General features: G+C 32.4%; 5 protein-coding genes across 5 annotated transcripts; 3 read left to right on the top strand and 2 right to left on the bottom strand.

Annotated features, from left to right (window-relative positions):
* Positions 1–5,332: 5,332 nt before the first annotated feature.
* On the top strand, positions 5,333–8,991 carry LOC114750092 (probable 3-hydroxyisobutyryl-CoA hydrolase 2). Its single transcript, XM_028938634.1, has 9 exons — positions 5,333–5,422; positions 5,971–6,055; positions 6,992–7,077; positions 7,221–7,342; positions 7,923–7,983; positions 8,101–8,202; positions 8,273–8,374; positions 8,543–8,584; positions 8,693–8,991. Exons 1-9 carry the CDS (start codon positions 5,333–5,335, stop codon positions 8,816–8,818), a joined length of 816 nt encoding a protein of 271 aa, XP_028794467.1. The 3' UTR covers positions 8,819–8,991.
* A 3,543-nt stretch (positions 8,992–12,534) lies between these two features.
* On the top strand, positions 12,535–21,121 carry LOC114750096 (probable 3-hydroxyisobutyryl-CoA hydrolase 2). Its single transcript, XM_028938638.1, has 10 exons — positions 12,535–12,606; positions 17,702–17,770; positions 18,005–18,068; positions 18,373–18,452; positions 18,540–18,629; positions 18,985–19,069; positions 19,511–19,596; positions 20,155–20,256; positions 20,849–20,890; positions 20,996–21,121. The coding sequence occupies exons 1-10, from the start codon at positions 12,535–12,537 to the stop codon at positions 21,119–21,121; spliced, it is 816 nt and encodes a 271-aa protein (XP_028794471.1).
* Positions 21,122–39,257: 18,136 nt separating this feature from the next.
* Positions 39,258–42,374, top strand: LOC114750095 (uncharacterized). Its single transcript, XM_028938637.1, has one exon. The coding sequence runs from the start codon at positions 39,258–39,260 to the stop codon at positions 42,372–42,374; it is 3,117 nt and encodes a 1,038-aa protein (XP_028794470.1).
* Positions 42,375–46,544: 4,170 nt separating this feature from the next.
* LOC114750093 (kunitz-type serine protease inhibitor DrTI-like) lies at positions 46,545–47,245 on the bottom strand. Its single transcript, XM_028938635.1, has one exon. The coding sequence runs from the start codon at positions 47,241–47,243 to the stop codon at positions 46,548–46,550; it is 696 nt and encodes a 231-aa protein (XP_028794468.1). The 5' UTR covers positions 47,244–47,245; the 3' UTR covers positions 46,545–46,547.
* Positions 47,246–54,275: 7,030 nt separating this feature from the next.
* LOC114750094 (Bowman-Birk type proteinase inhibitor-like) lies at positions 54,276–54,623 on the bottom strand. The gene has a single exon (XM_028938636.1). The coding sequence runs from the start codon at positions 54,621–54,623 to the stop codon at positions 54,276–54,278; it is 348 nt and encodes a 115-aa protein (XP_028794469.1).
* Positions 54,624–65,035: the final 10,412 nt, after the last annotated feature.

The following is a 65,035-nucleotide window of genomic DNA, read 5'->3' as shown; positions in this document are numbered from 1 at the left end:
CATATAGAGCTTATATATAAATATATATATCATAAAATAGTTTTATATATTAGAATAATTTGATAAGAAGAATAATAATTATACGACACAAAGAAGATTGATATTTTATATTTAATATTAAAATAAACTCTCTAATTAGCTGTTATATTTAGAATATATGAATATTCCCTCCTATCCTATTGATAAGATCCTAAGATTTGAATTAATTTGATCCTTTTTGTAGATCCTACTAAGGATTATTTAAATATTAAAGGTATTTTTACCAAATTTTGCCCCTCAATTAATATTCTAAGTATCCGATTTTCCCTTATCTCATTATTGTTATTTCTCTCTTTCTTTCTTTCTCAAGACATACTTAAAAAAAAAAGAGGTTTAATTTTTATATATTATTACTTTAACTAATTTTAACTATTTTCTTAAACCACATAATTTAATTAATGAGATGTTATAAATAGGACCAGTAGAGCATCGCTTTGCTTAAGATTTTACAGGTGATAGAAATTGAAATACTTTATGACAGATTAAGGGCTTGTTATTAAGTGGTTATAAATTGAGATAAAACGTGACTTGGCAATAACTGAGACTTTTGAACGCCTTTTCATTTCTTGGTTACGAGAAATAAATGGACAGTGCACCGAGTTAAAGACGGCTGAAGGGACAAAAATAAATGGGATGTGAACGGATGATACGGTCGGTGGCATTTAATTAGAGCCGTCGAAACGCCTTTAACCCTTTTTTAAGTAAAAAACCGGGCTTGTATTTTAGGATATCGAAAAAATTGGGTTTAAAAGAGTTAATCTTTCAGGATTCAGAAATAAAAAGATCAGTCTTTTTAAACCCATTCTATTTTTTAATTATCAGAATATTTATATAATTGTTGATTAGTTTAAGTCTGAATTAGAAAATCATTTAGAAGAACCAATACTTAATTCATATAATTAAAATCAATTAGACATCTTGAATCGTTGGAGAGACAATTAAAATCTACTTTCAATTCTCTCAAGAACTGTAAATTGATATTCTTTGCATTCCAATTATTATAACAGCTAACGAATCTTCTTTTATCATCGATTCACATGTTTGAACAAAATATAGAAATTTTCTTATTCTAACAAATGTTTAGGCTTTTATTTGTACTTGTAACTACTACGGGCTTGTTTGGATTGACTTATAAGTAGCTTTTCAAACGTGATTTACGGAATACGAGATAAGTATGTGAGGAGAGTTTTGTCTCGGCTTACGTGAATTTGCTTAAAAGCCCATTTAAACGGAGCTCCAAAGCCTGCAAGGGTCGGGTCCGACTGGTTGGAAAAGGGGAAGGCAAGCGCCATGTACCCGCCAGGTCTTGGGCTCGATTCCTCGTAGTGGCACCCACGAGATTAGTCTGGCCTTGTGTTGGGTGTGTTGGGATACTCGGAGTTAGCGATAACATCCTACTCAAAAAAAAAACGGAGCTCCAAACAAGCCATACATAGTTTTACTTTAATAAAAGTGATGAAAATAAAAACCTTGATATTTTTATCACTGAAGAAGAGCTCATCTCTAGTAAAGAATATCAAATATTGTTGACCTTGATGCTTGTGATAAATATGAAGATAATAATATGTTGATGTTGTTAATCTTTAGTTGTATAGTTTTTATCTTTTGCTTTCCTTGTTTTATTTTTTTTTAAGTTTAAATAATAATTCATTAGTGTTTGATGTTTTCTCTATATATCATTAGTTTATTTTATTAATTATAACTTGAATAAAAAATTTTAAATGTTTCATTGTTTTTTTTTTTATTTCAAAATAATTGAAAAGAATTTAAATTTTAAAAAAATTACATAAAAAAGCTAGTTTTTTAGGTTTTTAACTCATTTAATAATATGATAATTTTAAAATATATGGGTTTTTAAATGGCCAGCCTTTTTAGATCTGACTCTTTAAGGTTAATCTTTAGGACCTGATCGGTTTTTTTTTTACAGCTCTACATTTAATTGGGGTCATAAAGGGGCCTCAACGAATTAAATGCTTTGTAAACAAACATTTGTGACCGCGTTCTTGCCTCCTTCCAGTCCCTACCGACAGGCAACTTGCCTCTTCAACCGCTTTACTCTTTTTTTTTTAAGCCGAACCTCTTTGCCCTTAGTTTTGATCTGTTTATATTAAATGTTTACGTAAATTATTTTTCTTCTCATTTTTTCCTTTTATTTTGTAAATCAGGCTTCTGCACCATTCAGACCCATTTATGTCTCATATCCTTCTTTCTCTTCCTAAATAATTTATGTCTCATACTTCTTGTTATGATATATTCTTTTGGCCCTATTATAAAAGTAATTTTAGCATGTTTGATATAAATTAGAAAAAAAAGTTAACTGCATTTTCTTCATTAAAATATAACGTTTTCTAATTTTAACCCTTTTTAGCATATACACTTTTAAAAAAGTAACCATCTAACTATAATAAATAAACACTAAAAATTGAATGAATTGTCTTTAAATAAGATCAAGATAAACTTCTTTCTATCTTATACTATCTCTGGTCCTAATAAGACTCAATTGATTATTTTGAGAAAATTAAGAAAAAAATCACTTAATTATAGATATGTTACATGATCCCTTTAAAATTCTTATATGTATCATTAGATTATATTATAGTTTTATAATCCAAACATATTAGTTTTAAAAAAAATGATACATATTATATTTTTAAAATAACTTATTTAATTTTTTTAAAATAATAATAATCTTTTAATATTTTAATAAAAAACATATTTTAATTGTTACGCCTCCGTTGCTTTTTTTTTTTTGGTTCCTGTGGCGTAGGTACTTTTCGCGGGAAATTCTTGTGTGAAGGGAGGTGATACTAAACAGGCCTCACAAGTGAATATTCTCAATCACGAAATGGTTAATTGGTCCACAGCTTTTCTTCTGTTACATTTATATATAGGGAAATTACACTCAGGTCCCACAGAGTACAATTAATATCAAAAGGTCCCTGAAATCGCGAAATGATTCTGAAGTCCCCAGGGACCTGTGTGTAATTAATTCTAATTGTGAAATTACTACTTACTTACCCTTGTTAATTTTATTGCAACAATTCGTTCACAATCTCAACAGTGCTGTTAACAACCCGAGAAGACGTGATTGACAACCTCGGCAGTGCTCATGACAACTCACTCTGTGGAATGCCAGGGGCGTTGTTGAGGTTGTTAACCACCTCTTCTCGAGTTGTTAACAGCCACTGTTGATGTTGTAAATAGGTTCTAATTTTATTTACAATCTTAACAGTGCTGTTAACAACCCGAGAAGACGTGATTGACAACCTCGGCAGTGCTCATGACAACTCACTCTGTGGAATACCAGGGGCGTTGTTGAGGTTGTTAACCACCTCTTCTTGGTTGTTAACAGCCACTGTTGAGGTTGTAAATAGGTTCAAATTAACAAGGGTAACTACGTAATTTCACAATTAGAATTAATTACACACAGGTCCCTGGGGACTTTAGAATCATTTCGCGATTTCGAGGGACCTTTTTGATATTAATTGTGTTATGTGGACCTGAGTGTAATTTTCCCTTATATATATAAATATATATATATTTATCATCTATTTTCTCCCAACACATTATTTTGATATTTTCTATTTTTGATTTTTTCAGATAAGTCAGATGAAGGAGAGATTGGCGTTGTATGAGAACGACCCATCAGTAAAATTGATCATCTTAAGGTAAATAATTAAGCAGTGGAAGATTTCTTGACCGTTATCTTTCATTATTTAAATTATAAATAAACTTCGGATGCTGGCGTAATAGAAGCGTTAAGAATGCATTCAAAACAGAAAAAAAGAAGTGTAAGAAAAATATAACTCCATAACATATATAGACATTTCTTAATTAAATTATACTCCTTCCTGTCTTATTTATAAGTTTAAAGTTTGAGAAAGGATATGATTTACTTTATAAGTTTCAATTTGAATTTATCTTAACACTTAATGCAAATTGGCTTTAATTATTTATTTATCATAGCCCCTCTTATTATAGTTTTTTGTATTTTTTTGTCTTTTTTTATTTATTATAAGGGTATATTTGAAATAAAAATATACTTCTAATCTATTTATTACTGTTAACTAATTATCTACATTTATAAATTAATTATTTAAAATTTTGATATCGTACTGATGTCTTGCACGCGCATTTCTATTTTACTTCGATACAGGCTAATGGAAAAGCTTATTGTGCTGGCGGTGACGTGATATCGGCGGTCACTTCTTCAATTGCAGGTCGGCGAGATGTTTAGTTTCAATAAAAGATAAAAAAAAAACCATATTTTTATAATTTATATTAAATGTTAAACAAGATAGAACCGGATTTTTATTTATATAATAACGTGGAAATACATGGTTCAATAAAATTTTATAGCAACAAAAAAATTATATATTGATCATATTGTTGTAAAAATATTATACATTTTCCTTTATCAATCATCATACCTTTGTTGAACAACTTGGTAGTTGAAAAGAGAAAACTTAAATGTGTTCTCGTTTTAGATTAGACACTCTCATATATTTTATGAAGTGTGAAAAATTAATAAGTTCATATCTTATGAATACTTGATGTTATCATATATATATTGATATATTAATTTATTTAAATAACAAGCAATCAGAAATAGCAGCGTTGATTTATTGATGGTATTTAATGGAAGAACAGATTGAAGAGTTTGACATTTTAAAAAGCACTTAAAAAAGTGTTTTTGTGCAAATTGAGATAAAATGCATCTTAAATATTATAAAATTACTTTCAAAAAACTAATCCAACACCACAAAATAATTATGGGAACTCAAATTACTTGGTAAAGAGAGAATTAATTAAAAGAGCATTTTATCAGTATGTTACTCGTGTTATCAACCTGATTTTGGACGTTTTAAATATTTATTTTCCCTGAGGTTGTGAACTAAAATATGTTATGCTTATTTTTCATTTTGCTTTAAATATTTTGATAATTTAATATTTCGATTTTTAATGTTAGGCTCCTTCAATTTCTTTAATATTATATTATTAATATATTTTATGGAAAATAAATTTGGTGTGTATATATACATTGCCTGTCCGTGTGTGATTAATCTTCAAATTAAAGTTCAAAGATGTTCATGTTCAACATAATGGTGTGATTGGAAATAGGACACTGGACTTACCCAGCAAGCTTTTACAAGAAACAACTTACATTAGATCATTTGATAGCAACCTACAAAAAGCCAGTGGTGAGCTTGCTAGTCTCCCCTCAGATTATATATTTTCATTTTTAATTTCTAATCGTATAGTAAAAGAGACATTTATTGGTTCAATTAATAATATGAAGGTGTCTCTCATTAATGGAGTGGTTATGGGAGGAGGCGCCGGTCTATCCATGAACACAAATTTTAGAGTTGTCACTGAAAGAACTGTATGCTTCATCTTTTTTCTTCTCTCTTACATGCTCTCTTTGATTTTATTTATGGGACATGTTTTAGAAGCACGTAATTGTCTTAAATATTAGAAAGAATTTCACAGAAAGAAGTTTAAAATTATTAAATTCTAAATAAATAATTCCTATAAAAATATGTTATTATTTTTTTACAGTATTTAATGAGTTATTTTTTAAAATGAAAATATTTAATGATTGTAAGGGAGACGTATAAAGGATAAATGATTCAATTTTAAGAAAATTTTAGTACTTAAGTTAACTTACATTAATTAGTGAATGAGTCAAGAATGACTCAGTATGCATTATAAGAACAAAAGGAGAAACTAATTTCAACTTTTCAACAAAATTCAGCTGTACTATTCATGAGGATCAAAAAGTTGTATTATTCATAATTTCTTTTAAGCAGTACACAAATTCCATTGGCTATCATACAAATTATTAATAATTAATAAATAGTAACTAGTTAGTAATATTGAGTCTCGTATTGAATCATTACACTAATCTTATATCGTTTATTTAATTAATAGGTGTTTGCTATGCCAGAAGCATCAATAGGACTCTCCCCAGATGTGGGTGCTTCATATTTTCTCTCCAGGCTTCCTGGCCATTTTGGTAATATTCTAATTTAGGGATAATTAATCTGAAAATCCCTGTAGTTTTAACTAATTTTTAATTAAATAGTTATAGTTTTTTAATGAGAAAATTGGAGACAAGGATCCAAAGAAGATGATATATATATATATATTAAAGAGTATCCTAAAAGTTATAATTATTTAGGAGAGCAAATACTAAAATATAAACTTAAAAAAATACTAAGTTGCTCCTAAAACAGGATGAAGAAGGCGCATCAATTCAAGGTATGGAAAATTTCAATGAAAAGTTTTAGATGATACTCTTTGTTCTACGTTTTAATTTGTTCATAAAGGGTAGCGGATTTAGCAGATCCAGATATAAAAAATAGCTATGATCCACCCTAAATTCACGAGAATAATGGAAGATGAAGCTTATCAGGCAAGTTCTTTTTTTTTTAACTATTACAGGATGACAGAGTAGATGCTCTGAGACCAACATAGTAAAATGAAATGTGAAGGCTCGCTGATTGTAAAATTTTCTAAAAACAGAACGTAAGTTCAATTAATGTATAATTATTTAGTCAAATTAATTAATTATATTAATTATTTTTATAATTAAATAATTATTAATTAAAATTTATTATTTTTATTTTATATTTCACTATTATCATTTAACTAATTTTAATTTAGATTAAATCAAATTAAGAAAATATAGGGACCCGATTAAAAATTCAGTAAAATTATAAGGATATGATAAAAAGAAAAAAAAACTGTAAAGACCAAATTAAAAACAAATGAAAGTATAATAATCTAATTTGAAAATTGGCAAAACCATGAGAACTTGCAGATTGATTATCCCTCTAATCTAATACATTATTATCGACATTTACTCTTTACAATTCCAAGTAGAAAAATATCTTGATAACAAGCAACTATACTTATCCCGATTCTCCAATTTGCATCACATCATATATAGGGGAGTACCTAGGATTAACAGGAAGGCGTTTGAATGGAGCAGAAATGTTTAAATGTGGCTTAGCGACTCATTTTGTCCCCTCCAAGGTGTGTGTATATATCTGTTTATAACGTTGTATCATCATCCACCTCTCATAGATTTTCTCTTCCACAACTTGAAATTATAACAGTGTGACATTATGCATTATAAATAGTAAAATTCACATCGCCCTCTTTCTCCTACGCAACAGAAGCTAAATTTGCTGGAAAAAGCCCTATACTCCGTGACAACTTCAGATAGTTCAACAATTACGGCATTAATTGATAAATTTACTGAAATAGTTTATCTTAAGGAAGGCAGCCCCTTGAAGAGGTAATTTTATGGTTATTCTGTTTCTTAATGTACACGCCCTTTTCTCGTAGCTTAAGCCTGAGACATAACAATAGATGATACTCTTTCGGTCTTTAATATAAGACCCGTTTAACTAATTTGATTATATTAAGGAATTTAGGTAAGTTAGTTAATTACAAGAACAGTGACACATTTTTCCTAAAACACCATAATCATTTTTCTTAATAACCCCTCTCCCTCTTCTACTTGATTATGGCTGAGGGAGTATCCATATAGATAATTTAGAGAAAATTAATAAATATGAGAAATGGGTCTTATATTTGGGACCAAAACCAACTCAAAAATTAGATTCTATATTAAGAACCGGAGGAGTATTATATATGTGCGTGTGTGCGTGCGTGTGTATTTTTCTCATTTGTTTGATTTTCTTCCTTTGGTTTGTGTATATATATTTCAAATGCTTAGGATCATTGTTAATGAAATCAACCATATGGCTGTACAGAACCATTATAAAAAGTCGCAAAAAAAAGAGAGGGAATATTGTATATAGTCATTCCCTTGCCAAACAATATTTCATCAGTTCTTGTTAGTTTACTAACAGACTGGACACAATCAACAAATGCTTCTCAAAAGGAACTGTTGAGGAAATTGTTCTATCATTGGTACGCATAGTTGAATTTGATGTTCATTTTTCATTCTCAGAAAAAAAAAATTAAAATCAGGATTTCTCGTCAGACAAGAATTAATATCTTATTTGAATAATGACATAATTTTCGCAGGAAAAGGAAATAGAAGTGAATGGAACAGAAAAGTGGATTGCAGATGCATTAAATTACATGCGTGGATCCTGTCCTACAAGCCTCAAGATATGGCTTAGATCAGTGAGTATATTAACTAAGATGTATATATCATTGGAAATTACATTCAAAACTTACAAATTAATGTGATTAGGTGAGAGAAGGCAGAGTACAAAGCATTGAACAATGCCTTAATCGGGACTACAACATTAGCTGCCATTCCCTACGAAGAACTGTCAGCAATGATTTCTACGAGGTCAGAACTATTTGACAAAAAATGCCATTAACGTGGTGTAGTTTTAACTGTTGAACTGTCCTCTTCACTGCTCATAATTGAAAGCATCAATCTATCATAATTATATTCTATTGTGGCAAGCTTCATTTAATTTGAACAGACCTTTACAAAGCTCGTATTGTCTTGCAGGGTTCAAGAGCAAAGCTGTTTGATAAGGACAACAAGGCTATGGTAAGACAGAGAGAAAGATATAGGCTTCAGTTTTCAATATTTGATTCTGCTTATAATATTGCATGACAATGTTGGTTGCTTTTATTTGTGTTTTGGTGTTTTGATTAGTGGGATCCTCCAAAGTTGGAGCTGGTTAGTGAAGAAATGGTAGATCGGTACTTCAGGGAGGTTGAGGATGAGAATTGGGAGCGTCTGCACCTTCCTCGTAGGTCAAACTTACCCTGCAAGCTGTAGACTGAAGCCATGTGGAATAGTTATGGCATGGAAATGGAGAGGCCTTTTATACGGAAAAGGACCTATATGTAATATTTGGGAATTAAATGATCAATGTCTTGCGTGTTTTGTTTATTATTTTAGTCTTGTTTTGGTTTATAATGTTGCAAAATATAGCATGGACTTCTTAATTATTATTGGACATGGAGTCGCAAGCTCAGATGAAATTTCTATAATTTTTTAAGGGTGAAACTGTTAAAGCCTTTATGCCGAGTCTGAGCAAGCAAGCCCACTATTCCTTATTTTCTTAAAAAATAATTAATTCAAGTCATTTTGTGTGCTTATCACAACAAAAAGAAAAAAGAAAAAAGATGCTTTCTTTAATTCAGTTCGTGTGTGACTATATACACCTTGTTGCCTCCAAAGCGAGCTGTGGTATGTGGAAGACTCGCCATATCTGCAAGAAATCACAGACGCAGTATTGATTGCTTCAAAGTGACTCTGAAAATATTAAAAGACGAAAATATATATATATATATATGAAAACCTCCCTGACTTTAATAGGTATATACACATAACCGGGTATTCTTACGAAGCCACTGCAAACAGTAACCCCAAAAAAAAAAACCAAAATACTGTAGGGTGGGAGTTATTTACCAAAATACTACATATAAAATTGTTCTTAAGATGAAATTTGACATTATCTTCGAGGAATCTTAAAACATTTTGTTTATTTATTTGAAAATCTTCATAGTTTAATTTATCTCAGTTTCAAATCCATTAGCTTAGCCTCTCTTTTTTTCACTCTTAAACTTTCTTCCATTAAAATTTAAAAGGGAGAATTACAATTAGGTACAAGAAAAGAATTTAATTACTTTAGAATCCATTAACAAGTGAAAAGTAAATAATAACAAGTTTTAAACTAGAAAATAATAACAGATTCAGGCTCATTAGAACTTTGTAGTAATTAAATTTCTGTCTTAAGACCTCTTCGTAATTCTCCCAGTTTAAAACAGTTAATTCAAAATTGAACACCGTTAAAATTTAGGTTAAAGGGCGGATGGATTCTGAATCATCTTTTCTTACGCAGCTCCTTCCGGTAACTCCCAAGCTTTCTCTCTTCTTTCCCACCATTATGCATCCCATATTATGTTCTCTTTTTTCTTTTTTCAGTTATTAATTATATTTCTTACTCTTCTTTAAGGACATATTTCGAAAAATAATATTTAATTTTTACATATTTATTATTACTGGAATCCCTGTACCCATCGTGAGGGAGGAGCCATGGGCCTGATGCAAGCGTTCTTGAAAGTAATGTCATCAAACAGGTCTGACTTTTATGCTCTGCTTGGATGGATGGGAAGAAAAGTTGAGAGGAAAAAAAAAAATGAGAGGAGAGAAAATAGAGAAAAGGAAAAACTGGAGGGAAGTTGTGATCATCCCTCTTGTTTGGATGGATGAGAGAAAATAAAAAGGAAAGAAAATTAGCATATATCTAAATGATTAAAATGTCTTTATCAAAATATATCATATTTACAATTAAATTAAATTAAATATTAGAATAGGAAAATTATACTACCATTAGCATCATCAAGTAATTTAAAATCAAGTTATTTGGTTTGTATATATTTTCAGATTATTATATTTTAAAACCAAATTATTTAATAAAAATATTGTTTTAAGATAAAAAAAAGTGAATAACTTTTTAAACATAATAAAAAAATAAATATGGAGAGAAAAAGAGAAGAGGGGCAGTCATGGAAGTCTTGTTTTCCTTCCTAAATCTCTCTATATATGGAGAGAAAATAAGGTATGAAGCCCACTTTATTTTCTCCTCTACTTTTCCTTCCTCCTACATTTTCTCTTCTATCCAAATAAGAGAAAGCTTGTTTCTCCTCATATTTTCCTCTTTAGTTTTTTCTCCTCTCTAATTTTCTCTAAGTCCAAACAAGGGGTTAATGCCAAGTTTTCCGAAAGAAATGTACGAGGCAAGGGCTTTGAAATAAAATTGGCAAGGGATCATCCTCTTTTAACTGACGCGTGGGCTTCGATTCCTGTTTAGATAGAGAAAAAGTTAAATTTTCCGGCCAACTATCTCACCTTGCCTACAATTAGCAGATGCGGATAAGTTTGGACCGTTAATTTATCTGAAAGATGATTTGTTTAGCCAAAAGCGGGTAAGATGAGTTCAGTTCCCAAAAAAAGAAAAAAGGTCAATAAGAGGTCAGTAAAAGAGACGTAAAGTAGATCCTTGAAGGTGACGTGACTACACAAATGGTTTACAAGCAAGCATTTATGATCTGGTGCTGGGGAGATAAGCCAACAGCGTGTTTATTATTTTAAATATGGTTTTTATTTAAAATAATTGATATATATGCACTTTATTATTATTTTTTTCCCTCTCTCGTTTTTCTTAAAAGTGACGCCAAACCGGTCCGGTTTTGAATGCCAAATTTTTTTTTCAAAAAAAGAGGTTGTGAAGCATCTAGAAGGCTAGGACTTTGAGATAAAGTAATTAAAAGGACAATTAAAGGTTGGCTTAAAAAAGGACCGCTAAAGAGGCGTTTGCGAAGAAAAAGACAAAAGTAGGACCCATAGGTAATGGGACCATACTCAAATTCACTTTAACTAATTTATTAAAAATTAAATGATAATTAAACATTAACTACTCTTTAAATGATTTATATTTTAGACCAAATCATCATTTTTTTTTATTGTAAATAGAAATGAGTACATGTGATTTTTAAGTAACAGACTTTAAATTTGTCTTTAAAGACCCATTTTGTAATATCCAATATAAAGCTATGCCATACTTAAACATACAAGTAGCACATGCGTGTGTTTACTAAGGTACATAAAAGAAGAATCTTAACTTTTGTTTTAGTTCGCTAAATAACCATGATATATAAAAAGAGATACCATACCCAAGCACATATCATGGTTATAAAAAATATCATACTTACTACTTCACCTTAACCATGTTAGAAAAAAAAAAAGCTTAACCCCTAACATGGTTATTTAAATCCCCAACATACCTGGTTAACATAGACATGATATAAAATAAATCACAAGAAAGGCATAACTAAATGACCTACTTATTCAGATGCAATTGCCGCAATGTTCAGTTGTGGGTCTAAGGCCCCTAAAGCAATCAATAAAAATATCCATAGCTAAAGAAGCAAAACACTCTAGTAGTAATAACAAGTCTAAAATAAGCCAATAACAGTTTAAAGAACATCATGGCTCCTAGGTGGCAATTAAACGTAAACCAAACATAAATTTTAGAATCGAAGCGCAGTCACTAGTGTAAGTGACCTCACGCTTACAGTGCCTTCCCCGCTGCATCTCCCCTGCTGCTCTCACCTGAAATTGGTGAAGTAACGGAATGAGACCACTGTCTCAGTAACATAAATTCTACCCACCTTACCTACCAGTACCCTTACGAGGTGCCAAGTAGGACTAACAGTTCAAAATCAATAGTTACCAATAGCATACGAATAGCACGCAGACAGACATATCATTCAAGATCACATTAGGTCATAATATTCAAACTAAATAAAATGCAGCATAGTTGTCACATTATCACAATACATTAAATTTCCAGTTCCACCTTATAACCTCCTTATAACTGCCGACTGAACCCATGGGCTAATTGCTACCCACGTCATAACTGACTCTCACAAGCTTCCCACAAGTGTGATGCGGACCGGCCAAAGTCGACAGAGCACACAAGGGCCATGGGTTCCTCCAGAAAGGGTTACTACCCTGGGATACCTCTGGAGTGTCGCAAGCCCAGGGTTACTGCCCTGGTAATATGGGCCAGCCATAGAGCGCCATATGGCGGCCTACCACGTGGTCACAATATCATATGCTTCTGCACAATCTCCTCCCCAGAATATTATCCAATCACAATTCATAGTAATTTATCATATTCACATCCATAGCTATTCAATTTATATATGACATTCTCAACTATAACACACAAGACGATATTTCACAATTTCATGCTCATTCAGTATGGTTTGCCACAGCACCATATAAGTTTCCACAACCAACACAGATAACTAAAAATAATAATTAATAAATAATAAATGATAAATAGTAAATAAATAATTCTAAGTTGGACCACTCACTATGGCAAACATGGTCCTCTCATCCACCTCCTAAAGTTCCAACAAGAATTTCCTCTTCAACAAAATAAAGTCCCACAAGGCTAATTTAAAATCTATAAAAGGTTGCCATAATTCCTAATAAATCTTTTCGTAAAACGATAATCAAATCATCCTCATAAATTTTCATGCTTTGAAAGGAACTCGTAGGAGTCACCAGTAAGTAAGATGAATAGAATTCACGTTACCTGTTATCCTTTAGCTACAAGGATTCAAATAGCAATTTTCCAACAATCAATGTTCTCCGTAAGAGGCTACAAAAATCACATGTATAATATTAACATACAGTTTTGAACTATTAAAACCTAATTTCTTTAAAACTATCCTAAAGCCTTAGTATTACCCCATGGAAACGTACAGCTTCTTCTAGATTCATATTCCATTATAATTTATTTAGCTCACTATGATAACTAATTATATGAAAGTCTTGCGGTCTTCTTAGAATTTCTTAAGCCTTCAGATTCTAAATTAAACCAGTCTCATATTGTGTAGGTACCTATAACTATGGGTTGAAGAAAGAAATTATCCAAGACCAAAGAAAATGCTGAAGACTAAAATAACAGAGTTCACTCAAACTTTGACAACATATCTAGACATTATTACTTTTAATTCAAGTATATCACCATCAAAAATTTATTTAATTTGTTTATTCAAGTGCATCCTATTCCTCCGTACCTACCAATTCGTGCGTGTGTGTGTACGTGTGGCATGTGTGTGTGTGACCACTCCCCTCTACCTACTAATATATGTATCTATATGTGACCATGTGCGTGAGATGCTTCTGACATGAGGAAGGATGATTAGACACAAAAAAAGAAAGAGAGACGTGAGGGAAAGACAATGGGAGAGAGGAAATCAATAAAAGAGAATAAGAGAAGGAGCAAGTTCACACCTGCGTGAGATCTCCCAAAAGCCGTCCAGAGCTTGTGGCAACGTGAATGTATTTAGAAGAAGTAAGAAAAGAGAAGGGTTTTTGGGAGTATGGCGGCTGATAAGGATATTAGATGGGAGTAGGAGTAGGTTTTAGGTTTCTAAAATATATCCCTAAAACTTATAAAATTCAAATTAATTTTTTTTAATATAATCTTATATTTCTATATCTCATCTGATCTTGCTTACTATTCTTATTATTATCAAAATCCTATCAGATATGGTAATTTAAAATTTAAACCATTCTTTCCTAAATATAATATTTTTAAATATTTTATCCTCCTTTTATTTATCTTTAAATATTTATACATAGCTCTCTTTAATTATTTCAGATTCTTATTTTCTATTTAATCTTTACATCTAAATATATTGTTTCCCTTCTCTTTTATTTTATAAAAATTTTTTATATATATAACACTACCCGTACTAAGTCCCCAAACAAATAAAAAAAACATAAATTAAAAAAAGGAAAAATCCCAGAAAAAGCCCTTGGAATATACCAAATCCCAGATTGGGCCCTTAAATTTCGAAAATGACAGAATGGGTCATTGACCCAATCTGTCATTTGTGAAATTCAGGCGAATTGACATTTTTACCCCTGAGCAAAAGTGAGTAGTTATTCTCTAAACAAATCTAGGTAACGCTTATACTGTTCTAGTGATTACAAGATTCATTGTAGTTAATAATAAGGTACCTGACAGTAATAAGATACCTGACTATGAAAAAATGAGTAGTTATTCGTTACACAAATCTAGGTAATGCTTACATTGTTCTAGTGATTACAACATTAGTTGTAGTTAATAACAAGACACTTGACTATGAAAAAGTGAATAGTTATTCGTTATACGAATCTAGGTAACACCTAAACTCTTATAGTGATTCCTTGAATCATTGTAGTGAATGAATAAATGAGGGCAAAAATGTCAATTCGCCTGAATTTCACAAATGACAGATTGGGTCAATGACCCATTCTGTCATTTTTGAAATTTAAGGACCCAATCTGGCATTTCCCATATTCCAAGGACCTTTTTTGGGATTTTCCCTTAAAAAAATGGGATGTTACACATTTCAAATAACAATATTTTAATAGGTTTTAATAATATTGGACTTACAAATAATAATAGTTTTTTGTAAGAATTCTTTACTTAGAATTTTGTATTTTCCAACTTCTTGTTTTTAGTGATAATTATAATAAAGTCTTAATGAAGGAAAATAACTACCAAAAAATCCCAATAACAAGTTAGAAGTTGTTATTTTCTACTCTAGAATTTATTATTAAAGACTACTTAAGTTATTATTTAAATTTTCTAGTAATTATGTTTTTTCTTTAGGATTTGATTGTAATTCTCCCTTGTTTTTATGAGATTCTTCCTTATTTCTATGAATTTATCTTAGATGTGGTGACATTTTGAATGGCTAAATTTAATTTCGAACTCCGTCAAAATCAGCGCCATCAAACTTCTATATCCTTAATTATTGGCTTGACTAAATAATACTCCCTCCGTTTCTTATTATGAGAGACAAATAACCGAAATACATTGATAAAAAAAACAGTTAAAATTGGTTAAGAACAATTAATGTGTAAAAAGTATACTTTTTTTCTAAAAATATCCTCATTAATAAGGAGAGAGAGCATGAGAGAGAACAATTAAATTATTAAAAGAAAGAGAAGTGGGAGGGAGAGAGAGTGTGAGTTGGAGATAATAAATATGGGTAAAATAGAAAATCAACACAAAAAAGTAGAGACAACTTTTAAGTGTCTCTTATATATAAGAACATGCCATAAACATCAAATGTCTCTTATAATAAGGAACGGAGGGAGTATAACTTTTATAACTAATGCCAATAAGCAATAATGAAAAGTTAAGTTTAACAATTATGTTCTGGTAAAAATAATAATTGGAGCCAATGAGGCACCCTTCACTATTTAACTTCAAGCAGAGTCACATGCTAATTTTTTGTGAACGCGTGGTCACATTCCCTCCACAAGTTAAGAACCGATATTCCTAAACATTATATTACACACACACACACGAGATCCCTATAACCGTATGCATTATTACTTGTTATGGTAGAGTTCTTCACTTTCTCGTTCAGTCTTAGCTGAGAATTTGTGAGTCATTTTCAGAAATATGGCTTTGACGGTAAGCCTTGTGAGAGAAGCAGACCAGGTATCACTTTCTTGCTCTTTGATTGAAAATAAACAATGTAATTAGCTTTTATATTAAGAATAGCATGAAGTATCTCTTTGTTAGTTTAGGATTCAAGGTCCAAAAAATCTCTTCGTTTAGGATTTTACACTTGATGATAGAAATTGCAATACTTTATGGGAGAGGGAGGGAGGTGGGAGAAGACAGATTAAGGCATTGCTTGGCTTACTTAGATGTTTATAAGTACGTTTCATGTAATTTGAAACAAAACTCTATTCATATAATTACACTATATTTCATTATTTGAAAAGCTACTTACAAACCATTCCAAACAAGTCCTTAATTAGAAATGAGCTGCATATACCTATACTTTTATATTTTCAATTCCTTCATTATTTTTTATATGAAGAGAGTTTATAGAAGGGAGAACAATCTCGTGAAGGAAATGTGCTCGGCAATAATTGGGGCTTTTGAATGCCTTTTCATTTTTCGTTACGAGAAATAAATTCGATATTACTTAGAAAAATTGTATGTAGGTATTGAGCAAGAGACATTTTCATATTCCTTTTTTGAAAAAAAAATATTTTTCTGTTATATTTTTAATAAAACATCTTTCAATTTTTACTCCTCCATTGCCTTTTTATTTTTTGTGGTGTAGGTACTTTTCGTGGGAAATTCTTGTGTGAAGGAAGTGATACTAAACAGGCCTCACAAGCTGAATACTCTCAATCACGAAATGGTTAATTGGTCGAGCTTCTCTACTGTTAAATATATGAGTAAAATACATTGACTACCCCTCTATTTTACTTAAATTACAGAAACCTCTTTTTTATTTTGAAAATATATATAAACTTCTTTTCAAATTAAAATGTATGTTACACAAACCTCCCTTATATTTTTAAAATTCAATTTCCATCCATCCAACCGTTAGTTGACTGTTAAGTTTGACTTGTAAATTTTTATTTTGACCAAAATATCCCTATTTAACATAAATGTTGTTTAAACATGTATATCTTTAAAAAAAAATAATTTTTGATACAACAAAAAATAATTATAATGCATGTATTTTCAAAATTTTTAATATGTTATAAAAATTTTAATTTCAATTATATTGTAGAATTATATAATTTTAGTTCCTTATGAAATATTGAAAATTAAGATTTTTTTTAAATGGCCAGAAAATATTTTGAATGCTTATTTTCTCATCACATAATATAAATTATGCCAGTTTGAAAACTTATAGAAATCATTTAAATTTATGTTTGCATTAACTAGATTACTTAATTTTTGGCCTAATACAATAAAAACATTAAACAAGCAACAATTTTCAAAAATAAAATAAATAAAATTAAGGTAAAAGAGAAAATCTTAAATTTTTTGATATAGTTTTAACCAAGATTTTGGGATTTAGTATTATGAAGGGTAATTTAGCAAATAGAAAGTATTTCAATATAAATTTGAATTTAAAAAACATCTTTTTGAAATATTCTTAACAGAGTTAACAGTTTGGATTTAAGTGTATGTTTTCAAAATAGAGGGGAGATCTGTGTAATTAAGACAAAATGCAAGGGAGTTATAGTATTTTACTCTAAATATATATAGCATCTGTCTTCTCCCAACACATTATTTTGATATTTTCTACTTTATTTTTGCAGGTAAGTCAGATGAAGGGGAGATTGACGCTGCATGAGAACGACCCATCAGTAAACCTTATAATTTTAAAGGTAAATAACTGAGCAGTTGAAGATTTCTTAACCGTTATCTTTCATTATTTAAATTTTATAAATAAACTTCGTATACTGGTGTAACAGAAGCTTTAAGAAAAATATAACTCCATGACACATATATAGAATTTTCTTAATTAAATTATATTTAAAATTTTGATATTGTACTGATGTCTCCTGTATTAAAAGCTGTATTAATTATACAGAGAGCATTTCTATTTTATTTTGATACAGGCTAATGGAAAAGGATTTTGTGCTGGTGGTGATGTGATATCGGTAGTCGCTTCTTCAATTGCTGGTAGGTAAAATGGTTAATTTCAATTAAATATAAAAAATAACCATATTTTTATACATTTAGATTAATATTTTAATCAAAACAGGATATATATATATATATATAACTGGATTTTTAATTAGTATAATAGCGTGGAAAATAAATGATTCAATAAAAGATTATATATTGGTCATATTATTGTAAATAGATTTTAGGGAAAATAAATTTGGTGTGTATATATGCATTTCGTGTCCGTACTGTGTGTGATTAATCTTCATTCGAAGTTCAAAGATGTTCATGTTTAACATAATGGCGTGATTTGAAATAGGACACTGGACTTATTCTGCAATCTTTTACAAGAAACTACTTACATTAGATCATTTCATAGCAACCTACAAAAAACCAGTGGTGAGCTTGCTAGTCTTTCCAGATTATATATTTTCATTTTTAATTTATAATCATATAAAAGAAACATTTAATGATTTAATTAATAACATGAAGGTGTCTCTCGTTAATGGAGTGGTCATGGGAGGAGGAGCTGGTCTATCCATGAACACAAACTTTAGAGTTGTCACTGAGAGAACTGTATGTTTCTTTTTTTTCCCTCTCTTTTACATTCGCTTTGATCTCATATATTCAATATGTAGGGAAAAAAGTTATGAGATCTGCATTGTTTAGATATGGTTTTAATAGATTTAAAATTTTTAATTGATTTTTAAATAAAAATAGACTTTTTTTGAAAAAATTGACAATTAACAAATTATCTTTATTTTAAATTTTGTATGCACTAAAATAATTCTTTTAAAAAAGTATAAAAAAAAAGCGGACGGTCCAAATTTTGGTGCATATTATTATCATACTTGATGAGCACTAAAACCACTTCCATTTATATCGGGTCATTAGACTAATCTTGTTTCATTTTTGTGTAATTAATAAATAGGTGTTTGCAATGCGGGAAGCATCTATAGGACTTTTTCCTGATGTGGGTGCTTCATACTTTCTCTCAAGGCTTCCCGGTTATTTTGGTAATATTCTAATCTATGAGTACATCATCAACATAAAATTTTGACAATTTCTATATATACAGTAAAATGTTGTAATAAGAACTATATAAGCAAATACACATACGTGATAATTTTTGTCATTCTTACATGTTCTTGACCTCATCAATTAATTATTCATGCACAATTTATAATATCGAGTTTAAATGACATTTTCCTCTCTTTTTATACCACACTATTCGGGACTCGGTCAATTGCTGTTCTTCTTTCTCTTAGATCTTTTGCGTTCATGGCCCTAATAACTATTACTTTCTTAAAAAAATTCATGTTAGGAAACAAATATGAATAAAAAAATTTAATTAGATTGCTTTAACGGTCCAATTTGACTTCAAAAACACTGCAATTTATTGCATTTGTGATACTTATTTTGATTCTCCAGCTTATCTCATATGTGTGCATATATAGGGGAGTATCTAGGATTAACAGGAAGACGTTTGAATGGAGCAGAAATGGTTAAATGTGGCCTTGCTACTCATTTCGTCCCTTCCAAGGTAATTAATATATAACATTATTGTGCTCCTCCTCCTCTCCTGAATATTCTCTTCTAATCCTCAAGTTGAACCTATAATAATGTGACATTATGTGTTTACTAGTAAAATTCACGTCACTTTCCTCTGTGCAACAGAAACTAAAGTTGCAGGTAATTGATAAGTTTTCTGAAATAGCTCATATTGAGGAAGACAGCCCTTTGAAGAGGTAATTTTGTGGTTTTTTTTGTTTTGTTTCATATAGCTAGTCAGATCCCTTGCCAAACAATCCTTCAATAATTCTTGTTAATTTACTATCCAATGTGCCTGGTACATGTACTTAAATCTTTTCCCAGTATTTCGTCAGATACGGTGATTACAGCCAAATTCTTTTGACAAATTAAACAGACTGGACACAATCAACAGATGCTTCTCAAAAGGAACCGTGGAGGAATTGTTCTATCCTTGGTACGTACAGTTGAATTTAATGTTCATTTTTCATTCTTAGAAAAAAAAGATTGAAATCAGGATTTTCCAAACAAAAATTAGTACCTTATTTGAATAATGTCATAATTTTGGTAGGAAAAGGAAATAAAAGTTGACCGAGCAGCAAAGTGGATCGAAGATGCATTAAATTACATGCGCGGATCTTGTCCTACAGGCCTCAAGATATGGCTTAGATCCGTAAGTATATATTCGGATATGTTTATGTTATTAAAAAGTACTCACTCCACTTATTAATATAAAAACTTGTTTGATTTTAATTTTGATCTATAATATAAAATCTCAATCTATTTTGTCTCTCATATTTATTTATTTTTAAAAAATAGTCTTTATAATAATAATAGTTTTAGCCAATACATTTTATTAAGAAAGATATTTTAGAAAAGATAACATATATTTATTACAAATAATTAAATCAACTAATTTTTTTACTATACTCAAATTAATCAATTAACTCTTATATTAAGATCAAGAGATAGTACTCTACATAAAAAAATTACAAAACAATGAAATGACGTGATTAGGTGAGAGAAGGCAGAGTGCAAAGGATTGAACAATGCCTTTCCCGGGATTACAATATTGCCTCCCATTTCTTACGAAGAACTACCAGCAGTGATTTCTACGAGGTTAGAATTGAACAAATTATATCACTCTACAATTTTGATTGTTAAACATTATCTACTACTTTATTTAAATCTGCTGAAAAATCTTGGCTTTAATTTTCTTAGTCTTCGTTTAATTTTATAAAACTTTGTGCTTTTGTGCATAACAGGGTTCAAGAGCTAAGTTATTCGATAACGACAACAAGCCTACGGTATGACATCTAATCTCTCTCTCTCTCTCACGCACACAATAATCTTCATTTGGCTCAGCAAAATGGCATCACAAATTCTGTCTTTAATTCGTGTCTTATGATTAGTGGGATCCTCCAAAGCTGGAGCTGGTTACTGAAGAAATGGTAAATCAATTCTTCGAAAATGTTGAGGATGAGAATTGGGAGTGTCTGCAACTTCCTCATAGATCAAACATAACCAGCAAGCTGTAGATTGAAACTCATTGCAATACTTGCGGCGCATCCAAATCAAGAGCCTTTTGCCTGGGAAAAAAAAAAACAGAGAGGATATTTTTATTCTAATGTCATAAAATAAACAAAACCACGTTAGTAATTTGGGATATGCTCCCAAGTTTCTTATTATAAGAAATAACTATCAAAATCACATTACATTTAGTTAAAAGTAATGAATGTGTAAGATATATACACATTTCTTTCAGTTATATCCTTATTTGTAAATAAAATGCATGAGAGATAATAAGTGGCATATATTTAATGAGAATAAAAATAGAAAGATCAATTTAAAATATATTTAGGGACACTAAATTCCCGGGTCAAATTATATATCGTCTACTTGTCCCGCAGAGGGATTAGGGACAAATTTATTATTTAATTAGGAATCTCGGTATGATATTCACATGGTTGATCATATGTGCTGTGAATTTGTTCTAGTTAAGGAATCAATTGTTAGAAATATATGGTCGACCAATTGGATAGTCTTCACTTGTTTCTTCCATTAAAAGATCATCCATAGGATGAAGTTAAATTAGAGGGTTTGCCTATAATTTTTAATGCATAGGGCCTCTTCTGAACTGTTTATATTTAAATTTGAATTGTCCGATCCAATTATATAATTAAGTTTAAGCAAATCATTATTTTAACAAGGAGTCGTGAGACCCCATGAATATTCTATAATTATTTTAAGGGTTAAACGGTTGAAGCTTCTGGGCCAAGTCTGCGTAATTACGGGTTTTTTCTTTGGTGAAAGGTAATGAAGTAAGCCATAGGCCCAGATTCTTGTTAAGTAGACCACGCCACTTGCAGGGCCCGGAATTTTTTTTCAACGTAAAAATATTTCGACAAAAAATTGATGTCGAATAATGATGCCCCGGCAAAAACTTAATAAACATCATAAAGCTTACGGTTACCTTAATGTTATTTCAGTTTTAGTTTTTTTTCCCCTCTTGGTGACGATATACATCGTCATTTACTTCACAATAATAAGCAAGAAGTATAATTTCACTTAAAAAAAGCAAGAAATATATTATCGTTAAGTCACAAATGTTGATTTAGGTGGTGAGAAGGAAGTTAGTATCTCATCATCATGTGGATATTAATCCTATTAACAATATGAGAATCTTTTCGATTTTTTTTTTTCAGGGAGAATGTTTTTGGTATATAATTTGTAAGTTGGCTTAAATATATTCTTATTGTACGTCAAGAAATTTTTTTTAAAAATATTTGTTTTATCAAAAAATAATATCTGCATAAACTAATATAAAATTAATAAAGATGTATAAAGAAAAAGTTGTTTATTTATTGGGGCAAGCTATATATCCATTTCGCTTGAACAGAACAAATAATAATAAAAACATTTTAAAATATATTTATTTTTTGTAACAGGTAAATTCTATAAACTATGTGCAGAAATAGTTACAAAGGAAAAAATTGCTGGGAGTTCAATAAAATATATGAAAACAAATTACACTAATAAAAAATTGCACAAATTGGTGCATGGTTAAATACTGATTATTTTACATTATATTGTTGAAGCTTAAATTACTATGTAGAAGTTGAAGTAAACTAGGAATTAGGAAGGAAACCTACATAAGCTAAAAAGTGGAAAGTTTGAAGAACTGATCCTTGTAATCTGTTTGTTCATAAAAATAAGTTGGATTATTCATAGCTTAAGAATAACATTATTAATTAAAGTTTTTGAAGGTCAGAAAAGAAGAAGCAGACATATCTAAGGTTGGTCCACTCTGGAGATTGGAAAGGCTAGCTGGGTACCAAAAAATTTCACGTATCAGATTTTGAAGAACATGCGAGACATATGTGCATATACTATCTCCGGTCCTAAATATAAAAACTGGTTGACTAATTTGTGTAGATTAAAAAAATAAGTTAAGTTATTTATTTATAATAAAAAGGTATTGTTTTTCCTAAAATATCCTTGCTAATCAAGTTTATTAGTTAGAATTATCATTAATATTATTAGAAGGACTATTTTGAGGGGAAAAATGGATAAACATGAGAGGCAAAATAGATTGGAGTCTTATATTTAGAACTAAAATAAAAATCAAGTGAAGTTTTATATTAAAGACAAGAGGAGGTAGTACATCACATTTGACTTGTTAGATTTTATAATTGACTGGTTTAAATGAGATGTTAAGAAATTCAAATTTTATGTTCCCTTCGGTGGTCCCTGCACACGCACATGGGAATGGACAGTCTTCGCAGACAAATCTGTCCCAACAACCATAATTCTCACTTTGACAAAGTTTGCAAAGTCTGTTCACTGTAATCCCACATTTTCAAAATCTCGTTTCTAATCAAAATCTTTCAAATTAATGGTAATATCCACCATAATATTATTACCAAGCTTTTGTTTTGTGACATTACACTGGAAGAGATGTCTCCAACACAAACAGATCAGACTTCGACTTCAGACCTCCAAGCCAAATGTTTTCTTTTCCTTAAAACTGTCGATTTCATATCCCCCCCCCCCCCAAAAAAAAACATAACTTATCACCAATACAAAAACACGTCACATTCTAAGCAAAGTTCCTATTTCTTCAATTCCAAAATCTTTGCTGTAACAAAACATGTACAACATATACAAAACAAACTCAATCTGAGTCTTCATGTAAACTAAAACAGCACACACAGATACGCACAAACGGATCTGATCGTGGCTTATAGCACGAAATGAAATGGCATGTATAATTAAGGATCAGAAGCTGCAACAAAATTTCCTTTACCTCTATATATATATATATGTGCGGAAGGAAGAAGTGGTTTGGAAGTATATAGCTATATAGCTAGAGAGCCTAATGGTGGTACTGACATGAGAAAGAAGAGAGCCTAATATAGCCAAGAAAAAACTTGCCGGCAATATTGAATATAAATGCGGCTGTCATATATAGAGCTCCTCCGGCAAGTCATTCTTGGCTGCACTACACTCTCCTCCTCTTCATGCAAGTCCCTTTCAGGCTATTCGCCGCAATCTCACAGTTTGTGTAGTGTCTATGTCTGTGGGTGTCTACAATACATATATATATATAAGGTAGCGAGAGAGAGGGGGAGGGAGGGAGAGAAGAAGAGGAAGAGAATTAGGATCAAAATTTTATACGTATATAAAAGGAATAGGAATCTCCAGCCAGATCAGTGATAATGTAAAATAAAGGTGGATTACAGAGATATTCCTAAAGTTGGACTTATGGTAAGCGGCCTTACTTGCCAACCAAAAGGCAATAAAGTCACACCGCCTTATTGCCATGTCCTTCCAAGTTCTTTACTTGATTGGGTATCGCAGATTGGGGACCAACCCCCTATAGTTTAGGGCCCTCCACTCCTCTTTTCTGTCATCCATACCTATTCTCAGTATTGATGATTCGCGAGAATCTTTCTTGGCCAAGTGATAATTTTTTCTATTCAAAAGCATATATTTTATTATTAGAACCGCATATGGCATCACATTTTCCTATTGTGGGAAGATTAGCTTTCATTACCCATGGCCTGACGGAAAGAACAAAAGAATAATGATATTATTGTTTAGAGACGACATATGTATGACATTTAGAGGCCTGGATTAAATTATTAATTTTTTTTATTAGCTAGGAATCGACATTTATAAGGTTATAGCTTTAAAAATGATGATTACAGATGATTATTTTAAGAATTGCTGGTCATTCTTTTATTACTTACATGCATCCATCGTTTTCAGTTTTATTACTTTATTTGGAATCATCAAACGGTATTCAAAAATTGATTTTAAACTATGTATAAATCGAACGGTTGTCTCCTCGGTTGATTAATAAAAAAGTTTGAATGCCCGTTGAAACTAAAGAATTAGCAAGGAAAATAACTCATGTGTAAGTGTTGTTTCACAGTTTCTAGTTATCAAATAATTTATAGAGAAATAAAAGATAGGAGTTCGTGATGACTTATCTAAAAATGGAATCAAGTCAGTGAAGCATCGATCAATGAGGGTTTAATAGTAATATGAGTTGTGGCTAAAATTTATATCATGATGTTCCCTTTTGATGTCATTTTCGTATCATTTCTTCAACTTTTTCCCCCTACTTTGTTTGTGCTTTATTACCAAAAGATTTCGCTTTTTAAAAAGAGCATTATTTTAATGCATGTTACTTATTGATTGACAGGACATGTCCTTATTTTCATGTTTCTCAAGTTGGTAGGCTTCTAACTTCCACTTTCCGTAGATAAAATTTTCAAAGCATTTCAAAAAAAAAAATTCAAAATTTTTTTGGTGCAAATATTTTCAACCTGTTCGATTTTATATTTAGTCAGCACACACACACACACACACACATATTATCATTACTACTTCTATGGTTAAAAGACTTCTGTATGAAGAGTTTACAATAATAATTTCATTAATTAAGTAGCTTTGAATACGTTAATCAATATGTTCTTTTTACTGGCTATTTAAATTGTTATATATAACAACGTGCAGGTCCTAACAAGGAATACGGTCATGAATTGGGTATTTTTCTGAGAATTTTGTTCCAAACGTGACAAATATCAGCTATTGCATTTTTACTTCTTTTTTAAAAACTTCTAACCGCTTTCACTTAATTCGAGTTACTCAAAACACATAAATTAAACCTACATTAAAACTAGACATTAACGTTTTTCCCATTTAATTTGATTTCCTGCTTGTCTCCATCTTCGTTTAGTTCTTAATTTCAACCAAATATATAATCGGTAAGCTCCTAAGATATATACTTTCTAAATCATATGCATTATATTCACCAAGCAAAACAAATTTGTCACCTTTAGTTCCTACATTTGATTGAATTTAATTGGTTCATTATTTTTTTAATATCCCATCGATTTATTAATTTATTGGTCGAGTTAATATAATTTTGAGAACCATGATTGATAATTAAAGAAAAATCACGAAAAAGGTGAAATTTTTCCCAAAAAAAAAGTTAAAACATAGAACATGGGACGACTGTATATAAAGTTTCATTTCAACCCTGAATATATGACAGACAAAAAGAAGCATGGTACATTAATTAATTGCCCATGTTTGGCAGCAGCAAGCCAAATTAGTCAACAAAAATATCCTCAAAAGCAAAGTAAAAATCAAATCATGCATGGTCATGTGTGCATAATAGTAGAAATTGTCCACCGGCCCGATTTGAACAGCTTTTTAATTAAGATTTTAATTAATTTCTATATTGATTAGCATCATCAAATGTATCTAACCTTGCATGTGTGCGTCGGCAGACGGCAAGTTAAAGTTTAGCGACATTACCACACCCCTCCTCTACCCTTGCCCTATAACCCTAGGATTTAATTAATCCACCTAATATTATATATTAGTTGACAATTATAAGGAGACAATGATCCTCAAGGAATATATACTTCAATAATTTTGCATTAATGATCCCCTGCTGTCAGGTCTTTTGAGTAGAACAATACACTAAATTGAATGGAAATGCATGTGAAGTTGTGAAATAGTACATCAACATTAGGTTTGAATTTGAATGAAAATTTTGTTGGGGCGGGTTGAATTAGATCAAATTATACTAGCTATATATTAAGTAGGGAAAAAAATCTGAATTATGAAACTGAAAAATAATGTTTGATATTTCCAAAATTAAACGAACAATGCTTAATGGTCGAATTAAATCAAATTATACTAGCTATATATATATAAGTAGGGAAAAATCTGAATTATGTAACTGAAAAATGATGTTTGAAATTTCCAAAATTAAACGAACAATGCTTAATGGATCCCCCTTTTTGTCCCAAGAAAAGAAAAGAAATATATTTGGGTCACTTTTAACTCTTTAATGCATGGAATCACAAGTTGCACGAAGTTTACGTACTTTCCTAATCTGAATTTCCTCAAAATGCATGACCTTAAATTCATTATTCCTGAGGATAATAATTTATTATAAATGATGGGTTAAACCAGCGAAGGTGAGGCTGGTTTAGGATTATTGGGATTAGACCGAGGCTCATCCAGTAATTAATGGAATCCATATGCAAACTTTTTTTTTTTTTGCTTTTGCCATTGCCATATGTAAACTTTTCTGATTATAATGAAATGGGCTAAAGTATACATCTGGTCCTTTAACTTTATATAAGGTTTCAGTTTAATCTCTTAACTTTAAAAAGTATACTTTTAGTTCTTTAACACCAAAATTGTTAGTCTTAAATGATGAATTTTTATAATAATCATAATTGTTTTGAATATTAAACTTAATATATTAGTATTTAGTACTATTTTATTAGCATTCAAAAGCTTAATATTATTATTTTTTGTTAACAGTTTTAGGTTTAGAGAACTAAAAATTTACTTTTTCAAGTTAAGGGACCAAAATAAAACCTTGTGTAAAATTAAAGGATTAAAAGTATACTTTAGCTTAATGAAATGCAATAAATGAGTTAGGCCGCCATTAGAGTGGTTCTTTCCACGAAAGAGATGCTTAATTAAAGATTGTTTTTTGCCAACAGATGCATGAGTATATTAAAGCTATTAAGGAACTTTTACTGAGCTTGAACCTTGTTTTCTAATTTCCCTTTGCTTTGATTCTTTTTCATCTTTTTTTATATCTCAACCTTATGGAGTAAATTGTGAAATTTGTTACTGAATTTGATTGATTTATTAAATGAGCGAAATAAAGAGGTGAAATCGTGCTTAACAAGTATAAGACCAATAGTTTTAAAAAATTAAACCAAGACCAATAATTTTAAACTTTTTTTTTTCGGGTAGGCTTTTAATGATGCTTTTTTGTCTTCTTTCAGGGACAGCCTTTTTTCCATCATGAAAAATTATTATAAAGATTTTAGTTGCGGTTTGTTTTTTATCATGATGACCAAAAATTTTCTTGAAGACAAGTTGCTGAAAGCCTGAAAGTGAACTTTTTAAAGTAAATAAATTACAGAAATTTCGGAAGCGCATAATTTAAATCATAGTATTAGCATTTTAATTTGTTAGTTAAATAGACTAATTAGCTAGGCTGATGGCGAAATTTTTTTTTACCAAACTTTGACCAGTCAGTTTTACTGTGTTTGGGTTGGTGTTTGAAAGGATAAAATCAAATTTGCATAAAACGTAAATAGAAATCCATCAAATCCACAGTATGCTTTGTTAATTAGAGGTCCAAAAAGAGCCGTAGAATGAGTCAGAGGTCCAACTTTCGGGAAACTCTAGCTACCAAAATTCTAAAATACTTATGGAATATTAATATTAATATATGAAATGAACTTATTTAATTATAATTTGAAATTAAAGGATTGTTGATTTATATTTAGATCTTACGTACCATTTCATCCTTGGTAAAAATAATATATATATACTTCTTCAACAATATTTTAGGCCATCAATTGTGTTATTTTAAGAATACAAACTCGAGTAGATTTTGACTCGATTTAGATTGTCTTCTTGATGATTAGACGTTGTATAATTTAATCATCATATATGTGTATATATAATCAAAACAAAGCACAACTGTTAATTATTTATTATTATTTTCCTTACTTTTCCATAAGTGTGGCCAACTACTGTATTATAAGTTAACATCAAACACTTGAGAAGAGGAAAAAATGCTTTAGTTGAAGGATTTGAGTCAAAAGCAGTAACCCGTAAGTGTTTATTACAATAATAAGTTCAAAGGAAAGAACCAAAAGACTGGTTAATTGGATTGGAGGGCAATGTATGACTTATGAATACATATATTTATATTTGTAAACAAAAACAAAATACATATATATATATAGTCCCCTTTTCAAGTGAACGTGAGACTCAACAATTTACTTTTACTTGTTCTTTTCTCCCCGACACTTCATTCACACTTCACTCAACCTCTTGCCAATCAAAACTTTTATGAGTAGCCATCTTTGTGGTATTGGTGTCTCAATGAAAATAACAGTACTACAAGTCCAAAGACACAGCACATCTCAAAAAGGTGAGACCCATAAACCGCACTTGATATCAAAAGGAAAAAAAAATTATGAACCGCACTTCTCATGTGAGACTTATTGTGGTGAGACTCATAACAGCATCGAGCCTTAATATGTGTATGTGACTGCGTAATCTTCCATGTTCTGTTATCTGCTGGTCAAATAAGTAAATATAGTTCGAACGTCAAAATTTAATCTAACCAATTCAAAATGAAGTTAAAAAAGTGATTAAAAAACAAAGCGTAAAGCACTGAAATTGATTCCTTATAAAAGGATCGTGTTTTGCGTGTGTGTAGCCACAATGGGGTGGAAAAGAAAAAGAAGGCAAGTTGTGAGAAAGTGTTGGCCCACTACGGATTGAAGAGAGTTGGCACGTACGAAAAGATCAGCATGTTGTTTCTCTCGCACATGGCTATGTTCACTTCACACATAACCAAACCAAAAACTATTCCATTTGATTGACAAGGTTACCAGTTTTGTCCTTTTTAATTCCCGCGAACACACTTTCATTATTCTTCAGTCCTCACAAGATCAGTCAAAACTACATAACCAACTTTCAAATGATAAGCAACAGAAACTTCCTCACACATATATTCTAATCAAACCCAGATCCACTTAAACTGAACTTCCTTCTTTGCAATGTTTGTCTGAATCAAAACTTGTCTGCCATCACAGAGAGAAGAACCTGCTTCACCAAAATGAAAACAACATGCATCAACACATATGATTGCAACCTATAATTTGGGAGAGCTAAAATCCAAAAGCTATCGTTCATGAGTTTGAGACTCCGAGATCCCAATAACCCCACATCAGAATCTTAAATTTCAGAGTGAAATTCTAATTCCATACCTTGTATTTTATCAGAATCTAAATCAGGCTTCTGTTTATAGCAGCAAATAATTAAACAAAACATAACTCCGATCGATCAGAGACTGCACTACGATCTCTTTACCTCAAAACTCAAGGAAGAAGGTAGGATTTTCGAATCTGATGACAAATACTCAGCTCAGCCTAATGGTTTGTACTTACATGAGAAAGAAGAGAGCCTAACATAGCCAAGGACAACTTGCCGGCCATTCATTATTACAATCAATACATAGATCTCCGGCAAGTCATCCTTGGCTGCACTACACTCTCTGCCTCTTCATGCAAGTCCGTCTTAGTCATATGCAGCGATTAAGTTTGTGATCGAATCATTGTGTTTAATTTGTGTATATATAGAGAATCGATGCCAAGGTTAGTGATATTAATTATATGGTGCAGATACAATAAGCACCAGAATTGCAAAACAGGGACGTGGCCTTACTTGCAAATTAAAAGCCATAGTGCTGCAAAAAGTCACCACCGCCATGTCGCAAAATCGTTCCAAAACCTTTTGCTTAATTGGGTATGGAAAATGGGGGACCAACTGCAGAGATTTGGGGCCCACGTGCTTTCCTTTCTTGTCATCCATTGCTCTTATGGTAGAGATTTGACAGACGGAGAATCTTTCATGTACTGGCCTTTTTATATGTGTAGGGCGGTAATTATGTTCATGTACATGTCCCATGTCTATGGCTTCATGTTTGGCCATTGCCATGTGAGCCCCCGAAAACCACTTTGATGCTGACGCGCTTTATTCAGGTTTTTATGATTGCATGATTCTTAAATTAAATTACTATTTTTTGAATATATATTTATATATCCAAGACTTATTGCGCGCCACACATATTTTCCCCAAATTGCGACAATGAGTCTTATTTAGATTTTATGTGTATATGTAATAAACTTTAGTTGCCTCGAAGGTTTGCTAATCGAGTTTAAGGGTTTGTTTGGATCAGTGATTGAAAAAGTAGCTTTTGAAAAAGTAAAATTGGGTAAAAACTAAATTGAATAAGCTGAATTGTGTTTGGATTGGGATTCAGAAAAGCTAGTTTGCAAAAGTGAGATTGGTAAAAAGTTGTTTGGATTATAATTGAGTAAAAGTAAGTTTGGTTGTAAAATGACCAAAATAGGTATGAGTTTTAATAAATAATGAAACATGATTAAATTGATTTCACATGATACAATGAAATTAAAATAATTTAATATGAAGAAGTCAAATTTAACGAGTGAATTAAATTTTAAAACTTTAGAGAAATCATAAAAAAATTTTAAAAATAAAAGTATAGTTCTAGGAGCATATTTAAAAATAAAAATATATTTCTAACTTATTTATTACTTTCAACTAATTTTAACTAATTTTTTGTTATCTGTAAATTAGTTATTTGAGGCTTATAGTAAGAACCAAAGGAGGTAATAAATTTCTTAACTTTTTCTCTCTCCATGTTTCAAAAGCTATAAGTCATAAGTTGTTAATTTTAGGGTGTGTTTGGATTAGCGGTGGAAAAGTAATTTTTTTTTCAATCTGGCTTTTACAGAAGTCAGATTAGATAAAAGTAGCTTCTTTGAGCTTATTGTATAAGGGTGTGTTTGGGATAGCGGTGGCAGAAGTAACTTTTTTTCAATCTGACTTCTACAGAAGTCAGATTGAGTAAAAGTCAGATAGGGTAATGTGATTTATGTTTGGATTGGATTTTGAAAAAAAGTCAGTTTGAGAAGTTGAAACTTGTTTGGATGATAAATATAAAAGTAAGTTGGATGTAAAATGACTTAAAAGGACATGAATTTTATTAAATAGTATATATCTAATATTAGATATATATAATTTGACTATTTTTTAAGAAGTAAGGAAGATAAAATTATTAAAAATAAAGAAATTTAATTTATTATAAGAAAAAAATTATATATATAATGTGAACATTTTAAATGAAGTATTAAAAATTAAATTATTAAAAATAAAAAATTTAAGTTATATTAGAAAGAAATTGAAAAATAATAAAATACTTAATTAAATATATGTAATGGATAAAGATATAAATTATAAATCAAATACGATACATCAAACACCGGAGTCACCGTCTTGGGTCTCCTCTTCTCCAAACCCCCAAACATCCCATTTCTTCACCGTCCTGGTTACTTCTTGAATGCACTGAGGGTCACGAAATTGAGTTTCGTTGAAGCTAGTCCACCTAATTGCACCCAATTCGTGATGCGGCGGCGGCAACAACTGATGGCGATGCTGGTTTGCAACGAAATAGAGGAGGAAGAAGAAGAACAATTGGACGAACTGGAAGAACCAAAACGATGAGACGGTGGACCACGGCGGGAGACGGAGAGTGCACGGCGGAGTTATGGCAGAAGACGTCGCGAGGCTCCGTTTAGCTTTAGATCGTGTTCAAATAAGAAGACCAGACGAACTGCACGAACAAGAACACCTCATCGATCCACTCCCACACAAGACCCAAAATGATGAGACGGTGGACCACGGCGGAGACACGGCCGGAGACGGAGGGCGCACGGCGGAGCTATGGTAGCAAGTCGCGAGCCTCCCTGTTTAGCTAATGAGAGTGCGTGTGTCGTGAGAGAAAAATCATGCAGAGGGTCAAGGAGGTAAAAATATTTAACACTCTAATAAACATTCCAATGGTTTTCTCAAACGCACCAGCATCCAAAAAAAAAGCACCCGAAATCAACTTCTCCCAGAAGTCCATCTGAGGCTCAAAAGTCAGATTAGCCCACTGTGAATCCAAACATGTTAAAAACGCAGCCACATGAGAAGCCAGATGGAAACGCACGATTGGGCCTTCAAACGTGATGCCAAATGGGCCCTAAGTCTGTTTCAGTGATAGAAGTCAGATTGCAAAAATGTGATTCCAAACACGTCCCAAATCAAAAAAGCTTTTTTTGCCGGTAGAGAAGTTAGTTTGAAAATCCAGATGTGATTCCAAACACACCCTTAGCTTATATCTTATTGTAGCTTTTCATACAAAAGTCAGATTGTCTAATTGCTCAACCAAACAGTATCAAAATTTGCAATCGGGCTTTTCAAGCTTATAAGCCGTTTATTGGCCCTGAAACGCTGAGCCAAACAAGCTCTAAGTCTTAGTTGGAACTGAGTAAACTGTGTACAAAGAGATATATAATATTGTTGTTTTTCGACTTCATCAAGCACCTATATATATTTTATTGAAAAGCTATAGGATAGAATCTGATTTTTTTTTTTGACAAATTGAAAAATGGAATCCCTGAAATGAAGGACGCATGGAGGGTGATATATAATATATATGTGTGGGCGCATATGCAGATTTTATTGAAGACACACAATATATGCATAGTAATATCCCTGATCTTTGATATAAGACTCAATTAACTAATTTAAAAAGATTAAGAAAGTTACTAAATTACTTAGTTATAACATATATTACATGATCTCTCTAAAATACTAATATGTATCATTAAATTATATATTAATTTACAAGTAAAACAAATTAACCCGAAAAAAATGATACATATATTCATATATGAAAATTTTAAAGTAATTTAGTAACTTTCTTAATTTTTTTTAAATTAGTCAACTAGGTTTTATATTAAAGACCGGAGACAGTGTCATTTTATAATGGGACTTGCATTCTAGTGAAGAGTAATTGCATTAATTAGTGGATGAAGTCTCATCATTTACTTTGAAAGTACCAATGGTTAATAATCGTTGATCTTGAACAACAGTAAGTTAATCAAATGCAAAAAGGTAAACAACATAAAAAATGCAAAGTGAAACCCCATCATGGATGTACATGTGTATGAGGAATAGGAGTTATCCAATGAATTGAGAACATTTTAAGATTCTAAATTACAAACAAGAATCGAATTTATCCAGAACGACGTGCCTCGCCATGTATCTATGTCGGCAAAGTTGGGCTCTTATTATTAAGCTAGAGTGTCCATTAATCGTAGTTAGCTTCCGAAACCATTTTACAATACGAGACAAAAAACCTTATGCGAAACATGTGTTAATTATTAATCCATATATATTGCTTTCATGTCTATTAATTTATAATTTGACTGGAAAGAGACATGAAATAAAATTGAAATATTGTGGACTATAATATACTCACAATCACTATCAGGATCTTAGTGTAAATGCATGGAATCCAACTAATTTATGTTATTTAGTTACGTCGTTGGTAGGTGGACCGCGGACGAATGGACTCTGTCTCCATAATTACTGCATGTTGAATTTGATAATTAAGAATTAATTGAAACGTTGTAGACAAAGTTATTCCTAGCTAAGAACATTAAACATCATTATCCTTTGCCAATTTTGCATTAATATTTTAAAAAAATATATGTTATTCAAATATTGAAATTGCTGAGTGAGAATTGCTGAATCTTCTTCGATTCATATGTACACACTAGAATGTCTAGCTGATCGGATACTTGCATATAATCAATACTTTAATATTTATGAATTAAAAAATTTGTTAAGAAATTCTTGAATATAGCATATGTGCAAATCTAAATTAAAGATATTAAAAAATTAATTTAAGTATGGATATAAATATATATAAGTTAATTTGGTCTAATTAGCCAAGATATAATGCCTTAATATACTTCTCAAATTGAAATATTATGTTCAATTCTTTAGCATATGCCAAAAAATAGGAGGAAAAGCATTCAAGAGAATGTATTTGAATTTCAGCGAAAGAAGAAATTAAATTTATGAGCTTTCTTGCTAACGATATGTGTGTATATGTATGGGTGTGTCTATATATATATATATAAATATATTATTCCATTATTTTAAATATGATGATAACGATTAGAGATGGAAGAATAGGACAGGGGTGAAAAAGCAAAAGAAAGTAGTACTAAAAGATGCAGAGAACAAAGCATATAAATAAGCCAACAAATTGAATTGAAGATGAAGAGGAAGGCAATGATATATAAAGCTGTCTAGCACCGAGATATGGATGAAAGGAGGGAGTGGGACCCATATATTAAGGCAGAGGCACATGATTGTATCCACTGAGAAGAGGGTACGGGGGACATATGTCCCTTTTGGTGCCTCTCGTGAAAGCACAACGCATTGTATTATAGTGACTGCGATCCCAATATATATCCTTATCACCCAACTTGGCTTCTACAAACCCATCGCTCTTCCCATGCCCCCGTCACATAACTTTCCACCGCCCATACCCTTCGCCGCACCGCATTATTTCATATACACGCACTACTTTCGGTTCTGAGTATAAGAAGTAATTGATTAATTTGAGTAAATTAAAGAAATTAGTTAAGTTAGTCATTTATAATAAACAGTCGTTGTTTTTTTTAAAATATCCTCACTCATCAAGTGTATTAATTAGAATTATTATTATTACAAGAACTACTTTAAGAAAAAAATAGATAAATATGAGAAACAAAATGGATTGGATTCTTATATTTAAGACCAAAATAAAAGTCAAACTAGCTTTTATATTAAGGATAGAATGTAGTATAAAAGAACCACAATGAAGAGTACATTCTCCGATCCTTGCTCTAGTCACGTAGTTAGATATTATATCATAAATACTACCTCCGGTCCTAATTATAAGAGTTAGTTGACTAATTTAAGGAGATTAAAAAAAGAAGTTGATTTAGTTATTTGTAATAAATAGGTATTGTTTTTCCTAAAATATCTTTGCTAATCAAGTGTATTGGCTAGAACTACTATTGTTAGAAGGACTATCTTGAAAAAAATACATAAATATTAGAGACAAAATGGATTGAGGTCTTATATTTAGGACCAAAATAAAAGTCAAACGCGGTCTTATATTAAGGACCAGAGGTAGTATAGTACTACTTTTGATTCTTAATATAAATGCCAGTTGACTAATTCAAATAGATTAAGAAAGCTTGTTAACTTAGTTATTTGTCTTATATTTAGAACCAAATTGAAAATCAAACAAGCTCTTATGTTAAGAACCGAAGATAGTATCATAATCCATTTTATCTTCTATACTAATTGTTTTCTTCCAAATAATTTATTTAAATTATAAAATGATACCACATCCTATCTTTATATAAGAATTAGTTGGAGATTTAATTTGATGTTAAATATAAGATATCAAGTATTTTGTCTTTAGTATTTATCTATTTTACCGAAAATATTAGAGTGTCGTATAAAAACAAAAGTCTCTCTTCCCATACTATTGTCACTTAGCACTACAACATTGGACCATACTCTTGGACACACCCGTTACTTGCCCCCTCCCAAACCTTCGTAGCTTAAATAGCTTTTCAATTATAATTTATAAAATACGAGATAAGTATATGAGAGGAGTTTTGTTTTGACTTATATGAAATGTGCTTATAAGTAACTCTAAACCTGATTCCAACTGGACTTCAAAATTATTAAGACGTGTAAGTATATTTGTACGTATGTATGTACACCTTTCAAAGTGTGAAATATATGTAGGTACGTTTAGAGTAAATTATATTACATGCTTTGAGGTTTTCATGTTTTCGAGATAAATGTTATAAGTCTAGAAAACGTCTGCTTAAATTTCAATGCAATATGATTAAACAGAAAATCACGCTACCGTCATAAATTAAACATCGGATCATTTACCTCCTAATAAAACTCATTAATTTATTTACATATTAATCAGTGAATAACACATCTTTTGTTAAATATTTAATGAAAAAAATTTGATGTGCATGCTCATTTGTAACTATAGAAAGTAACTAAAACCGCACTAAGCAATGGTTCAAACAATTACTCCTCTGGTCTTTAATATAAGACCTAATTGTTGAGTTGATTTTGGTTCTAACTATAAGATCTATTTCTCATATTTATTAATTTTTTCTAAATTACTCCTATTGATCTCTCTCAACCATAATCAAGTAGAAGAAGGAGAGAGGATATTAAGAAAGATGATCATGGTGTTTTAGAAAAAACATGTCATATTTCTTATAATTAACTGATTTAGCTAACTTTTTTAATGTAATCAAATTAGTTAAATAAGTCTTATATTAAGGATTGGAGGATTACAATGAACCATCCAAGACACAACTTGGCCCAAACTTATATGATCAGTCTCTCTTGGCGTGCGAAGATGATAAGAATGCCACGCTCACGTAATTGGTCGCAGAAAAGGATAAAAATACCACACCCTGTGAACTCCTCCATGTCTATTATTAGCTTAGAAAGAATATAATCTTTTTGCAGAGTTCATTAAAAAAACCATACATGAAAAGACATAAAATATACAGTATGTCCAAGCCTTCATAATGACTGCTTCTCAACTTTGGCAACTTGCCCTTTTTCTTTTGCTCAGCCACTTTGATTTTCTAATTTTAGATGTCTCTACTTGATTATTTTATATAAAAAAACAGAATTTCAAAGTACTCCTCTGCTCCTAAATATAAGACCCATTTTGTAGTGTAATATAAGATCCATTTTGTAGTGTAAATTACACTACAAAATGGGTCTTATATTTAAGACCAGAGGAGTATAGTGGTTACATATGTGTATATGTACCTACCTATGTATGCTTGCCTCTCTGTCTCTCTATATATATTTTCGTAGAATGACATAAAAATGATAAATTCTGGTTTGACATTGTTTCATATATTTACCAGAGCTTCTTCCCCTATTAATCTTGAATTGTTTATCAAAGGTAAACTTCGAGACGATGATGTGAAAATATATTATTCGCATGATAAGTAGCAAAGACTTTTATATTAACTAAGATATGGCTAGAAACTTGGAAGTGAAGTTCCTCCATGTTTTCCTGGAAAATCTATGTGAGAAAAAAGTGAAATTTTGCAAAGTGATCAACATTCTCAATTGAAAATACAACGGAAGTTCGTAGTAACACAATATGGTATGAGAGGATTCAAAAGCTAAAAGCGGAATCACAAACAAATTTTGAGAAGTCCAATATCCAGATTATATACATATGGAGATTAGACTTAAAAGCAATAGTAATCCTTCTAAGTTCTAATTCAGTTTAAGCGTGTGCAAAGTTTTGAACAGAATGCCAGAGTAATTCGGCTTGATTACGCTAATCGATCACACTGCGTATAATTTTCGACTCATTTGGGATAATTTGTACTCGGAATTGATACTAAAATTCCCTGGGAAAACACAGACTAAGGCAGGCATTTCCTCTGATATTCTACCTCTTGGTACAGATCAAAGTTCATTCATGCCTGCGTTACGTTTCCCATTCCCAGCCACAAAGTGGAGATTACGAAGCACGATCACCTTCACAACTTACACGACACAAGAAAGCCATATAAGGACCAAATTTTCAAAGCAGGGAGGAAGTCCTACATAGAAAAGCCTATTCCCCACTGTGTTCAGTACTGTAGCCCTCTGCAATAGGTCAGTCAAATATTCCGGAGTCACCATGCATGGACATGGCTTCCTTTGGGGTTGAAATGAAGACATTTGCTTGATTCAGAACCCTGTAATTGATAAAATGTGTGAGACAAATGTAAACAAGACGATTGAAACAAAGGTATTTGAATTGGCATCTATAGTTTCTCCATTTGCCCCATAAACTACTGATCGGCTTCTATAATAACGTATTTGAGGGCTGCTATATTTAATTTCTCCATAAAATGATGAGTCTTTGATTGGCTTTTTGACGTTGTAAGCTACCAGCATACAGAAGAATTAACGTTGTGGCCATTAGGGCTCACCAATTATCATATTTGCAAGTGTTTGCACTGCTGTTATGCTCTTCTTTTGAGCACCTTTGTCTTTGGTACAAGCAAAACAACACCTGGGCGCTGTCTGATACGTGGGATTGGAGAAAGCTAAGCTAGACGTGTTTGGTGTAAGGGATTGGAGGTAACTTGGGATTGCTTAATATCCCCCACCCCCCCAAAAAAACAAAAAATGGTATTGGAGATCCGGTTTTGGGATTGAAAACTGTGATGACCAGGACATGCAAGGATGCTGACGTGTCGGGTGAACAGCAGGGAACCACCCCCAATGTGGGAATACGTCGTAGCACACGTGAGAGGCGTGCTACCTGGAAGCTGCGAGCATAAAAACGGTTACACCAGTACAGAGTGGGTGTGTGGAATTAGTGGAATCTCTCTTCTCTCCCGTACCTCTGAATTCTGACATCTTCCTGGACCCTCTGTGGTTTTTCCCTTTCTATTATTCTGTGTCATTGCCATTTCTGTGCTGTGGTTCTGAATATACCATTGTATATCTGGATTTTATCACGTTACGTATTGTAAAGGCACGAATATTAATCAATACCAGTCCAGATTATATCATTTACCTGTCATTTCCGTTTGGTCCATTACATTGGTGCTCTCGTTGAGAGACATGGCGGAAACAACTCGATTCAAAGATTTGCAAGCCGAGGTGAGGGGCATGAGCGAGTCTATGAAACAGAACGAGACCTCGCTGAATGCAAAGATGGAACAAATGGAAGCCAACACGAATAATCGATTAGACAGGATAGAGGCCGCCATTGAAGCTTTCACTAGAGCGCCAGATGCAAGGTTAGAAAAGATGGAAGCCGCCATAGTTGGGTTGGGTAAAGAAGCAGATAGTCAACATCGTAACATCGAACGACTCAACCAATTGGTATTGGCGTTGGAATCCAGAACCGAAGTGGAACATAGCGATGGGGGAATGTATTCGGGTGGAACAGGGGGGAACCAGCACCACTATCATTCTAAGCAGGTAAAAGTGGATTTCCCAAAGTTTGGTGGTACTGACCCTTCCCATTGGATCTTCCGGGCAGAACAGTACTTTGAGTACTATGGTACCCCAGAGCCGCATAAACTGGTTCTGGCTGCCATAAACATGGAGGGCGACGTCGTACCCTGGTTCCAACTTTTGCAGAAGACAAAGGTGATACACAATTGGGCTTCACTCACTCGGGCTGTTGAGACAGAGTATGGCCCGTCACTGTTGGAGAAACCCAGGTCCAAGTTGTTCAAGCTGATGCATACAGGCCTAGTGGAAGACTATTGCAGAGAGTTCATGGCCTTAGCCAATCGGACCGAAGGGATTTCGGATGATGCCCTTATTGATTGTTTTACCAGCGGTCTGAAAACAAATGTGAAACGAGAAGTAATATCCCGCCGACCTCCCACATTGCAAAAGGCGATTGAACTTGCTAAAATATATCGCTGTGATGAGGAAATGGCCGGAACGTTGAAGACAAAGGCAAGCTCAAATCCTGCGGGGTCCAACTTTAGAGGGGGAAATAGCTCGTTCACTTTAGGTGTCGGGCCGAAGAACGCATTGCCTCCGCTACTCCCTACTCCGAATGTTAAACCGATGTCACAAGTCAAGAAGATGTCACCGGCAGAGATGATGATACGCAGGGAAAAGGGGTTGTGTTACACCTGTGATGCCAAATTCACACCCAATCACCGCTGCCCAAATAAGCAATACATGCTTATTGAATGTGAGGAACTTGAAAAGAACGCGAGGCACGAGCCCCATTCGCAGACTGATGAGCTCAAAGAAGACTTAGACGGGGAAGAAATGACGATTCACCATCTTTCGCTCCACGCTTACCACGGTTCACCTGGGAAGGCTACCATCCGCTTCGTAGGAGTGATTGGAGGTACGGAGGTCCAAATATTATTAGATGGGGGCAGTTCTGACAGTTTTATACACCCTAGAATTGCTCAACACTTGGGGTTAGCCATCGAGAAGACGAAGAATGTCAGGGTAATGATAGGAGATGGAAATGCTATGAGGGGAGAAGGGGTGGTCAGAAACTTGGCTGTGAACATTCAGGGGTATAAACTCGAATTCCTTGCTTATGTTCTTGCTATCGCTGGGTCGGACTTAGTCATTGGGCCGTCTTGGCTGGCTACCTTGGGTCCACACATTGCCAATTATACGATTGGGGAGTCTTATATCAAGTTTGCGCTAGGCGATGATTTTATTACCTTAAGAAGGACTAACCAAGCTGTAGTTGCCCAGGCAGGGTATCACCATTTACAACGGTTGGTTCACACAAAAGCAATCTTAGAATGTTATGTACTGGAGCTGAACACGTTTGATTCGGAACCCGACCCTAACATAGAGGACAAGGGCGACATAAATCCTGACTTACAAGGTATCATACAAGATTTTAGTTCGGTGTTTGACAAGCCTCATGATCTTCCACCGAACAGGGAGCATGAACATCGGATTATCTTGCATGAGGGAGTCGGACCAGTGAAGGTAAGACCTTACCGATATCCTTTTAGTCAAAAAGCTGAAATAGAAAAGATGGTCCAGGAATTATTAAATGATGGCTTCATACAACCCAGTACCAGTCCATTCTCTGCTCCAGTGATTTTAGTAAAGAAGAAAGACGGCACGTGGAGGTTCTGTGTGGACTATAGGGCCCTTAATGCGGTTACAGTAAAAGACTCTTTCCCAATGCCCATAGTGGACGAATTGTTAGATGAGTTGGGGGGTTCAGTGTTCTACACAAAGCTGGATTTACGATCTGGGTACCATCAAGTCCTCATGCATCCTCCAGACAGAGAAAAGACTGCCTTCAGAACACATCAGGGACTGTATGAGTGGTTAGTAATGCCCTTCGGACTTTCCAATGCACCAGCAACCTTCCAGGCTCTAATGAACTCTGTCTTCAAACCATTCCTGAGGAAATTCGTATTGATTTTCTTTGATGATATTTTAATATATAGCGCCACGTGGCTACAGCATTTACAACATGTGGCAGAAGTTTTGGAGGCGATGGCAAGGCATAAACTCTTTGCTAAGTTCTCTAAATGTTCATTTGGCAAGACTAAGGTTGAGTACTTGGGACATGTGATTTCAGCCAATGGAGTAGAGGTGGATCCCACCAAGATTAATTCGGTCCTGCAGTGGCCAACTCCTCAATCAGTAACACAATTACGAGGATTCTTAGGACTTTCAGGCTATTACAGGCGTTTTATTCGCCAATATGCTAATCTGGCCAGTCCTCTTACCAAGTTGCTCCATAAGGATGCTTTTCACTGGTCACCGGAAGCACAAACGGCATTTGATCAACTCAAAAGTGCACTGACACAAGCTCCTATCCTAGCCCTGCCAGATTTTTCAAAGACTTTTATTCTAGAGACAGATGCTTCTGGAGTTGGCATTGGTGCAGTATTGAGCCAGAATGGGCACCCTATTGCTTATTTCTCGAAACAGATCTCTCCTAGGATGCAAGCGCAATCTGCCTATGTTAGGGAGCTGTATGCCATCACTCAAGCAGTGGCGAAATTCAGACATTATTTGTTTGGCCATCACTTCATAATTCGAACAGATCAGGAGAGTTTGAAACATATCAAGGGACAAATTATACAAACACCTGAGCAGGAAGCTTATCTCCCGAAATTGATGGGGTACGATTTTTCGATAGAATACAAGCCTGGCAAGAGTAATGCAGCAGCTGACGCCTTGTCTAGAATAACGCATATGGGCTTGGTGAGGATATAATCTGATTTAATGGGGGAAATTACAAAAGAGGTACGTAACTCTGACTTTCTTCAAGACTTAGTACAGAGATACCATGCTGACCCTGCTGAGATGCCTGAATATAGTGTAAAAGATGATATTTTACTCTGGAAAGGTAGAGTAGTAGTGCCCCAAGATAATCCCCAATTAATACAACAACTGTTGCAAGAGTTTCATGCTTCAGTCATAGGAGGACATGCTGGCTCCTATAGAACTTTCCAATGGCTTGCTGCCCTATTTTATTGGCCCAATATGCGACAAGACATTAATATGTTTGTAAGGCAGTGTAAAGTCTGTCAACAAGCCAAGCATATTCAGACTCACCCTGCTGGATTGTTAGCCCCACTCCCCATACCTAACGGTATTTGGGAAGACATAGCCATGGACTTTATCACATCATTGCCAACGGTAAAAGGGTACTCAGTAATCTTTGTGGTAATTGACAGATTGTCCAAATTTGCTCATTTTATGCCTCTGAAGGAGTCCTACACTAGTCAGCAAGTGGCCGAGAGTTTTGTACAAAATGTGGTGAAACTGCATGGATTTCCTAGATCTATTGTCTCAGATCGAGATAAGGTCTTCATTAGCTCTTTTTGGAAACAACTATTTAAACTCCATGGTACAGAGCTATGTATGAGTTCATCTTACCATCCACAGACAGATGGTCAATCCGAAGCCTTGAACAAGTGCTTGGAAATGTATCTACAGTGCTTTGTGTTTGATTGCCCTCGGTTGTGGCTTGAATATTTGCCTTGGGCTGAATATTCCTATAACACGGCCTATCACACTGCCATTGGTATGACCCCTTTTAAGGCTGTTTATGGTAGAGACCCGCCTAATCTGCTACCATTCTATCACTCTGATTCGCTCCCCTCAGACTTATCTCAGCAGATACAACAACGAGATAAAGTCCTGGGCATATTAAAACTTAACTTGGCTAAAGCACAGGCTAGGATGAAATTTTTTGCTGATAAGAAGAGATCCGAGGCGCATTTTAATATTGGGGATCTGGTATTTGTGAAGCTCCAACCTTACAGACAAAATTCGGTTGCCCTGAGGAAACACAACAAGCTGTCTCTTAGCTATTTTGGGCCATTCCCTGTGGAACAGAAGATAGGAGAGGTTGCATACAAGCTGACACTACCGGCATCTGCCAAGATCCATCCAGTTTTCCATGTCTCATTACTTAAACCTTGCCATGGGTCTACGTCTGTGCCTTATATTCCGTTACCTTTGCTGACGGCGGAAGAAGGACCTATCCTACAGCCTCTTAAGATATTGGATACGCGGGTTATCAAGCAGCAAAGTCAATGGGTTCCTCAGATACTGGTGGGGTGGGAAGACAGTGATACACCATCATGGGAAGTACTCTCAGATTTTCACGAGCTCTATCCCTCTTTTGACCTTGAGGACAAGGTCTCGCTCTTAGAGGGGGGCAATGTGATGACCAGGACATGCAAGGATGCTGACGTGTCGGGTGAACAGCAGGGAACCACCCCCAATGTGGGAATACGTCGTAGCACACGTGAGAGGCGTGCTACCTGGAAGCTGTGAGCATAAAAACGGTTACACCAGTACAGAGTGGGTGTGTGGAATTAGTGGAATCTCTCTTCTCTCCCGTACCTCTGAATTCTGACATCTTCCTGGACCCTCTGTGGTTTTTCCCTTTCTGTTATTCTGTGTCATTGCCATTTCTGTGCTGTGGTTCTGAATATACCATTGTATATCTGGATTTTATCACATTACGTATTGTAAAGGCACGAATATTAATCAATACCAGTCCAGATTATATCATTTACCTGTCATTTCCGTTTGGTCCATTACAAAAACTTTTGGGAAAAAAAAAAACAACCCTTCCTTCAAAGCGTTACGTCTGCAATGATCGTCGCTGCCGCCATCCTCGTCGCATGTCCTCCTGCAACGATCGTCATGCCAGCTGGAGCCTCAAGTCCCAAAAGATTGAAAATGAGAGATAGGGATTGGGATTATAGTTGAGAAAAATTATTAAAATAATATTTAACATGATATTATTTGTTATATGTGATTAGTCAAACCCTTAGACGTGAGATTGGAAAATATCACCTCTTCCCATGGTATTTTATAATCTCATATCTATTGCTTTGACTAATCCTATGTAATAAGTAATCTCTCATACTTAACATTCTTTTAATAGATTTTTTTCAATTTCAATCACAATTCTTGCTCTTAATTTTCAATGGTTGATGCCAAACGGAGCTTTGAGTTCACTAATGAGAGCAACGATGATCTCGCGGCATCCTTCCTCGACGACGATCTCGCTAATGCTGAGAGCAGCACCCTTCATCTGATTCGAAAACAGATCACGTCGTCGCGCAAACTGATTTCCTTCGATTGCGACTTCCTCTCCACGCGGCGGCGACGGCTTTAATATTTTTTATTTTGTTTAGTATTATATGTTTAAAAAAAAATTGAACTCCTCAAATTTATCAATTTTTTATTTTTAAATCCATTTTATTTGATATGAAACTTTTTATAAATTTCTGTAGTCACCAGTCAAATGTGCTAATTTAATATTAATAATATAATAGTTCACATGATCGCGGGTTCGAATGTCTGACCAAAAGTCTGTTGAAGTCTCTGTACTGAGAAAAATCTTCGTACAATATATTCCATATCGTATAATAATTTACATGCTAGAATTGGCTCGCAAGTATAATTCTCCCTTGATTCTCCAGATATTTTAGTGGCCCCATGTGTCAGTGGCTATTGATTTAACATAGGGACCGTTTGGTTCAATTGCAGTTTGCTTTTACAATACACTGCAGGGCAATGTAGTAGGTTGCAATGCAATTTTGATTATTGATGATCTGTTTGGTATATTATAAAGAAAACATGGTAGATGATATTTATTATTTTCAATAAAACAAATAAAATTTATGAAATGACCCTTTTAATACTTGACCAAAAAACAATCCTTCCCTTCCCGAACGTTTCTTCTTCCTCGACAAGACTGCTGATAAAATACACACATCAATCCTTCATTTCACTAGCTATTGAATTCATTATCATAACGGACTGGAACCATTAAAGCCCATGATAAAATCATCTCTGAAAATAAGGCCACTATCATCATCATCATCAAAATTTTTACATCTTCATCAACCCAAATGAAAGATACTGTTTATAAAACAAGAGAGATCTGAATCAAAGAAGATAAGGGAAATGAAAAAACAGATATGGAAAGAAAGGATATGAAATAGAAAAAGAATTAGGTCTGAAAACCCAAACAACACGCAAATCAAAGAATGCAGAGACAAGATCATCATTGAATGGCATGGAAAGGCAGATATATGAGATTTTTGAAGGAAGGATGCTGGAGGCTAATGATATAGCAAGAGGAGAATAAAGCGGGGGTCATGACGAATGCAAAGCATAGGGATAGAAATCAGGCAAATACAGTGGTGGTGCTAGGTGTCGAGTACGGCTGCGTTCATGGTGGTCAGGTCATCAGCGGCAGCGGGTGCTAGGTGTGGCTGAGGTGTTCACAATGGTCAGCGTCGTGGTGAGTGCTGGGTGCAACAACATTCACGGCTGTCGGCTGCAATGGAGGGTGAGTGATAAAGAACAAAGGAGACTACTGAAACAAATGGAGGGCAGATGTGACTTTTTCAAATATGCAGTGGATGGTAATGAGTATTCATATGGGGAGGTATGAACGAGGATTACCAATTGTTTTGGTAATTATCATTACCATGATAAATCCTATTACCAAATTAAAGAGCAACGAAACATTCTCTTCTTGGTAATGTAATTTTTAATTACCGTTACATGTTTGCAATAGAATTGAACCAAACGGGCTCATAATATCTCGGTTTCTTTTTCCCTTCATCGCAAAGATAGCTCATTTTGTTGCATTCCTGGACGATCAGTTTAACCATTAATTAGATAACAGATGAAGTTTCTAATATGTTAACTTTCATATCTTAAAAAACATTATGCGAACGTTTTCCTTTATCTATCTCATGATGAGGAGACTAAATAAATAAGATTCATGCTTCGAAGAACACGTATGTAACAGAGAAGAGTTTGGACGCTGCAATTTTATTCATTGCCGATCCAGCACATACGATAACAACACTGACGAAATCACAAACACCACAAGTTAGCTGCTTTGATTCATATAATACTGAACCTCCCTTTACCAGATTCAGCTCTTTTCACAAACGCCACCATGAACACATTTCCACTGTTTTGCTTTTCCACAACCAGATTCCTGCTTCCCTCCTTCTTATATTCAACGCCAACGTCATAACAAGTACCAGAAGAAGAAGAACCCACAATGTTGCCTCGGGGGCAAAACACAAGCTTGTAAGCAATCGCATTGAACACCTCGATCTGGAAAACACCACTCACCAACTCAGAATCTGGATGATCTTCAGGCCCTCCAGTAACCACCCTCGAGGAAGATCCAGATTCAAAAGCCACCACCCACTTGGAGGATTCGGCACAATCTGGTTTTTCCGCGAACTCGATTTCCAGATCAGTAGAACCTGGATATATCTTGTCTGTGCTTGTTCCTTGAACATGGAATTTTACTGGGGCACCCTTGTTCAGGTCAGAATTTTCTTGCAAAACCGAATATGAGCATGATGAGGCATCCCCAGTTTTTTCTGGTTTAACCCCGCCACCTCCTTCTCCCCATACAGCTGACATTATGTAGTACTCTTGATCTGCAACAAGTGGTTCTCCATTGACGTCATTCACTGGTTCTTCACCACTATAAGCTGAGGCCAGTGATAATGGTTTGGTGATGGTGAAGGAAAACCAGAGCAGGAAGGAGAGGGTTATGATCAGTGACCTTCCAGCAGGCATCTTGCTCTCTCACGGTAGTATTAATTACTGGATGTTCCAGGATTCCTTGTAACTTGAAATCTGAGAGAAACACAAGGCTTGGCATGTCCTTTATATGGAGAATGCGAGGAAGGAGGATCCTAGCCAGCAAGGAATACACGTGTCACAACATGCATAACTTGATCAATCTGTAAACAATTGTGATATGATTTTAAATGAGGACAACTATTTATTCAGATGTTAATTAAATTTTTGAAATCCACTTGCGTGCAGGCTGCCACATTAACAAGGTAACGAGTTTCAGTGCTTATCACTTTGATGAGTATCCTAAATTCATCAGATCTGGATCGTCTATATCTGATTTGAACAGTTCAAATTTAAAATTTTTAATTAATTATTTTAAATAGAAAATTTTTTTTTGAAAAAAAGATAGTTAAGAAATTATCTTTATTTTAGATTTCATCCATAATAAAATAATTATCTTGAATAAATAAAAAAAAAATCAAATCTTGACCATCCAAATGAAATATAGACGATCTAAATCTGATGAGTTTAAAGTACTCATCGCTATGAGTATTGAAACTCATTCCCATTAACAAGTATGTGTCTACGTGGAACTAGCAGGAGGGATAAAATTAAATTGCCCCATTTTGCTTGTTCTGAAATATGGCCTAGATGTTAAAACTATTTTGAATGCGAAGATGCCAAAAAGTAAATAATCATTTGAAAACAAATTAAAGTTTCAATATAAAAGTTTTAGGAAATCTATATTTGCTAATAAGTCCTTTGAATTTAATTTATTTAATGAGGACCATATTGAAAACTATTAATTAAAACCCTTTGACAAACTTAAATGATAGCCAGCTTTTTAACTTATATTAATTTATTAATATGTAAGAGATAGCTAATTAAACACAACTAGTATCCATAATGGAGTAATTGAGTGGTATTAAAAAATTTTATGCATACATTACAAGATGCTCCTCATATTCTTTCTTTCTCTAATTAATTTTCTTCCTTCTTTTTTTTTTAACCAATGCTCCTCATTTTCCGTATGAGTTAATTATGCTGACACTCGACGAAGAAATTTCTGTGAAAGGAAATCTCTCAAAGAGTGGTTCGAGTTTGGATTGGACCCAACAGGTTTTAAAACTTTTTCTTTTATTATATTTTATTCTGTGTAAGAATGGTTGAGTGATAAAAGAAATCGTTTTACGTAATTATTATTTTTATTACTTCACTATAAACTAAAAAAATTAAATTTATTATAAAAATATCGCCTTCATTCACAAATTTAATTTTCTGTTAATAGCATAATATTCCTAAATGAAAAAAATTGTTGAAAAGTTCCTCATTGCAAAATTTATTGTATAAATTAAAGGTAAATTTATTTAAGAATTCGGATGTAACATATCTTCAACTAATGATACAACTCTTCTTTAATTGTGTGTAATTTTTTTTTGGTTATGATTCAATATAGCTAAAGATAAGTCACACATAGTTAATAAAGAAGAATTACACCTGCTTAATTAAGGACCTTATTCGTTAATATTTTTGTATAATAAATATTGTGACAGGAGATTTTCTTCTAAGTGAGAACTATTGTATTATCTTTAATATTTAATATAAGAGTTAAATAATTAATTTATAAATACTAAAAATTGGTTAAATTAGTTATTTATAACAAGTTAGCTTTTAAAGAATATCTTTTTTAATCATGTACAATGTAACTGTCATTTAATGATAACTCTTTTGTTATATGTAATCAATAAGAATATATTGGAGAAAAAATTATAAACATAAAAAACAAAATAAACTGAGTTTATATTTATTATCAAAATCAACTCTTTGATTAACCGTCAGGCAGGCCACGTTTCTCTCCTTTAGTTATGCGCAGTCATCACATTCATCAATAACATGGGAGGACATGGTGCTTTTGCTAAACAATTTTTCTTGAGCAAATTTTTTAGGTTTTTTCCCACTCTTTTATTACTTCTCCTTTTCATTTTCACTTTTGTTATGTAAACTTTTAATTGTTACTAAATTAATACATTTTATCTTTTTATCCGGGGGGGGGGGGAAGAAAACTCAGTCTAATTTAAAAGTTTGGTGTGTCCCATTCGGAAAACAAAAAAAGAAGTTTGGTGTGCATTCAGGTGTGCTATCACGCGACCTCAAATTTTGTTTAAGGGTGCCCTATTAGTCAATCTAGTGGATACTGAAAAAGGCAGTTTTAAACAGAAGAGAGAATCAGCTTTCACAGGCCTTCAAATGATGTCTCAAATCTTTTACGTACTCTTTCCTGAATGCTTCACGTGCCATCTTATTTAATCCCTTTAATCTTCACCAGTCTTATATTAATTTATTAACATGTAAGAGATAGTTAATTAAAAACAACTTTCAGGCAAAAAAAAAAAAAAAAACAGAACTCGTGTCAATAATGGAGTAATTGAGCAGGATTAAAAAAGTTTATGCATATATTACAAGATGCTCCTCATATTCTTTCTTTCTTTAATTAATTCCCTTCATTCCTTCATTTTTTTTCAATTGACGCTCCTCATTTTCCTTAATTATGAGTTAAGCTGACACTCGACGAAGAAATTTCTGTAAAAGGAAATCTCTCGAAGAGTGGTTGGAGTTTGGACCCAACAGGTTTTAAAACTTTTTCTTTTATTATATTTTATTCTACGTAAGGTTGGGTGATAAAAGAAATAATTTTAAGTAATTATTATTTTTATTACTTCACTATAAACTAAAAAAACTAAATTTATTATAAAAATATCGCCTTCACTCGAAAATTTAATTTTCTGTTAATAGCATAATATTCCTAAATGAAAAAAAATCGTTGGAAAAGTTCCTCATTGCAAAATTTATTGTATAAATTGAAGGTAAATTTATTTAAAAACTCGGATGCAATATATGTTCAACTAATGGATACAAATCTTCTTTAATTATATGCAATTTATTTTTTTTCAGTTGTGATTCCATCTAGCTAAAGATAAGTCACACATAATTAGTTGATAAAGAAGAATTACACCTGCTTAATTAAGGACCGAATTCTTTAATTTTTTGTATGATAAATATTGTGACAGGAGATTTTCTTCTAAATGACAACTAATATTATCTCTGATGTTCAATATAAGAGTTAAATAATTAATTTATAAATACTAAAAAATTAATTAAATTAGTTATTTATAATAAATATGAATTAGTTTTTGAAAAATACCATTTTCAATTATGTGCAATGTAACTGTCATTTAATGATAACTCCCTTGTTATATGCGATCAATAGAGATACTTTAAAAAAATTAAAAATATGAGAAACAAAATAAATTAAGTTTTTATATATTTTATCAAAATCAACCCTTTGTTTAACTCAAAGTTAGGCCAAGTTTCTCTCCTTTTTTTTTTTTGGCGTAAGCAGCCGGTATCATAAGTCAGGCCATTTTTCAAGCATAGCATTAGGCTCAGACTAATTCGGATCGAAATATGACATGAACTATTAAGGTTAGCGTCCCTGGACTTTAAAATGCTTCAAACTCAAGATTTATAGTTAAGTTAGAACAATCCAGTTAGTTAATCTAATAGTTACGGTTTGAGTTTCTCTCCTTTAGTTATGCACGGTTATCACATGCATCAATAGCATCGGAAGAAATTATTCTTTTGTTAAACAATTTTTCTTGAGCAGACTTTTTAGTTTTTTCCCATTCTTTTATCACTTCTCTCTTTCATTTTCACTTTTGTTATGTAAACTTTTAATTTTGATTAAATTAATACATTTTATCTTTTTATCAAAAAAATAGGAAAGAAAACTCAGAGTTAGTGTAATTTAAAAGTTTGGTGTGAATTCAGGTGCCATCAAGTGACCTCAGATTTCGTTCAAGAGTGCATTATTGCTCAATCCGGTGAATACTGAAAAAGGCTGTTTTAAACAGAAGAGAGAATCAGCTTTCACAGGCCTTTAAATGATGTCTCAAGTCTTTTACGTACTATTTCCTGAATGTTTCACGTGCCATCTTATTTAATCCCTCCAGTCTTCACCGTACTTTGTCATTATCCCATATTATATGCATATTATATTATTATCAATATTAAATCAATTGCTCTGTAGATTTTTAAGATCAACGTGTCATCAATATTATTCTACTCGTGTAACATTATAAAATGAGCGTCTTCTGTCGCAGAGAATCTTCAGCTTTACACATTATAACAACGTGCTTGTTAGGTACTAATGATTTTTTTTAAATATATTTAAAAGATTGTTAGTTTAATGTTATTTATAATCTGGAGTTGTTAATATGATCTCATTAATTAGGTGTGCGTTTATCTGATTTGTTGTTAAATGATGGGTTTGGATATATATGACCTTAAATTATTGATTGCATTAACATGTAATTATACAAAGATGACGGTTTTATGATCTGTCATGTCTTTCAAGCACAGGTATACTGTGTCCAATGTCACCGAGGAAAAAATGACATGCTCTGTCCAATTATTGATACATAAATGCATGTGTGTGTGTATATATACACATGTGCACATACTATATATACATTATACTCCTCCGGTCCTTAATATAAGACCCATTTAACTAATTTGATTAGATTAAGAAAGTTAGGTAAGTTAGTTAATTATAAGAAAAGTGACACATTTTTCCTAAAATACCATAGTCATCTTTCTTAATATCCCTCCTCTCTCTTATACTTAATTATGGTTGAAAGAGTATCCATAGGGGTAATTTAGAGAAAATTGATAAATATGATGAATGGGTCTTATATTTAGGACCAAAACTAACTTAAGAATTGGGTCCTATATTAAGGACCGGAGGAGTACAATGCTTTCTTTTTGGATATACTCAAATTGAAATCTCCTCTGCCGTGGAGAATCTTCGTACCATTATTTGGATAGGCTTACAAGCTGGCGTGAGAGCGGCCACAGTGCTTTTCTTAAAATAGTGTTTGGTGAGCTCCATTATTTTTTCCGTCCGGTGAGCATCAATAAATTGATTCGTCTCCGGTGAGGACTAATTAGAAATTTATATTAGTTCCATATATAAGATTTGTTTTATATGTTTATCAATTTTTAAATTAATTTTATTGATATTTTTCTAACAATAATCAAGAAGAAGAGGGAAGAAAAAATTAAAAAAATATTTAGGATCTTTTTAAAAAAATATCATATTAAATAATTTAACTAAAATCTTTAATTTATTTAAATTAGTTGCTCCTGTGGTCTTACTTATTAGTCACTTCTAATATGTTTCACATGCCCCAAAGAAAATCTTAAACTTTATTAACTCTCATTTAAAATTTAACAACTTTCTAACTTTATTTTTATTTAATATATATTATACCTTATTTAAATAAATGAACAGTAAAATTATATATTCATATAAAAAATTTCTCTCAATATCTCATAAATAAGATTAAAAAATACCTTCCTTATGCCCCAGAACCAAGGAATAATTGGGAGAACCGGACTTGGTCAAAAAGTAAAAAAATTGGGAGGACGACGATCATTTTAAAATAATGTACTGCATTAATTAATTATTTTGTCTGGGCAAACAGGGGAAAGTAGGAATCCAAAGGACCCTGAACAGATCAGGCCGGTCGACAGAAATTTGCTGGACAATGTACTATCATGTTCATGTGGTATTGTTAATCTTATAACAGTTTGATAAAATTTCTTTCAAATTTGTCGGTAACTATGGGTTTGGACGAGTGAATTACAAGGACTAATAGACTAACTAGTTATATAAACCGGTGAAAGGGCGTTGAAAGTTTACGACAAAAAATTATTCCATTCATAACTCAAATGTGCAATAAGGAAGTAAGAGTATTTATAACATGATTTTAAAAGGTATTTGGATAGAAACCAAACCATAATTTTAAAAGTGATTTTATGATATGCGAATGGAAGAATTTATCTCGATTTGTGAAAAAATATTTTAAAAAAACACTTATGAGAAAATTTGATTGTATGGAAAACAAAAACGAAGGGTAGAAATTTTGGATTTTTGATGAGCCAATTTGGAAGAAAATTCACGATAGCTCATTTTAATTTGCGCGTGGTTGAGATAACTATCATGCATGTTTATTTTAACTTAACATTTTAAAATGGAATTTTACTAGAATACTTACGGATGAGTCTTCGTGCATGTTTGGCATGCACAACGAAGAAGACGAAAATGATGAATTAAAGAAAAGAAAAATTAAATACTAAATACTAAATACTAAATTCCCAAATTATCCAGAGAATTTATGTTGATTTTAAATGTAAGACCTATTTTATATAATTATTAACTAACAGGCCCATAGTATTTCTTTCGTTTGAGTGGCGTTTTCTTAACAGGAAAAATGGTTGTGTTTAGGAGTTTGAGGGAAGAAAATGGAATCAGAATATAAATCTCAAAAATCTGCCAATTAATAGCTTTAGATTGATCATTCCATTCCTTGTCATCTTATTTCTTATAATAAGATCCATCCGACGCAAACCCACTGAGGTGCGTCTCACCTGAACAAATTAGTTTGTAAGGATCGCACGTCATGAATAAAAATACGACCGCAGTTGATTAACCTCAATCTTAATTAATTAACATCTTCATATGAAACAGAAAACTTCATCTTCTCTCCATGTCCCGCGCATTTGTCTTACTTTTAATTTGTTCTTTACTTGTTTCTTTCTTTTAGTGACACACGAATGGTGAAATCCGAAGAAAAAGGAAAACTAAAGTGTTTAGCTTATACCCAAATAATCTTTCCTAAGCACCAGTCCTAGGTAAACACCAGAAAGGAGGATGCTTAGAAATGACTTGAAGGTGTTTTGAAAGTTGAAGTCCCTTAAATACTGGGTCTTCGGATATTACTCTCCATTCGAAGTAATGGAAGAATATCAAGTCCTTAACAGTAACCTGCAGCTTGCGGGAAGCAAGCAAGGCACAAGATAGCTTATTTTATTAGTAGGGAAGGTTCACATTCGCATACATAGATAGGAGCCAAGCCTACTAATAAAAGTAGGAATTGGCTCACATAACATTATTTGTATATTACAGAACTAAGCAGAAGAGGATGAGCAAGGAGGATAGCAGAAGGTGGTGATGTCAAGGCAGCGACACTGTGGAGGATAACTGAGAGCGCAGACGCAGGACTTGCAGGCAGAGTGGCAGGTTTCTCCGATGTCGTTGCATTGGCACTGAGGTGGGTTCGACTTTGTGCAGCGACAGTTGTTGCAGCAGGCCGTGGTGGTGGACTTGATCAAGTAATTGGGTTCGCCGTTGTCCTTAAACATCTCAGCCAGGAAGGTGTTGGCATCGAAGCGAGCCTCCACAGGTGCAGTAGTGAAGGCCATCAGAAACAGAACCACACCCACCTTCATCATCATCGCCTTCTTGCCCAAACCCATATCTTCTCTTCCTCTCTTTCTCTTTGTGCGTCTTGAGTTTTGATGTGTGAAGATATGAGCAGACGGGAAGGCCTATTTATAAGTCAATTTAAGGGATATTATAATTCTGCGTGATTCACAACTGTATATGTAAATTACTACAATATTGAAGGCGAAAAACAGGATAATCATTCCTAATATCATGCGATTCCTAAATTATGAATAATACTCTGTTATTTAAAAGTTTCGCGTGCATTCTAGTGCTATCACGCGATCACCTCAAATTTTGTTTAAGACTGCCTTATTGCTCAGTCCGATGAATGCAGAAAAGGTTGTTTTGAACAGAACAGAACATCAGCTTTCCCATGGTGTAAATGATTTCTCGAAGAGTGATTTTACGAAGTTTAAGATAAGCATATTAGAAGAATTTTATTTTAATTTGTGTAAAAAAATTTTTTTTTAAGGTGTTTTTACTCTATGCCATCTGGAGTATTGTTTCATAAATGTTCTGTTTGTTATCTTTTATATTTATTTTATTTAAAAATTTAATTTAACTAGCTTATAAATTAATACTTCTCTTGTCCTAAATATAAGACCCTTTTCGTATTATAATTTATACTATAAAAAAGGTCTTATATTTAGGACCGGAGGAATAGTATTTAACATTATACATGCATATAGTTGGCAAAAAAAAATTATACAGAAATATTTTAAGAAAATCACAGTACATATGCAATAATTGAATAATTTATTTGATTTTTCAATCTATTTGAATTAATTAAGCAACTCTATGAAGCTTATTATTATTAAGATAAAATAAGTGTCCTGTAGATTTAAGATCAATGCGTCATCAATAATTCATAAAATTATAAAATCATCAGTATTTTTGTCCTCCATCGTAAAGAGTATCCGGCAACATCATAACAAGGTGCTCGGTGGGGAATACTATAATTGTGTTTTATTGGGTTTGCGAGAATCTTTTGTTTTTTTCCCTCTTCATATTATCAATTAATTTTTTGTTGGTGATCCTTTTTTTGCACGATACTAAATAAAGGTGAAAAATTTATGGAATTGTGATTAATTTTAGCCAAAATCCTCACTGTTATTACTAAAAAGTTTTTTTAATAACAGTACTGTTACTAAATATCATTGTGACATTTAGAAATAATATATTAATTTTTTAAGGATGTTAATCAAAACTGATCTTAACATTAAGCTTAGGAATTAGGAGAGTAAATGGAATCCAAAGACAGAATCAAATGTTTGATCAGGAAAGGGATAATTATAGGGCAATTTACGGGATATCTTTATTGTTAAGATAATAAGATGTGATTTTTTTTCGGGTGAAAATTAAGATGCAGTTCTTAATTATAAAATGTTTGTCGTGTAAGAGAAGATTCATTCGCAAGGCAACTTAATTTGAGAAGATTAATTATACTGGCCCAAAAAATAATTTAAAAGACCGTAATCTTAGTCAAAAATTGCCTTTAACTTTATATATATATATATATATATATATATTCTTGTTATTTTTTTATACAATATTCTAATGTTATTTATTTTATTGAACATAGAGTTGGGAAATGGGCTCGCCTGAGCCGAGCAAAAGCCACATGGCTTGGCCCATTAGGACCTAAGTCCTAAAGCCGTGTTTCCCGTAATTTCACATGCTGGCGCACCAGTGGATCCCCATCCACTCCTCCTCTCCTCAAGTCAACACGCCGATCGAGAACTTTATTAACAACGAGGCACGAGAAACTTGCCCTCAAGTTAGTCCGCCTTTCTCATGCACTAAAAAAAAAAAAAAATGTAGTTCTTAAATATGTCATAAAATAATAGAATTTTCCTATTTTATTTTAAAAAATAATTAAGTTGTTTTTAATATTACACTTTCGATAGCTTTCATTTCTCTAATATCTAATAAGGGCAAAGGTAAAAAAAAAAATCACATTGAGTATTCTAACAACATTTACCACAATTTTTTTTGACCAATTTCTTATATCATGAGCGGAGAGAGATTGTATTATTCAATGAACAAGATAGGGTTTACAATCACACTGAAATCGCGTAAACAAGGCCCTGAACGAAGAAGTTCGCAGTTAAAAGTTTTGGTTCCGTGAAGATGACAACGTTATTGTTGTGATGAGTGAGAGGAGCATTTACGGTAGCAGAAGCTGGTGAGGTCAAGGCAATGGCACTGTTCAGGATAACTCTGAGCGCAGGCACAGAGATTAATTGCAAGCAGAAGAGTTGCAAGTTTCTGCCATGTCTCTGCATTGGCATATCGGAGGGATCGTCTTTGTGCAGACGCAGTTGTCGCAGCAGATGCCAGTGGTCGGCTTAGTGATCAACTTTTGTCCCAGGTCGTTCATCAGCACCTCCGCCTCCTCCAGCAATCTGCTCACATCGAAGCCCCCCTCCACGGTGGCCATCAACGCCGTCAATAACAGCACCACGCCCACTTTCACCATCGCCGCTTTCCTGTTCAAACCCATCTTCTTGTGGACGGGTCAGCATGTAGCCTCGAGGGTCATTTATAGCAACATTTGAGGCATGTTTAATATAACGTACGATCCACGCCAAATATTAGCAATGTAAATTACACTACAAACTAAATCTTATATTTAGAATCAGAAATAGTACTCTCGATTCTTAATATAAAATCTAGTTAACTAATTTAATTAGATTAAGAAAGTTAAGTAAATTAGTTAATTGTAAGAAATATGACATGTTTTTTCTAAAACACCATAATCATCTTCCTTAATATCTTCTCTCCCTCTTCTACTTAATTATAGCTGAAGGAGTATCCATGGGGTAATTTAGAAAAAATTGATATTTAAGATCAAAATTAACTCAATAATTAGGTCATATATTAAGAATTGGAGTAGTATTTTTTTATACATGTATAGAATAATATGTATTCTTGTCATTCTTTTTATAAGAGTAGGTATTCTTTTTCTTAATATTAGTCACTTTATTAGATTTATCATATAAATTTATAATTTGACCATTAATTTGTTATTCTTTAATTTATCAGTCCTCACTCATTCTTTTATATTAAATATATGGTGAAGTTAAAAAAATTATTAACTGTTAAAAAAAGTCAATGAGATTTATAAATAATTTTTTATTCCCATGCAACATGTTGTAAGTTTTTTATAAATAAAATTGGAAGAATATGAGTATTTCTATAAACAGTTTTTTCTTAAAGACAATAATTTGTACTTGATAATGCTAGGCCTCGTTGTTCACCTAACGTTGGCCCCATCATTGCACTTAATCATCCCTTATATAATAATCCTTAATTGTTTACATTTTAATATCTTTTAGACTGCTATGTATATACACACGCGCGCACACACACACATATGAATCAGATCAAACAATTTTTTGGACACTTAACTTATTTTATATATACTTTATTAACCAACCCCCAACCCCTCTCATTTTGACTTGTCGTTGTTATAATTAACAACTTGCTACCACCTCCAGTTCTAATTATAAAAGCTAATTAGCTAATTTGAGGAGATTAAAGAAATAAGTTAAATTAGTTATTTACAATAGATAAGTGTTATCTTTCCTAAAATATCCTTACTAATCAAGTGTATTAGTTAGAACTACCATTATTAGAAGGACTATTTTAGAAAAAAATACATAAATACTAAAAACAAAGTGGATTGGGATCTTATATTTAGGACCAAAATAAAAGTCAAACAAGATCTCATATTAAGGATCAGAGGTAGTATGTTTGATCATTCCTTTCCTTGTCATCTCATTTTTACTGCGATTCATTCAACGCAAACACACTGAAGTGCGTCGCATAAATGTCGCATCATTAATAAAAATACGAACGTAGTTATTAATTAACATCAATCTTAATTAAAATGTTCATGAAATAGAAAGCTTCATCTTATAGGGAAGATATATAGCATATCTAATACTACCTCCGGTCCTTATTATAAGACCCCGTTTGACTTTTTGTTTGGTCCTAATTATAAGACCCCAATCCATTTTCTCTCCCATATTTATGCATTTTTTTCCAAGATAATCCTTCTAATAATGATAGTTCTAGCCAATATACTTAATTAGCAAGGATATTTTAGGAATGACAACACTTATTTATTACAAATAACTAACTTAACTTACTTCCTTAATCTCCTCAAATAAGTCAACTGGGTCTTATAATTAGGACCGGAGGTAGTATTAGGAAAGGTTCACATTGACGGACATAAAGAGAAGCAAAGCCCACTAATAAAAGTAGGAATTGGGTCATATAAAAGTGTGTGTGTATGTATTATAAAGCCTTGAGCAGAAGAGGAGCAAGGAGGATAGCAGAACATCGTCAAGGAGAGTATGGGACTTGCAAGCTGATCCGTGGCAACGTCTTGCGATGTTAAACATGTAATTCAGGAACAGCTGCGGAGAAAGCCATCAGGAACAGAACCAGAGAAGCCGGAGAAGGGGAGGCCTATTTATAATTCAATTAGTTGTCAAATATACAAAATTAAGATCATTTCACTTCAATAAAATTGGCGTGCTTTCTTGTGCCATAACGGGAGGGAATATTCTCATAATCTTTCTTTCTCATTTTCTTATCAAAATTCTATTTTTACCGTTGGATCAAATAATGAATAGTTTATATTTTATACTTTATAAAACTATTATTATAATATTAAATAAATAGGAGAGAGAAGATGGATATCTTCTTTTTAAAATATTAAATTTGAACTATATATTATTTGATCTAATAATAAATATGAGATTTTGAAAAGAAAAAAAAGGAAGAGGGATTTTAAGAGTACTCAGACCAAGCTATAACTTTGACCTCAAATATATTGTCTAGGACTGCATTATTGCCGGATACAGAAAAGGCTGTTTTGAACAAAAGGGAGGATAGGCTTTCACATGCTCTTGTCTTTTACGTACTGTCTCCTGAAATGTTATGCGTTTTTTTTTTTTTTGACCAGCAAAATGTTATGCGTTTTAATATATTCATATTAAAATTTTTTAATATTCTACGAAAAATCCATGTAATTTTGTCTTTGAAAAACAGTGCCAGTCATTTCTTTTACTACCTTCGGTGTTAATTATAAGAACTAGTTGACTAATTTAAAGAGATTAAAAAAATAAGTTAAATTAGTTATTGTAATAAATATGTACTTTCTTTCCTAAAATATCTTTGTTGATCAAATTTATTAGCTAGAATTTCAATTATTAGAGGGATTACCTTAGAAAAAATATATATATAAAAAACAAAGTAGATTGAGGTCTTATAATTAAAACCAAAATAAAAGTCAAACAAAATCTTCTATTAAGAACTGGAGGTAGTATTTCAAACCTAAAGAAATAAGGAAATAAAAGTGGCGCCGACGATAACTCCAAAGACAATAAATCGGGCATATATGGTTGGTTTATTATTAGCATTATTAAACACAGTTGATTTGTGTTTGATAGGAGGCCGCGTACATCACCGAACGTTGACTCCACCTGTAATAATTCATAATTCATAAATTGTGTGTGTATATACTCTCTCTTATATTTAATATAAGAACTAGTTAAAAATTAAATTTGATCTTAAATATAAGATTCTAATTTATTTTATTTCTTAAATTTATAATTTTTTTTAAAATATCCCTATTAATTATAAGATGTTCCCACCAAATAATAGTTCCAACCCACATAATTAAAGAGAGTAATATAAAGAAGTCAAAACATATTTTTTATCAATAATTAATGTAATTATTTTTTTTTGTTAATTATATGGCTCTTATATTAAAGATTTTTTGGGGGACTATCAAATACTCTCTCGAGACTTCTATATAGTATAAGCAATATTCTTTTACATCATGTTGCCAACATTTTGTATTTGTCCAAAAATTTGATGCATTTTTTTCTATTTTTATTCTCAGTTAGTTATATATCTTTCTCATTTATTTTTATAAATAAGAATATATTTAAAAAATTGTATTTTTTATATATTTATTAATTTTAATTAATTTTAGCTCGCACTTTGATCTGCTCATAAAGTGGTGAAGTGGTGGCAGACAGTGATTATTGATCATTTACGAGGTGACTAATTGCACACGATCCATGTGAGTTTTAACACAAACACAAAATGAATAACTCATCAATGCATGCACAATCCTTCGGAGAAGTCATAATGAATATTCTTCCCGTTTTAAATATAAGACTTAATTTATAGTACAATTTATATTTAGGATTGGAGAAGTAATTCTTAACTACTTTAACTAAATTAATAAAATTACTTAAAATTAATTTAAAATGAAAAGGTTTTTTAAAATTTTCAAAATTACTTAAAAGAAACAAAGTTAATTTTATCATATAAATTTATAATTTGACCATTAGTTTATTGTTCTTTGATTTATCAATCCTCACTCATTCTTTTATATTAATTTTTAAGTAATTTATTTATTACCATACAACATGTTGTAAGTCAACACACATTTATTATCACCAATAACAAATTTAATTAATTTTTTTAATTTTCTCAAATTAGTTGTATAGCTTTTATATTGAGGAAATGAACAATACTTTTTTTTTTTTTCCAGACTATCAAATACTCTATAGGCTTGTACATAGTATAAGCAATATTCTCTTGCATAATGTGGCCCACATTTTGTGTTGGTCTAAAAATTTAATACATTTTTTCTACTCTTTCTTTCTCTCACTCATTATTTTTATAAATAAAATGTATTTAAAAATAATTTTTTATATATTTATTACTTCTAACTAATTTTAATTCACTCACGAAATGGTAGCAGACAGTGATTATTGAACATTTACGAGGGGACTAATTGCACATGATCCATGTGAGTTCTAATATAGACACAAATGAATAAACCATCAATACATGTACACTCCTTCGAGAAGTCATAATAAATATTTTTCCAGTTATATTTATAGGGCAGAGAGAAAACAATTTTATTCTACTTATAAGACACTGAGAGAAACTTTTTATATAAGTGTACAATTTTACCCTTCATTTATTATTGTTGATTTTAATTATATGAGATATAATATATATTAAATAAGAATAAAGTTAAAAAATTGTTAAATTTTAAATAAGAATTAATAAAATTTAAAAATTTTCTTAATTTGTATGAATCATATTAAAAATAATTTATAAATAGATTAGAGGAGTAATTCTTAACTACTTTAACTAAAGTAACAAAACCCAAGCCCATCAAGAATCAGCTCGTTCTTTGACCTCTAGGTGCTATGGATCTTAGAGAAGGATAATGACAGACCACGCGCAATTCAGATGCTGGCGTACCAGGGGACCGACTCCCTCTCAACACACACACACACACACACACAATTGATCCCAAGTTATTCTACTTTTTCGGTTCTAAATATAAGAGTTAATTTTTAATGTAAATTATATTACAAAATAAATTTTATATTTAAGAATGGAGGAGTATTTTATATACAAATCATGAAATTTCTTTTTTTTAATAAAGCTAATTAGTGAAATAAACGGTCCAGACGCCCCCCCAATGACACCATTAATCAATCGGTGTCCGATGCATTGGGTATACACACACACTAGTTAGTTAAAGCTGGCCCTAAAAAAGGGGGAAAGATAATCACAAAAATAATTCACATATCCGATTACAAATAGGTGTAGATATCAAGTAGTAGTCGTTAATATAAAAAGCTTATTTGATTTTTATTTTGATTCTAAATATAAAATTCTAATTCATTTTGTCTCTCATATTTATTTATTTTTTCATAAGATAGTCATTGTAATAATAGTAGTTCTAACCAATACACTTGATTAATAAGAATATTTTAAGAAAATAATATCTATTTATTATAAATAACTGACTTAACTATTTTTTAAAATTTATTCAAATTAGTTAACTAATTGTTATATCAAGCATCGGACATAGTATTATATTGGACATAAACATGAAATTTCCAAAGACCATGGGCCTGCAGGCAATAACGAAACTCGACATTCATGCAAGGCACATGATACATTATTTGATGAACAAACACACACGGAAACAAAGCCTGAAGTACAGGTAGGTGTATATCGGCTTTGCTTACATTAAGATAACAACAATATGATATTATTACGAACTATGATTGATGAAAACATGGTGATCATGGATCAGTGAGCAGAAGAGGAGTATTTATCGTAGCAGAAGTTGTTGGTGTCAAAGCATCGGCACTGTGGAGGATAAGTGAGAGCGCAACCGCAGAACTTGCAAGCAGAGTGGCAAGTTTATTTTTTAAAGTCTAGGCATTGGCATAGCGGAGGGTTCGACTCTGTGCACACGCACTCGTCGCAAACAGGCCGTCGTCGTCGACTTGGTCGTCATCAGTTTTTGTTCGCCGCCGCCCTTCATCAGCGCCTCCGCAAGCAAGGTGCTGGGACTGAACCGAGCCTCCGTGGTGGCCGCCGCCGTGAACACCATCAGGAACATCACCACACCCACTTTCACCGTTATCTTCATCCTCATCAATCCCTTTCGTTCTCTCTTATAATGTGTATGTATATATGGGTGCTTTGTGAAGGGGTGAGCAGTTATATATAGCAACATTTGAGGGATACATGCATAATTAATATCACGTGATGCATGCCAAGTATTACCAAATCAAAATAATATATATAATTTGCAATATATTATATATAATATAAAATAATTATTTCAGGACATTATGTTTCTGAGTTATGACTAATGTAGCTAATTATTTTTCAAGCTCTATATGCAATATACAAGGTGGATATATGTACGTAGTTGCACTAGTAAAAAGACTAAGATACTATTTGGTATGAGGGAAATGGAGGGAAGGGGAGGGAAAGAAAAATTTTAATGAGTTCCATTTAAAAAATTAGAGAAGTGAGGTTTTAAAATTTTAATAAAAAGAAAAAATAGTATAAAAGACTAATAAATAAAAATTAATTAAAAAATTTTAACCCCCACTTTGTCAATTTTTTAAATCGAGCTCATTAAAATTTTACCTGTCTTTTCCTCCCATTCATTTCCCTTATTATTATTCCTTATAGTATAACTATTTAATATCCTGCACTATTATGTTACATTCTGCTTAAATAAAATTGAGTCTCTTTCGCTCAATCCAATCACCAATAGCTTAAACAAAGATGAAAGCTTGCTAGTAATACTTGAATAGAGTCCAACATTAATACATACCAAGCACTCATGCGAAAAGGTAAGAAATTGTCTGAAGATTGCCTGTTTCATAAGGCTGATGGTGATTATGATTAGCTACAATTTTATTTATTTTGGCAAGATTTTGGGTTTCAACTTTATAAAAACTTGTTAATTGCTATAAATTAAGATATGATGAAAATGGTGGGGATAAAGTTGGCCCAAAAAACCGTATAAATAAATAATAGAAAAGATAAACAAATAAACTAAATTGAAAAAAAAACCAAATTGCCAATGAAGGTTACCAAAAATAGAACTAACTCGAAGAAAGATGCATCTGATCCCCTATTAATTGCAAGAAGAAAATGATAAGAAGGGGTCCAGATTAAATAATGTCCAGACAAAGTCCTGCATGATTGAAATTTCTTTTACTACGAAGAAGAAAGTGAATACATAAGTAATGATGGCTAAAGTACTATTAAGTATCGCTTAGCTAGGTAGAATACAATACACTTCGAACTACACTAATTTCTCAAATTATCAATTTTATAGTTAAAATACATAATTTTATTTATGCATTTATACGAAATTGTGTTATGTAAAATATTGATAAAGACTAACTTAATAAAGACGATTAAAATATATTTTAAAAATATGAGTCAAGTTTCTTATAATGGATATAAAGGACATAACGTAGATATGGTCCTTTCATTTAAATGCTACTTTAAAATTACAGTAACTTTTAAAATGACATATAAATTGAAACAATTATTTCAAAGCCACTTATTTTTTAATTAAGCACGTTGTTCACGTGGGTGCAAAAGCATGACACATGGAAGGCCGAGGTTTAGTGATAAAAAGACTTGGGACCCGGAAATCATAACCAAGGGTTGAGATTTTGAATTGATTAATGAATTAATGAATTTTGGAAGCAAGCCCACAGCGTTCGCAGTGACACAAAAGGACGCCCGAGTTTCTGGGGCGCGCAAACATATAGCCCGTGGACAGGACCAGATCTGCTCGTATCTAAACACAAGACCATTTATTTTGTTTCTTTCTTTTAGTGAAAAGCGAATGGTGAAATCCAAAAGGAAAAAAAAACTAGAGTGTTTAGCTTATACCCAAATAATGTTTCCTAAGCACCAGTCTTAGGTAAAACCAGAAGGGAAGATGCTTAGAAATGACCAGAACATGTTTTGAAAGTTAAAGTCCCTTAAATATTGGGTCTCCGGATATTACTGTCCATTCAAAGTGATGGAAGAATATCAAGTCCTTACCAGTACCCTGCAGCTT

The sequence above is a fragment of the Neltuma alba genome, unplaced genomic scaffold (assembly GCF_004799145.2).
Source record: "Neltuma alba isolate B1F8T4 unplaced genomic scaffold, ASM479914v2 tig00006323_pilon, whole genome shotgun sequence".
NCBI classification, from domain to species: domain Eukaryota; kingdom Viridiplantae; phylum Streptophyta; class Magnoliopsida; order Fabales; family Fabaceae; genus Neltuma; species Neltuma alba.
Note: the sequence above shows the minus strand (reverse complement) of the source record. Positions and strands in the feature narration are given on the sequence as shown.

Bases quoted from the DNA above. Each gene is read 5' to 3' on its own strand.
- LOC114750092 (XM_028938634.1), top strand. From the start codon at position 5,333: ATGAAGGTGTCTCTCATTAATGGAGTGGTTATGGGAGGAGGCGCCGGT. The intron at 5,423-5,970 runs GTATGCTTCATC...TTTAATTAATAG, and splicing joins GAGTTGTCACTGAAAGAACT to GTGTTTGCTATGCCAGAAGC. The intron at 8,585-8,692 runs GTAAGACAGAGA...TGTTTTGATTAG, and splicing joins ATAAGGACAACAAGGCTATG to TGGGATCCTCCAAAGTTGGA.
- LOC114750096 (XM_028938638.1), top strand. From the start codon at position 12,535: ATGGGTTCCTCCAGAAAGGGTTACTACCCTGGGATACCTCTGGAGTGT. The intron at 12,607-17,701 runs GTAATATGGGCC...TTATTTTTGCAG, and splicing joins AGCCCAGGGTTACTGCCCTG to GTAAGTCAGATGAAGGGGAG. The intron at 18,069-18,372 runs GTAGGTAAAATG...GATTTGAAATAG, and splicing joins AGTCGCTTCTTCAATTGCTG to GACACTGGACTTATTCTGCA.
- LOC114750093 (XM_028938635.1), bottom strand. From the start codon at position 47,243: ATGCCTGCTGGAAGGTCACTGATCATAACCCTCTCCTTCCTGCTCTGG.
- LOC114750094 (XM_028938636.1), bottom strand. From the start codon at position 54,623: ATGGGTTTGGGCAAGAAGGCGATGATGATGAAGGTGGGTGTGGTTCTG.
- LOC114750095 (XM_028938637.1), top strand. From the start codon at position 39,258: ATGGCGGAAACAACTCGATTCAAAGATTTGCAAGCCGAGGTGAGGGGC.